At 38.5% G+C, this 72,089-nt stretch overlaps 2 protein-coding genes across 2 annotated transcripts; one reads left to right on the forward strand and one right to left on the reverse strand.

Annotated features, from left to right (window-relative positions):
- Nucleotides 1-5,885: 5,885 nt before the first annotated feature.
- LOC139735483 (arylsulfatase-like) lies at nt 5,886-36,247 on the reverse strand. Its single transcript, XM_071646238.1, has 6 exons — nt 35,884-36,247; nt 16,906-17,064; nt 16,075-16,187; nt 11,868-12,093; nt 7,479-7,643; nt 5,886-6,532 (listed from the first exon to the last, which is right to left on the reverse strand). The coding sequence occupies exons 1-6, from the start codon at nt 36,245-36,247 to the stop codon at nt 5,886-5,888; spliced, it is 1,674 nt and encodes a 557-aa protein (XP_071502339.1).
- A 13,039-nt stretch (nt 36,248-49,286) lies between these two features.
- On the forward strand, nt 49,287-66,696 carry LOC139735505 (N-acetylgalactosamine-6-sulfatase-like). Its single transcript, XM_071646262.1, is given in 11 exon segments — nt 49,287-49,467; nt 51,175-51,298; nt 51,908-52,085; nt 53,020-53,230; nt 56,368-56,632; nt 59,593-59,619; nt 59,622-59,695; nt 60,355-60,597; nt 61,282-61,403; nt 62,284-62,401; nt 65,471-66,696. Coding segments are annotated over 11 exon segments (1,560 nt in total). The 5' UTR covers nt 49,287-49,356; the 3' UTR covers nt 65,558-66,696.
- Nucleotides 66,697-72,089: the final 5,393 nt, after the last annotated feature.

The raw sequence follows: 72,089 nt of genomic DNA on the forward strand, positions 1-72,089 counted from the left end.
GGGACGAATTTCAATGACAATTGACGATTTTAAATGCGAAGTCTTCGAAAATGGTTGACGAAAAACGATAGGGTTTTAGCATTAGTTTGAGTGATGAGGATTAGGATTAGGTTTATGTTTGTGGGTAGAATATGTTTGGCTTAGCGTGCAGATATTTCACAGGAGCAATAAATGTAGCAGGAGCATAATGTCATGGAACCGGATACACAACGTTGCTCTGTTTGAGTCAGTGGGATTCGAACCCGAACCATTACATTTCAAGCCAGACTGAACCACCTCGCCACCAAATTTCTCTCCCCCCCCCTCTCTCTCTCTCTCCCTCACTCCCTCTCTTTCTCTCTCTGGGTCATCCCACTAGACCGACACCCACGAGTCATACAGCCCAATTAAGAGTTCGACATTGAAAACAGGTCCATAAGTCATACAGCTCACGAGTCATACAGCTCATGAGTTTGACACTACTCGTATAGGCAAAATAAAGCCAATTAGTTCGACATTCATACGTAAAAACCGCCCTCGAGTTTTACAGATACAACACGGGGTTTAATGTGTCGGTCTCCATGGGCGAAAATCATAATTCATTATTAATATACATTATAATATCTATACACTAATATTTACTTATGAGTAAATTTATAGTGTATAGATGGTAGCCTCGCGTCCTCGAGTGTGCCCCTGTAACATACTTTTAGTAAACCTCACATTTTCCCTTTCTTCCATATGCTTTTTAGCAATATAAGAATAATTTTTATTGCTCGAACAATGCGATCACTTTTTAATGAATACATTTCAGACAAAATGACAAAGTGAAAGTGGCTCGCTCGCTCTGCCCGTACAAAGAGTAAAATGAATAGTTTTCATAAATTATGATAAGTCCTTCGAAGTGATTTTTGTTTTAATACGTTTAATTCCCTAGAAATTTGAATTAAAATGTTCTGTAAACGCGACTTAGTATATACTCTGTTTTTACAAAAAGCCCCTACCGTGAAACCCCACTCCCACACCCTTTCCCCGCTCTGTCGCTTCGCTCCCTCGCAGAGGATCTCACACCGTCACATAATGTACCCCCGTATGTTATAATCGTAGTCCTTCACGTACACTAATTTTTTTTCGCCATGTTTCATTCCCTAGAAATTTGCTTTTAAATGCTCTATAAACGCGACTTTTTTTAACTCTGTTTTTATAAAAAATCCCTACCGTGGGGGGGGGGGGGGGGGGGGAGTATCCCCTTCCCACACCCTCCCCCGCTCAGTCCCTTCGCTCCCTCGCCGAGGATCTCACACCGTCACATTGTACCCCCGTATGTTCTAATCATAGTCATTCGCACTAATTTTTTCACTGTTAATTATAGAAATTTGCTTTTAAATGCTTTATAAACGCGACTTTTGTACTCTGTTTTTACCCAAAAAAAAGTCCCTATCGTGGGAGGGGGTATATCCCCCTCCGACACCCTCCCCCTGCTCGGTCGCTTCGCTCCCTCGCTGAGGATCTCACACCGTCACATATAAATGTACCCCCCGTATGTTATAATCATAGTCCTTTGCACTAATTTTTTTTCACTATGTTTAATTTCCTAGAAATTTGCTTTTGAATACTCTATAAACGCGACTTTTGTACTCTGGTTTTTACAACAACAAAAAAAGTGTTCGGGCGCGCTTGCTTGTGAGCTGTATGACTCGTGGGTTGTATGACTCGTGGGTGTCGGTCTCGTGACGTGCACCCCCCTCTCCCTCCCTCTCTCTCTCTCTCTCTCTCTCCTGTAGATTGAAAACTTCACTGGACATAGTGATCTGAGGCCACAGATATCCCAGAAGCAAATGATGGCATTTATTCAAAAGAATATAAAATGACAGGCGAAGGTTAAAAATGGAAAAGATATCAAGAGCTTAACTTTGTATGCACCAGACAGAACTTACAAGAACTAAACATGAATAGTAATGAAAAATATACATTGCATGCATGCATAGTTGCAACTTTATAGAAATCATTATTTCTGCAGATAGAATAACAAAAATCCTGAAGTATTCCTCTCTTTTTTTCCGCTATTCTAGTTTTTTTCTTTTTGTTTCTTATTCTATTTGTTTGGGGTTTTTTTTTTGTTGTTTTGTTTTGCTCAGTTTGTGATGGGACTTTCAGAGGAGAAGTGTTTGCAGCATATATATAATTACTATTATGATAACCGTGAAGAATTTGATGAATAAGTATCTCTAAAGGCATCTTCTTTCTTGTGAATATGATTTGTCCTTGAATAAAATGCCTTTCTCCTCTGTATGTATACTTTGCGAGCATGTCTTGTCCATATACATCACTGTGCAGATTATATATATTTTCGGTTTCCAATTCATATATTCACTGCTATTATAGGAGAAATAAGTACATAGTCTACATACTGCTTTCTGTTCATGAGATTTAAGAATACAAATGAGGGCGAAATTCCATAACGATCGAGATAAATGTGTAAACCAATTATTTATCTAAACTATACTACATGCACCAACCCCTTTTCGCGATGCAATCACCTTTATACAGATGTTAACGAGATTTCGAAACAATAATATTACACCTATCAACATTAAACATCAAAGATACAGTTTAGTGAGATGTCCTCATTTCTACTGAATGACAGAGATTTGCTCACGTTATATCATAATTATTATTACAATTATATTACAAAATTCAATGAGAATATACAATACCATAGGACTCGATGGGTATTGTACCACAGACTCATGACGTAATGACAATAGCCAGCTGTGGTATCCGTGTGGTATGGTACAAGCCCGGGGTACAAGATTTCATTTAAAAAAAATGCAAGGATCGATATCGGCGTACCACAGGACTCCCTTACCAAATGTCCTGTGGTACTCCCGTATACCACACAGCAGCACCACAGAAAATAGAATAGAAAGTACAACAGAAAAATTACACAGGATATTCCTGTGTGTGTGTGTGTGTGTGTTTTGACATATACCACAGGACTACCACAGGACAATACCACACCGCAGTACCACACCGCAGTACCACACAGAAGTACCACACAGCAATATCAGAGACGACAAACACCACAGGACACTTGTGATACTTTGGGACGTATACCACAGGACTACCGCCGGACAATACCACACAGGAGTACCACACAGCACAACTATACTGTACCGCACAGCAGTACCACACAGCAATATCACACAGGAGCTTCACAGCAAAACCAGAGAAAATACAACAGAAAGTACCGCAGGATATTCCTGTGATGTTTAAATCTGTAAAGCGCATTGATATACTTAACAAGTGTGAAATGCGCTAATAAAAAACTAGCTATCATTTTTAAGGGTGCTGTTCGTTATTCCGAAGGTTCGCTATTCCGAAGGTTCGTTATTCCGAAAGGTCGTTAATCCGAAACACGCAAATTCCCTATACCTACAGGTTCGTAAATCCGAAAATGAAATAGCGTTCGTTAATCCGAAAATTTGTAGTCGTTATTCCGAAGATTGGTTAACCCGAAAATGAAATTCGGAACAATGAACCTGCGGAATAACGAATCTTAGGAATAAAGAGCCTTCGGAATAACGAACCTTCGGAATAACGAGCTGTAACCATTTTTAATTCATTATCATTTTGGGACATATACCACAGGACTACCACAGGACAATACCACACAGCAGTGCCACACTGGAGTACCACACAGCAAAACCACACAATATCATACCACAGTACACCAATATCACACAGCATTACCACACACCAAAATAACACAAAATACAATAGAAAGTACCACAGAAAAATACCACAGGATTACCACACAGCAGTGCCAACTGGAATGAATAACAAACAAATAACATTCCAGAATTTGATCCATAGATGAGTTATGATGTGAATTATAACAATCGATTAAGTAGTACTTAACATGTCCTATACTCCTACAGTATTACCTATAGCTATGTTGTAGTGGTCCCAGATGTTACCAAAATACTTACTTACCTTACTTTTCCGGAACGATGGTGTAGGACAGAGCCTGTTCATCGATCAGGTAGAGTTATCTCTTGATGCTCTCTTTCCAATCAAGCAATTGTCCAGCGCTGTTACCCTTCTAATACAATTAACAGCTCAACTTCTATTGCGTATTATGTATCAATACACATACATGTAATGACTATAATCAGTCATAATCAAACACAACATCTTTCCAGTGCTTGTCTAGCCTATTCTTAAAGGCATTTATGGAACAAGCAGAGACCACTTCTTCTGGGAGAGAGTTCCACATACCAACAACTCTGTTAGCAAAGAAATACTTTCTGACATCTAACCTTGCAAACCGTTTTCCCAGTTTCATGGAATGACCACGTGTTCGTCCATTACTATTATGAGAGAACATGTCAAACTTTGTGTGATAGTGTCCATGTAGATACTTGTACACATCAATCATGTCCCCTCTTTTTCGCCTGTAACTGAGAGATGGCAGTGAAAGGTGACCTAGACGTTTAGAGTAGGACAAATGCCTAATCCCCGGAATCATTTTAGTCGCCCTTCTCTGAACACTTTCAAGTCTTCTTTGTTCACCTAGCTTGAAAGGTGACCACACAGCTTGACCATATTCCAAGATGGGTCGCACAATGCCTTTAAACAAGAGCCTAACAGTATCCTCATCCAAATATACAAAGGATCTCCTAATAATTCCTAACAGCTTATTTGACTTTGCAACAGCTTGGGAAATATGGTCCTTGAATGTCAATTGTGAGTCCACTAAAACACCCAAATCCTTCTCAGCTTTTGTTTCTGATAGCACAGCACTAGATGGATAATGCTCATGCGGTACTGTGGATATTAGTCAGCTGTGGTATCCATGAGATAATGTATATATCGTATATGGTACAAGATTTGATGCCAGTTACCTAAACCATAGGCCCAACTAGAATTAAGTCGTGCCAGTACCAGTTGGATGAACAAGACCATAACTGATTTGAAGCTGGATGGTATATGAGTGGGAGCACTGGGGCCCGTTTCATAAAACTTGTCATCAGTGACAACTGCCACATTTCTATGACAAATTTGCTCTCAGCCAATCAGATGCAAGGATTTCAGTAGCTTGTCACATCTATGACAGCTTGTCACTGATGACAAGTTTTATGAAAAGGGCCCCTGATGTACAGTATTTCCTGTGGTATTTCTGTGGTACTCCACGTAGTACAAACTGTTACATAGCTCATGAATATTCATAAAAAGAAATCTTTTATTTTTTGAAAATACATATACATGTAAAAGACTTTTGAATTCACGAATGTCTGCAAAGATTTATTTTGTACTTTATCAGAAATTGTCTAATATCATTGTTATGTTATTCCCAATGTCATAAATTTTGCTATGAAAACTTGGTAGTTTAATATTCTAATAATAATTTTATCTAGTTAATAACCATGCCTTGATGCATAACAACTATATGACCTATGTATAACATGTATTGATACACCCGATGACTATTAGGACCTATGTAGGAATAGGATGACTATCTAATTTAGATCTAAATTTACATAGGACATGAGACCTTTGTTTGAATTATCAGGGCCCTGTTTTATGAAGAGTTAAAACTGATTACAAAGTTGATTTCTATCATAAGTATGGCAGCCTGTGTGTTAAGGAAAATCGAAAATATCTTTTGATAAAACAGGGCCCTGGACTATATTTTTTTAAGTAATATTGTGTGGTAATCCCGTGCTAACTGTCCTGTGGTAATGTCCTAAATATCACGGGAGGGTTATTTCTGTGGTACAATCCAGTGATAATCCAACTGATCATTTGGTATTAGCGCAACACTTTTCTTTTTGTAAGGGTAGGTTCTTCTCCCCCAAATTTTTGCGGTCAAAGTACGGACACCTTCCTCATCTCTCCCCTATCTAGTTGTACGGACCGTCCACAGGTCCGTAGTTACAGATGCACCCAGTGTCGGGGTTGCAACATGGAAGGTTGGCTCCGTCCGGGTCTTGGTCCTGAAGAATCGGATCTGCGGGGATCATTGAATCACGGTGGTTCTTGATCTCGTCCTGGAGGTCTGCTAAGACCTGCTGGACCAGATCAGAGTTGGGATCAAGTGCGTAGGTCTCCTTGGGGTCATTCTCAATGTTGTAGACAAGGGGTGGGTTGTGGGCAGACACACAGGAGCCGTAGCATTGGTCGCAGTCCGTGTAATGCCGTGATGGGAGTCCGTCAGCCGAGCACTGGGTGGCAAATGTTGCCTTAGTCTGCACGCGGTGTGTGTAAAAATGAATCTTGTATGGGCCAGATCGAACTGCCATCAGCCGGTCCTCGCAGTAGTAGAACAGCGCGTCATGCGGCGACGGCGCGTCGTTGAGGAGGACGTCCGTTATGATCTCCCCGTCGTACTGGCGGTCACTTGGAAGGGAGCCTCCGCCGAGATCCATCAAGGTGCGCAGGATGTCCAGTGAACTGACCAGCGTGTCCGACTCTCGTGGCTTGATTGTGCCTGGCCAGTAGGCGATGAAAGGAATTCGAATGCCACCCTCCCAGGTGTTGGACTTGTAACCTGAATGTCGGTAAAATAAAAAGTGGCATATCTGGTATGTCAACGAATGCACATACTATTACACACTGTATAGTGTCAACTGAACCGTTTTTCGAGCTGCCTCTACCCGTAAAGTATTTTGTCAGCTACGCGGAGCACATGAATTGTATTCAACTGTGCATACACAACTGTAAATAGCACACAGTCACTACCACAACAGTAACAGTTTACATGATATACCACATGGGATATGGCAATTGCCATGATGGCAGACAAAGCGTCTGTACCCTTATTCACGACTGAGGAAGAGGAGAGTAACAGAGAGAATGAGGAGGGGCTGGGAGACTGATAATGATTTAGGTACTACGAGATGAACTTCGTGATCGAACCCCATCACCAGTTGATTGTTTGTGGATTAATTTGGTATACTCATGATGATACGTAACAGGGCCGGCGCAGCGTTTTCAAAAGTGTGGGGGCCCACTTCCGGGTGAGCTAACAAGCAAAAAAAAAAAAAAAAAAAAAAAAGGTCCTCAGCTCATCTCTCCCCGTCCACTTCCGGGTTTCTTCAGCTACCAAGCAAAAAACAAACAAACAAACAAACAAACAAACAATCAAACGTCCTCAGCTCATTCTCTCCCCTCCCATTTTAGTGCCACTTACGTACATCCAGGTTGAAAAAAGTGTGGGGGCCCAAAGTGATGACACCTTATGTATTCCTTTGTATGTGCACAAAAAGTGTGGGGGCCCGAGCCCCACGGCCCCCACGGCTGCGCCGCCCCTGCGTAATCAACGGAATAAGGGGAGCTCCCTTAAAAGCGGACAGGAAAGCTGATTACACTAAGTCTTGGATTTTTAAAAATCTTAAGTTTTCAGTCACCAATTCAGTCTTATGCAGCATATTATTTTTGATATGTAGAAATAGATAGATAAATTTGTTGCAGTGAGTAGATGCCTAAACACGTACCTTTAAGGATTCCCGCGTCCCCGCCATGGGCGCAGTACTCTGGCTGTGGTCCGTGGTCGGAGATGAAGAGAGTCAGGGTGTTTTCAGCCAGACCGTGCTCCTCCAGGGCGTGCAGCACCTGTCCAACGGCGTCGTTCATTTCATTGATGTTGTCGCCGTATTCTCCTGCCGACAGAGAGAAAGAGGGGGGGGGGGGGGTATTTATGAAGCACGGAATAATAATAATAATAATAATAATGATAATAATAATAATAATAATAATAATAATAATAATAGTGGCTATTGTATAGCGCACAGGTCTACTTTTCAGTATCTGAGATACAGGCGTGCAGAAAGTTTGCAATAAACCGGAAAATTTGACGAAATAATCTTGGAGGATGCTACTCTTTCTCTTTGAGAATTGCAAGCATGGATGACAATGATGTGACCTCGCATCACAAAAACCAACACAGAGTCGCACTCCCACATTTTATGGAGGACTCAAAATAGGTGAAATAGGTCAGCCTTTCATAGTCAATTTTGGGATTTTCATATATTCTGAAAGAGCAAATCGCAGTTTTCAGTATTTTGTAAAGCTATGATCCTATTCATTTAAATCTCCGTTATTTTTTCATTATTTTTTCATTCATTCCTGTTTTATTTTCCTTTTCAAACAATATACATGAATATCACAAAAGTCAAAATGATGTAATAATCATGTAATAATTCAATCATTTTTATATTTTGTATCTCCACCATCTCAAAAGCACTCTGGACAATTCTTAGAAAACTTGGCTGTCCAGCAAAGTTCACTAAACTCATCAGATTGTTCCATGAAAATATGACTGGTCAGGTTCTGTCAAACGGTGAACCATCCGAAAAATTTGCCATCTCCAATGGTGTAAAGCAAGGTTGTGTGCTCGCCCCCGTGTTGTTCAACCTCTTCTTCGCACAAGTCCTGTTCCACGCTGTCAGAGACCTTGACCTCGGCATCTACATCAGGTACAGATTAGATGGGTCGCTGTTTGATCTGCGACGCCTTGCAGCAAAGACAAAGGTACTGGAAAGGCTCATTCTTGAAGCTCTGTTCGCAGATGATTGTGCTCTGATGGCACATGGAGAGAATCACCTACAGTTGATCGTCAACAAGTTCTCTGAAGCGTCGAAGATGTTTGGCCTTACAATCAGTCTCAGAAAGACAGAAGTCCTCCTCCAGCCAGCACCGAACAGTGCACCCTGCCAGCCAAGCATCACTGTTAATGGCACAGAGCTTAAGAATGTCAAAAGCTTCAAATACCTGGGCAGTACGCTCTCCAGTGACGGTACTCTTGACAATGAAATAGCAGCAAGAATACAGATGGCCAGCCTGGCACTTGGAAGACTACGCACGAAAGTCCTACAACACAAAAACGTTCGCCTTTCAACCAAACACAAGGTGTACAACGCAGTTGTCCTGTCATCTCTGCTCTTCGGCTGTGAAACATGGACCCTGTACCGAAGGCATACCAAAAAACTGGAACAGTTCCACATGCGCTCCCTGCGGTCCATTATGCACAGTGGCGTATCTAGGGGGGGGGGGGGGGGGCAAGGGGGGCACGTGCCCCGGGCGCCACTCCTTGGGGGCGCAAAAAATGAAAAAAAAACGAAGAAGAAGAAGAAGAAAAAAAAGAAAAAATGAAGAAGAAGAAAAAAAAAAAGAAAAAAGAAAAGAAAAGAAGAAGAAGAAGAAAAAAATCGCCCGGAAAGGGAGGGAGAATGGTGGGGGGGGGGGGGGGGGGGGGGGCAGAAAACCAAATCAAACAAGATAAAAACAAAACATGATGATGACGCGGACAAAATGACAATGTTTATTGTGTTTACACAAGAATTCCATGTTCTGTAAGCTGAAATACAAACATTTTCGGCTCGCTCGCTGCGTTCGCTCGCCAAAATTTATATAAAAAAGAAGGTAAGAACAAAACGTGATGATAACGTGGATAAAATGACAATGTCTATTGTGTTCATTCATGTCATTTTATATTTAGCAGGCAAAATGTTTCACGGAGCACGCTGCAATTTCTTTCGTTCTGAAGCGATAGCCAATTGGATCAAAAGAAGGCGCCAACGGTTTCGAACATACGGGGGGGGGGGGGGCAAAAAAAACAACAACAAATCAAACAAGATAATAACAAAACTTAATGATGACGTGGAAATATACAAACTTCGGCTCACTCGCTCGTACTAATTTAGAGTATTTTTTCAAGTCTTCAGTTTGTTGGCATAAATTGTCATCTATAAGGTCGTCACTATATCTTGATTAGAATTGTAAGATTTAATACGCAAAAAATGACAAGAGTTCCCTGTTTTGTAAGCTGAAATACAAAAATTTTCAGCTCGCTCGCTACGCTCGCTCGCCAAAATTTATCCAAAAAAAAAAAAAAAAAAAAAGGAAGAGAAAGATAAGAACAAAACGTGACGATGACGCGGACAAAATGACAATGTCTATCGTGTTCACACGTGTCATTTTATATTTAGCAGGAAAAATGTTACACGGAGCAGCGGCTGCAATTTCATTCGTTCTGAAGCGATCGCCGATTGGATCAAAAGAGGACGCCAACGGTTTCGAACATACGTGGGGGGGGGGGGGGGAGGGGCGGAAAAAAAACAAATAAAAAAGATAAGAACATAACGTAATGATGACGCGGAAATATACAAATTTCGGCTCACTCGCTCGTACTAATTTAGAGTATTTTTTCAAGTCCTCAGTTTGTTAGTATAAATCGTTATCTATAAGGTCGTCACTATAGCTTGATTAGAATTGTAAGATTTGATAAGCAAAAAATGACAAGAATTCCAAGTTTTGTAAGCTGAAATACAAAATTTTCCGGCTCGCTCGCTGCGCTCGCTCGCCAAAATTTACCAAAAAAAAAGAAGAGATAATAACAAAACGTGATGATGACGCGGAAATATTGTAAGATAATTATGATTAGCAAAAAATGACAAGAATTCCATGTTTTGTAAGCTGAAATGCAAAAATTTTTGGCTCGCTCGCTGCGCTCGCTCGCCAAAATTTACCACAAAAAAAAAAGAGATAATAACAAAACGTGATGATGACGCGGAAATATTGTAAGATAATTATGATTAGCAAAAAATGTCAAGAATTCCATGTTTTGTAAGCTGAAATGCAAAAATTTTTGGCTCGCTCGCTGCGCTCGCTCGCCACAATTTATCAAAATTCATTACATTTGAATCACCCTCAAAAGACCCCTTTTAAGTGCTTGAAAAAGCATATCTATGGACTTTGTTTAAAGCGTATTATATCGGGACCATGTGGAAGAACAGACATATTTTGAAAATATGACTGAACAGGCAATCCCCCGTTTCTTCTGTACGTATATGCAATGTATATGTAACTTGTAATGTGTGTATTTTTATATGAAGACGGAAATAAAAACAAACAAACAAACAAACAAATAAAGTCCCTACCGGGATGGGTATAGGGTTGAACACTTTTTCAGAAATTAGGGGCGCAATTTTCGCGCTTGCCCCGGGCGCCGTTTTCCCTAGATACGCCACTGATTATGCATATTCGATGGCAAGATCGCATCACAAACTAAGAGGTCTTGGACAGAGCCAGGACATCAAGCATTGAAGCCCAAATCCTCCAAGCTCAACTTCGATGGTCCGGACATGTCATCCGCATGGAAGAGTCAAGAATCCCTCGTCAACTCCTCTATAGCGAGCTGTCGCAAGGTAATCGTAATCAAGGCCGTCACAAGAAACGATATAAAGACAATCTCAAGGCCAACCTCAAATGGGCGCATTTACAACCCCGTGAACTTATAGATATCGATGGCGCGAGTCTTAACAAAGAAGGTTGTAACTGCCTTTGAAGTTAACCGCCGCCAACGCCTTGCTGCTGCTCGGGAGAGACGGCATCAAGCTGCATCTACCTGTGTCCCACCGTCTGGCATTCCATGTCCCACCTGTAACCGCATGTGTGCCTCCAGTTTTGGACTACGCAGTCACATGCGAACACATCAACGAGGGCGCAACACTTAGTCTTCCTCGGACTTCGAGAGACAACCAAGAAGAAGAAGAATATTATATATATATATATATATATATATATATATACATATATATATATATATATATATATATATATGATATAAAACGAAGAATCAAAAAATAAACTAGTAATGCATTTCCCCGTCGAGACTCCTGAAGAAAGAGGTCACTGAAATTTTGAGTACAATAAACTCATTCTTTATTGGCAAAAAAAAAAATGCATTACTAGTTTATTTCTTGATACTTCGTTATACGTGAATTCTCAACATGTTTATAATACATGTATATATGATATATAAGTATATATATATACATGTATACTGTATAAGATTCATATTTCATCTTATCAATATGGCGCACCTCGTTTCGAAGATCCTACAAAGGGAGGCGACGCGAACAGCGACACGTGTGGGTGGGCGAGCGGGAAATAAAAGAAGAACGGGTTATCGACGTTGTCAGCGATGAAGGAAAGTGCGTCGTTGACGAAGGTCTGGGAGAGGTAGGTGTGATTGAACGGTTGGGCTACGATGGTGTTCTTGTTCTTGAACAAGAAACATTTCTCGACATCGGGGAAATCCATAAGTCGCTGTGCAATGAAATTCAAAACAGACCGACAGTTAAATATAAAACATGTTGACCTTTCAGTCTTCAAGCGTCAGACGAAAGTACCATTATCGAGGGCCAAGGGGGGGGGGGGGGGCGAGGATCGCGCTTCTTAGTATTTTAGCTCACCTGAGTCAAAGGCATAGAGCTACTACGATCATTCATCGTCCAGTGTCCGTTGTCTGTCTTTCCTATGTAGGCCTACACTTTTTTACATTTTATTTTCATTTCATTTCATTTCATTTATTTCCACAACTTGTACAACTGGTTAAAAAAAAAGAATGAACAATACAGGACTTCATGTCAATCATTTATGCAATACAGGGTATGGAGGAAGAAGCAAAGGCCATTGACCTGTCAAGGCTTCTCCCTAGTAAACAGCAACAATTATGACATCTTCTTCTTGACAACCCCCATGGCGAAGTTAATATTGATGACGGCATTTTTTTTTTCATCTTCTTCTCTGTAGAACCAGAAATGATAGAGCTACGTTAATATTGATGACGGCAGTTTCAAGTTGGTTTTGGCGGGAGACCGAGAAACTTCACATTTTCACTTTCTTCTTGAAAACGCATGGTCAGATTTTTACCAAATTAGACAGGGATTATCGCCAGGGTGATAAAATTTATATCTGCATGTGTATTAATGGGGACTTTTCTCCACCCGGGGCTCCATGGGGCACAATGCCCGGGAGGGAAGGGGGGGGGGGTGGGGGCAAAGCCCCTAATTTTAAGAAATGAATTTATCTAAATCCAGAAGAGAGACTAAAAGTTAGTGCAATGAATAAGTAGATTGGCGACTGTAGTTTCTAGTTTGTCCATGGGCGGGCTGGGCGGGGGGGGGGGGGGATGGAGACTAACACATTTTCTTTCTTCTTGAAAACACGTGGTCAAATTTGTCACCAAACCCAGCAGTACTTTAACACAAGGGTGAAAATTATCATACGTAATACAAGGACCTCAGAACCCCCCTATTTAAAAATACAATATAATAAATGAATACATTGTTTAAAACTGGAAATTATTATACTCTGAATAAACACATTAGGGAGGGCACTTTCGAGATCATAATACAGCAAACTAAGGGTTACTGGTCTGGTTATCGAATTGGAGGGAGGAACATTAATTAATTAATTAATTAATTTATTTATTTATTTATCTATTTATTCATTCATTAATTTATTAATTAATCAATTTATTTATTCATTTGATAACTGCATAATCAAATTGTCTAAATGCAGCGTAGAAATCCAAATCAAACAAGATAAAAACAAAACATGATGATGACGCGGACAAAATGACAATGTTTATTGTGTTCACACAAAAATTACATGTTCTGTGAGCTGAAATACAAAAATTTTCGGCTCGCTCGCCAAAATTTATGTAAAAAAAGAAGGTAAGAACAAAACGTGATGATGACAAAATGACAGTGTCTATTGTGTTCACACATGTCATTTTATATTTAGCAGGCAAAATGTTTCACGGAGCAGCGGCTGCAATTTCTTTCGTTCTGAAGCGATCGCCAATTGGATCAGAAGAAGGCGCCAACGGTTTCGAACATACGGGGGGGGGGGGGGGGGGAGGGCGGTGCGGAAAAAAAACCCCGAATCAAACAAGATAATAACAAAACGTAATGATGACGCGGAAATATACAAATTTCGGCATACTTGCTCGTACAAATTTAGAGTATTTTTTCAAGTCCTCAGTTTGTTGGTATAAATCGTTATCTATAAGGCCGTCACTATATTATTTATCTTGATTAATTGTAAGATCTAATAAGCAAAAAATGACCAGAGTTTCATGATTTGTAAGCTGAAATACAAAAATTTTCGGCTCGCTCGCTGCGCTCGCTCGCCAAAATTTGTATAAAAAAGAGAAGAAGATAAGAACAAAACGTGACGATGACGCGGACAAAATGATAATGTCTATTGTGTTCACTCATGTCATTTTATATTTAGCAGGAAAAATGTTACACCGAGCAGCGACTGCAATTTCATTCGTTCTGAAGCGATCGCCGATTGGATCAAAAGACGACGCCAACGGTTTCGAACATACGGGGGAGGGGGCGCAAAAAAAAAATAAAAAAGATAAGAAAAAACGTAATGATGACGCAGAAATACACAAATTTCGGCTCACTCGCTTGTACTAATTTAGAGTATATTTTCAAGTCCTCAGTTTGTTGGTATAAATCGTTATCTATATAAGGTCGTCACTATAATTGTGAGATTTAATAAGCAAAGAATGACAAGAATTCCATGTTTTGTAAGCTGAAATACAAGAATTTTGGCTCGCTCGCTGCGCTCGCTCACCAAAATTTATATAAAAAAAAGATAAGAACAATACGTGATGATGACGAGGACATCCATATACAAATTTCAGCTCACTCGCGCGCACTAATTTAGAGTATTTTTTTAAAGTCCTCAGTTTTTGGGTATAAATCGTTATCTATAAGGCTGTCACTAGAATAGTAAGATTTGGTAAGCAAAAAATGACAAGAATTCCATGTTTTGTAAGCTGAAATACAAAAATTTTCGGCTCGCTCGCTGCGCTCGCTCGCCAAAATCTATCAAAATTCATTACATTTTAATCGTCCTCAAAAGATCCCTTTTAAATGCTTGAAAAAGCATCATGTGGATTTGGTTTAAAGTCCCTACCGGGATGGGGTTGGGGTTGAACACTTTTTCAGAAATTAGGGGCGCAATTTTCGTGCTTGCCCCGGGCGCCGTTTTCCCTAGATACGCCACTGGATGAGCCACCCCCCCCCCCCCCCCCGTCTCATTTTCACAGAATTGGTTACGAGTTACTGTTAGACCAGTTAATTCCTTTTCAATTCGTGGACAGCATTTCCTAGCGAAGTCCGTGGGATATAACAGACTAGTTAAGCCAAGGAGGTACTAAGCTCGCCTAGTATGGTAGGTGTCCAACCTACCGACCGGGTCCATAACGACCGGCCGCGCATTATAATGGCATTGCGCGTACAGAAAGAAAATGTACGCATGGGACTACGCGCAACGGCGTTCGATTCTTCACTGGGCTACGCTACCGAGTAAAATGTGGCGAAAACAACTAAGTATTCCCTCTAAATTACCGAAATTTAGCAAAATCGAGTAAGGTTTATCATGTAACTACATATAACTAGGCCTACCTTTGCTGACTCGTTGTTAGATGTAGAGTATCCTTCCGTAATAAATTTGACGATTTTGACCGCAAAATTGTCACCGCCGCTTGTACGATCGTGCACACACGTTACACATATACATGGCGTACATGACATAAACATTTTGTCGCCCGCTACGACCGTACAAGTTGATGCAGAAACGAGAAATGAATGTGAAACAACAAACCGACTCATCTAATTTATTTCAATTACGATGAAAAGTTTCCTAATGAAAATCAAGTCAAATTCATCAAACAGTCCTTCAAAAGTAATATCGAAGGATTCAAAATATATTCAAATATTATTGGGGAAAAAATGACGGCTAGAAAAAAAACAGCGGCCTGTCGAAAAAACGCATTTAAGTGCCCTTTATACGCATTGTCAGGGTGGTCGGTTGAAATGAGCAGGGCAACTGAGTGCGGAAAAAATAACACCCCACGCGTTCGAAGCCGCCATCTAAGAGCGCGTACCTCAGATCGCATTTTCAGTGCGCGCTTGTGAATCCGGAGTATTTTCTCCACACGTGAGTAAAATTTCAGTCAAATTGTGAGATTTTTCACGTTTCTATTGATAGAAAAACGTTAGGTGTCTGGTATTATGAACACCCAACCATACCTTCTTGGTTAGACTTGACTGCTCCCACTTGCAGTAACATTCTGAGAATGAACGAGAAAACTGGGCTCCGAAGGCATTGATTGTCCGAATGCCTGTAGTCCAGAATGCAATATAGTCAGGGGGCAATATACATGTAGTCCCATATGTCCACTTTATGGTCAGCAGTGCAAATAAAGGATCGTAATCAACTTACCCCAGTATCATCACAGGCAAAGCTGTTGGTGAATGGCAGGAAATGTCCCACGAAATCGAAACCATGGTTCATCGGTAGATGGGTGCCATCGTCTCTGGTCTTACTGTTTATGCCTGAAACAATATGTCGGGAAGGAGTTAATGTCAGACTGAGCGCAAAGGAACACTGGCCTTGGAGTCTGCGTCCTTGTAGTATCATACTTTGTTCTTATGATCTTCATCAGAGATGTTAAATAGATTCGTCACGCCAACCATATCATAACATATATACCGATCACAACCAAACATATTATACTAGTATAATTGTTTGGTTGTGATGTTGTATGCTGTATTAACGGTTTAGAAATAAAACGTTGGTGAGTACAGCATAAACTTTGTTCCTTTTTTGTTTTTTATCTTATATATATATATATATATATATATATATATATATATTATATATTATATATATATTATAAACCCTGGAATACAGAGATGCAGATGAAAGAGGACAGAGAAAGAACTCGAGTGAAAGAGGGGAAGAGGGCCGGGGAGCGATAGAGGGCGGGGAATAGGGAGGAAATGCAGTTTTATAAACAGTACATCAATCTAGGTTTTCTTTCTTCTTCTTGTGCTTTGTCTATTAAGATGTGTTATACAAGTATTCATTCTATCTTTGTTATGCTTGAATCAAAAGTTTCTTGTGTTTACTCATGTGCACATATCGGAAATGCTGAATGAATAATGATGATGATGATGATGATGATGATGATGATAATAATAATAATAACGATAATAATAATAATAATAATAATAATAATAATAATAATAATAATAACAATAAAGTTCTCACCCAGATGCCACTTGCCAGCCATGCCTGTGGTATAGCCTGCCGTCTTGAGTGCCTCGGCCATCGTCAACTCGCTACTTGGTAGGCCGGATCGGGTTTCGGGGAGGAACACACGCGGTCCACCAGGGGCGCTGTAGACTCCGGACCGCGCGGGGTAACGACCTGTCATAGAAGATGTATCCACACTCTGATAACATCAATGGTTATTTTTTTGTGCCTCCGCCACGAAGTGGTGCCGGAGGCATTATGTTTTCGGGTTGTCCGTCCGTCTTTCCGTCCGTCCGTAATGAATTTTGTGGACAGCGTAACTAAAAAACCTTTTAGGTATCCTAATGACACTTGGCATGTACATTGTATGTGTATTAGGGGGTGACGTTATGCCTATCAACTTTTGGGTGCACATGCTCAAGGTCAAAGGTCAAAAGGTCAAGGTCAAATACGTAAGATTTCACTATTTCCACCATATCTATATATGCAATGCCTGAAGATATTTTCTTGAAACTTAGTGTATGCATGTATTACCCAATCAAAATTCTCTGGTGAAAGTTTGTGGTCATGAGGTCAAAGGTCAAAGGTCAAAAGGTCAAATAAAAATATTAAAACTTCACTTTTTTCTCTGTACCTTTGTTCAAAGTATCTTCATGGAACATAGTATACTGACTGGCAGTGATTATCTGGAGAATATATGGTTCATGGGGTCAAAAGTCAGGGGTCAAGGGCAACACTTCAAATTTTACTATTTCCCTCATATTTATGCAATGCCAGCAGGATTTTTTTTAACACTTGGTGTATGCATGTATAACCTAATAGAGAACCTAATGAATCAGAGACCAATGTAGAAAACACCAATCGAATCTCTTCCACTGAAACAAAAGCAGAATCTGAGTTTTCATGTAAATATTACGAGCTTGAGGAAGGATCCTTCCCTCGTATCCCTGGTCGTGGTCTTAAAATAGGACATATTAATATTAATTCTCTTCCGGCAAAGATTGATGAGCTAAGATTCAGTCTAAAAAATAAACCAATTGATATTATTGCCATAAGTGAGTCCAAATGTGATAATACAATTGCTGACTCCGAGATTGATATAAATGATTGCACGATCATCCGCAAAGATCGTAACACACATGGCGGAGGTGTAGCCATATACGTTAGCAATACTTTGGTTACTAAAAGTGTTAACAATGTTGAAAGTGATATTGAAGCAATCTGTATACAAACGGTAATAAAAGGTGGTAAGCCATTGGCTGTATGTGTTGTTTATAGACCGCCAAATTCATCTCCGAATTTTTTTGATTCATTAAGTGATATGGTAGGCAATATTGTAACTCAAATGCATAATGATGTTATTATAGTTGGTGATTTCAACTGTGATATGACCCCATCCAGGAATGATAGTACCTCAAATAATCTGCAGTTGATAATGTCAGGATTTTTGTTTCATCAATTGGTCGACATCCCAACTCGAATAACACATTCTTCTAAATCTATAATTGATTTGATATTTTGCACTGATCCAGATAATCACAGTATTTCAGGTGTTTTTTACTCCGTCATTTAGAGATCATTATTTAGTGTTCACGGTGTATGGGGACGAGAGCCCCAAATCAGTTGAAAATACCATTGTATGGAGAGATTACAAAAACTTTATTACAAAAAGGCTCTGTCTGAGGAAAACTTCAGCATTATTTACAGTATGTGTGAAACAAATGAAGCATAGAAACTTTGGTACACCTTACTCATGAAAACTGTCAATGAGCACATCCCATATAAGAGGAAACGGCTGAGAAATGATCCATGCCCTTGGATTGCCGGAGAAATCATTGCCTTAATGAACCGTCGTGATCATTTTCATAAAAAGGCTAGGAAAAACATTTTCCCAATCTCACTGGATTGAATACAAATCACTGAAAAAAGCTGTGAAATGTGAACTAAAAAAAGCAAAATTTCATTATATGGAAGCTCTTATAAATAGTGATCAGTCAAACTCTAACGCAATGTGGAAAGTGTTAAATTTATCACCAATAAACAAGGAAGCAACTCTGACGGTAAATGGAAAAGATTTCTCCGAACCTAACGATGTTGCAGAATGTTTTAATAATCATTTTATTGATTCTGTTAATGATTTAGTACAAGAAATTAGTGATGATGAAACCTCTGCCATCAGTTGTATCATCACATCACAACAATTATGCAGAGAAAGATATCACGTATGATTTACCCGTTGATTCACAAGACTTTGTTGTAAAAATGACAAATGAATTTCCGTGCAAGAAAGCTACAGGATAATTATGATGATATGATCGGTCAAACTCCTTAAACGATTAATCAATGCTCCTAATGTTATAGGTACACTGGTGCATATATTAAATCTATCACTCACTGAAGGAGTGTATCCATCAGACTGGAAAATAGCAAGAGTTCAACCAATTCCAAAGTCAGCTGATAAACATTGTGTGGAAAATTATAGACCGATAGCAATTCTTTCCGTGCTCTCAAAAATTATTGAAAAAGCTGTTGCTTCGAGCTTCCTTAAATATTTGATAACAAATGATATATTATCACCACATCAGTTTGGATTTCGTCCAAACCACTCCTGTGAGATTGCTTTACTTTGTATGGTCATGGACCTAATTAGGTCCATGGTATGGTTGACGAATGGTCCCGTCACGTACACCAAGGGAATATGAACGGAATCGCTTTCATTGATTTACGCCATGCATTTGACACCGTAGATCACTCTATATTTTTGTTAGCTAAACTTAAAACATACGGTTGTACTACACACAGTGTGAAATGGTTTGCATCGTATCTAAGAAACCGCAAACAGTTTGTCTCAGTTGGTAAAGGAATATCCTCAACAAGGAAGCTAACATAGGTGTCCCACAGGGCTCCATTCTAGCCCCCACTTTGTTTTCATCATTTATAAATGACCTTCCACATTATGTCACAAGTGCTTCAATTTACATGTATGCCGATGACACAACCGTGTCAATACCAGGCAAATCTAAGGAAGAAGTAGAGAGTAAACTCACCCAGGCATTAAATGAAACCCAAGTATGGATAAGAAGAAAAAGGCTAATTTTGAATTTAAAGAAAACGAAAGTAATGTTACTTGGGTCAAGGCAAAGATTGAATTCTATCCCTGATCAATATTTATCAATTGATATGAATGGGCATGTATTGGAATGCCTAAATGAAGTAAAATGTCTTGGTGTAATAATTGACCATTATTTAGATTTTAAGAAACATATTGAGTTTGTAGCAACAACAATGAAACAAAAATTAGATTATCGGGAGAATTAAACACGGCCTCAATGATTCTCAATTGATGAGATTATACTGGGGTTTATAATACCCCACATATTATATTGCTGCAATGTATGGTCTGGCAGATCAGAATCTAACTATCTTAAACAGGCTGCATAAAAGAGCAGCATAATGATAGCGAATTGTTCATGGGAAACCCGCTCTGAGGAGGTCTTCAGAAAACTCAATTGGCCCCAGTTACATCAAATTTTTCATAGGTCCTCCTGCTGTTTGATGTACAAATGTGTATGTAAACTGTCTCCTGTTATACTTTATGAGAAATTCTCATTTGTCGACGATGTGTCGTCAAGAGTATAAACCCGTAGCACAGATAAACTCATTTTAAGACTCCCAAAATGTCGTACAGCCTTTTATCAAAAATCCTTTGTTTATGCAGGCTCAGAAAATTGGAATAGGCTCCCCGAACCTGCCCGCTTCACAAATAGCATAGCATCATTTAAATACTACCTTTAACACACATAAAAGGGGTGCTTAATCCCTGTCCCCGATCAATTGTCGAGCACCCATTGTTGGAGCATCTCATCACCTCTCTTCTCCCATCTTTTCTATAAAGTACATGCGCTTCGGCCACAATATTGAAAGGAAGCAAATATTTTATCCCTGTAAGGAGCACATGTTGCATGATTGAATGAACTGATTGTAAAGTGTGCTGAGGGCAATTAAAAGCATTGGTACTGATAATTAATGGGACCCCTGTTTATAACACACATTACCTCGCGGTAGAACAGCGGGATGAGTTGCAGCCGCCTAATAGGAAATACTGAATCATTCCCTCTCCTCTTTCTAGATGTTAGTTTGTTTTATCGTATTTCCAGATGTTTGTACATGTGCGTTCACTTCATTTTTATATTTGACTGTATTACGTGTGCCGTTGCTGATCTGCCACAATTATCTATTTTTAAACAAATTGTTTTCTTATTGTTGGTGTTGTTACCGTTGTTGATGCTGTTGTTCATGTTTCATGGATTTTTACGAAAACAGAGCCCTGAGGAAGACCGGCAGTTAGTCTATTTTAAATCTGTGTGATTGTATGATATTGTTTTATCTAGATACTTAATGTGTATGATTACTTTATACTGTTTTGAAATGTAATATTTTATACTGTTTATATATTTCATGCTGATCAGGCTACTCTGGATAAAGAATCGCAATAGATAAATAAATAAATAGAGATTCTCTGGAAACTTTCTTTTTTTTTGCCTCAAAGGCCAAAAGGTCAAAGATCAAGGGAAAGTGCTGAACTAACTTTTTCCTCCATATCTCGGAAGTGGCTCAAGTTATCTTTAAACTTACTACATATTTATGCATGTTCTGTCTGACAGTAATTATCCTAAAGAATTTTAGGGTCAAAGGCCAGATGAAAATGGTAACATTGTACTTTTCAATACAGAAATTGCATTTTTTCTCCATATCTTGAAAATTACTCAATGCATAAACTTATGAATGGGTCAAAGTCATGTTCAAGTCCATAAATCCCCAAATACATGCTCTCCTATTCATCCAATTAAACCTAGGTCAAGGAAGGTGAACATTCAACACATTTTTGACAAACTTATCATTTTAATATTTTGCCAATTTTGTGAAAATGCAATCACACATTGTCCACATGTACTATAGACCTTTTAGGAGAATCATGCATTATGGCGGAGGCATACCAGTTGCCTTAGCGACATTTCTAGTTTTTTTTTTTTTTTTTAATTTGAAGAACATAGCTCCGGCACGTAGTTTTTGCCTTTTTGACTAACATGGGGTTTTACGCCCCGTAGAGTATGCATAAAACTGAGCTGGTCACCGGCAGTTGCTATACATTGACACTCGTGCGACACTCACGCATCCATTCACTCATTTCCCATCTCCAACAAAACATCTAATCTATATATATATGTAAATATATATATATATATATATATATATATATATATATATATATATATTTAACTTGGCAGAAGATATAGGTGCATATATTGACATAACAACGTATGATAAGTGAAATTCATAAGTATGCATAAGTGAAAAGGAAGACAACAAAAACATTTTAAGAATATGAAAATGCTTGAGATGGGGAGAAATGCTTCAAAAACAAAAAACAAACAAACAAACGAAAAACAGTGTTGTTGGGTGCATTCCACTAAACTTATAAAACAAATTCACAATGACCTGCTATTTATATTTCATATACGTGGAAAATGAATCTGCGAAACCGAATTACAGAAACTAAGAATACAAACGTAACTAGCCCTGATCAAACACCCAGACAAATCCCAACACTTAGTCGCTGTCATGCAGAAAAGAAATAGAAAAGAAGAGGAAGAGAAAGAGGGAGGGGGGGGGGGAGAGAGAAAAAAAAAAGCTGATAACATGATGTGAAAATGAAAAAAAAAAGGTCGATGTCATTTAAAAAAATATGGCAATATCAGACCATGAGGCTTTGCTAAACATTCGAACAGTCAAAATAAAGTCTTCTCAATATCAATTGTATTTATCTGGTATTTTGATTAATTCTGTTATGAAATAGTATCATTGATGACTTTCACAATTCTGTAAAGAATTTCCGTCGCCAACTTGCCCCATCGAACTGAAATCAGAATCAAAATCAGATAAGAATGATGAAGAAAGGATGGACTCGTGCTAAGTTCAATATCACAAGAAATATTGGAGTTTCCACAAACCTATATGGTAATGAACGGAGACACTATCAATTATTGAGTACAAGCATAGGAAAATATATTCAAGAAAAAAAAAACATGCAGAATGGTAAAAGTAGGAAAAAAAAGATAAGAATGTCGGAAAGCAAATTAGGAATCTTCACTTGTTATCAATGTTTTTAGATGCACTTTTTATAACGAATATCCCCTCCATCCAAACCTTGATGCTCTAGCTGATTGGAGCGAGAAATGGCTAATGGAGTTCAATCCTGATATGTGCCAAGTCCTTCGGGTCACCCGTAAAAGACACCCAGAGGTCTTCCAGTACACCCGCCCGGTGGCAAAGCTCTCAAGGCTTTCCCAGCAATGAAATGCCTATAGGAGTCACAATTTCCTCAGACCTTCGTTGGAACAGGTACATGTATGTTGACAACGCCTGCAACTATATGTAAACACCACCTTGCATTCCTTCGCAGAAACATGAGGATCTCCTCCACTCCACTCAAGACCATGGCCTATCAATCTCTGGTGAGACCACTCCTGGAATATGGAGCTCCGCTATGGGACCCACATACAAAGAGGAACAACGAGATGATCCAAAGGAGAGATTTGCCCTAAACAAGTATGCAGGCACCTCATCTGTGACAGTCATGATTCATGAACTCTAATGGCACTCCCTACAGCAAAGGCAAGAAGTTCTGCGTCTTTCCTCTTCTTTAAAATGAACTTCAACCTATAAAGAATTCAGCACTGCACCCTACGTCACACCAGTCCACAAAGCAACCAGACATGTTCATGGTCAAGGCTACCATTATGCCATTCTCAAGAAATGAACGTCAAAAGTCCTTCTTCCCACCCACTGTGCGGACTTGGAACTCACTGCCCCTTGACATCATAATGGTATGGTATGGTATGGTATTTATTTCAGTATAAAAACAATAAAAACGGGTGGATTGCCCATATTCAGCGTTGCCAACATGGGGTCTTGAAGGAGTGAATACAAAAAAGAGTGAATTTAGAGTGAAATTGGAGTGAATTTTGAGTGAAAATGTTCATTTTCACTCTTTTTAGAGTGACCTCAGGGATCACTCCAAAACCTTCGAGTGATCCCTCTTTTTTGTATTCACTCCTTCAAGAGTGAATATTTTCACTCGATTTTTTTTTAAAGAGTACGCATGAGAATGGTTTCTTTTTAACATGCATTGTTAAAATGTTGTGTTATTCATTCGCAGTCAAACATGTCAATATGATGTACTACGTACATAGAAACTCCAAGGTTAAAGCACCGTGACGTAAGTGTAAAGACTATGCTCGAATGCTGCAAGGTTTCCTACTAAACTCATTCATGTCTAGTGGGGAAGAAAAAAAAGAAAGAAAAATCTCCCGCTTCATGGGAAACGTTAATGGTGACAATGGGGAGGGGAGTCGATCTCGCTTTGTATCGCACCGGATGTCTGAGGTGGAGGAGCCTTGGTGGGAGGTACAAAGACTCCCGCTCCAAGGAGCAGACAACATTAATGTTCTATTCTCTTCTTCATGCCATCGAAATATCTAAAAAAGCACGTAATCCGTTTTTATCAGTCGACCGTGCAGTCGGTACTTGGCAGTCTTGTACCCTGTACCTCGTTCAAGTTACATTGTCACTATACCACAGGCTCTCGATATGAATATCATAACATGCAAAGGGGTAGAAAGTACCCGACCACCATCACGATCAATATCACATCTTTCTTTGATGATATTTGGGCTTTTCTCAGTTCGAAGATGGCAGAGGTCATTAAGGTTAAACTCTGAGAAAGCCGTACTTCATTGTCCCTCTTTTATCTTTTTATTCTTTCCGTTCATGTTATCAGAACGAAACAAAATCCAAATCCACAACCTCAGGAAAATTATCTCAAATATATTTTTACAATAACACCCAAATATCTGTTGTTTATTTTTTCCACCACTGGGTACTCTCACTTCTCATTGTAGATGTAATTCTCACGAATTGTGATTGTGAACACAATGTCTGAGAACTTTCAATCGTGTGGGCTGCAGTCCGCAGTGCTTCTGCCCCCTCCCCCGAATAAAAAAAAGAGTCATCTCTACACGTGCGACGTGCATGTAGAACGGTGTACAGGAGAAAGTAGACGGTCAAGTGTGATTATTCGTTTTTGTGGACGTCTTACTGTGTCCATGGGTGGTGTTGACCATTTACTTGGGATTTGAACGATTTGACCTTCACGTTTTAACGGAAAATGTCCTTTAAGATCCCTTTGAAATACATAGGATTTTTATTTTTTTTTTGGTCTTTTGTCAGTGATGGTTCACATTGCGACATCCTTATCACGCGTATGTGCCCCCACCGAAAAGGTATTTCAGCTTCTTTTTGGTGAGGCACAATAGCACTGACAATAATAGGATTGTTCAGGGACACATTCTAATCTTTCCATCTTTTCAGCGGCTCTGAACCTCACCGAGCAAGTGCGCTATATAGCTCCCGATTTCACGTTTAAACATCTGAAGATTGCTTGTTCGTTTGTTTAATTGTGGTGCAACAGAATTGTCAGCAAGAGGCCACTTAGCAAAATACGTTAAACAACAACAAAAATATCAATTATCGGTATCGATCTAAAATCATGCAAGTCATCAATTCAACCTTAGTCAAGTATGATACATGTTATTACTTTTAAGCCTCGGTTAAGATGACATAATTATTTTCAGGAAGTCTTTCCCTCGATTGAATTAATATTTTATGTCTAAACGTTGATTTAAAGAGGTTCAGGTAAATCTGGCGTCTAAGTTTCCTTTATCACCTCTTCAGTACTTAAAACACAGTCACCCGTAGACACAAGCGGAATCGTACACACAAAGAGAAAATTAAAATACAGTGTGTGAGTATATACTAGTTCCATGGCATTTGCTCCTTCGACAATATTGCTCCATTGCTAGTATCTGCACACTATAAGCCAAACGTAAACTCAACCCACAAACGTAACTCTGACCCTGATTCTAATCCTCATACAAACTATAAACCTAAAACCCTATCACAACTCAATAAGACTGGAGCAAATGTCGTGCCACCGTGAGCATAATGATATCATACGCGATCGATCTCCCGCGAGCACTTTTTGCCGGCTTATTACTATGCTGAGCAGCCGGTCGCGGGCGCGGCGCGGCTCACTGGGACGAAATATAGGGCCTGTAATAGTAGCCCCCCCCCCCCCCCCCAAAAAAAAAAAAAAGCAAACAAAATAAAACAAAAACAAAACAAAATAAAACAAAAACAAAATAAAATAAAAACAAAAACAAAAATTGTATGATATCTTCACGGGGACACATCGAAAAAGAGTCCATAGCACAGGATAAAAACCGATCAAAATAATATACAAAGAGAAATAAAAAAGAGGATATTAACATGTAACGTAACAGAATTAGACGAGAAGATGATTGAATAACGTAAAGAAAAACAATGATTGACAGAGAGAGGATAGAAGGGTAGGAAAGATGGAAGATGACACTCAGAGAAAACATGGAATAACATAAGAAAGGGAGGAAAAGTGGGAAAATATGACAAGATAAAATGAAAAATAATGAGAGACAGAGAGAGACATAGATAAAAGGATGGAGATTAAGAATAGTACAACGTATGGTGTGCATACGTTCTGGTTGTTTAAAACCTGAACCATTCTTATTTTAAAGGCTGAAATCACCTTTCCCCAAAACCATAATTGCCCGAGCAATGTTTTGATACATGCGTTTGCTCGTTGCAGGCCGGTAATGGATACGGACGCTGTGTTCGATGTGACTTGATGCGGCTAATTTCGCCCAAGCGAGCCGCGTCGCGCCGCACCTGCGATCCGACTGTTTAGCAAAAGTCCCTTTTGCCGAGATTAAGATGGCGAACCCGCTCCTTCATAACGGCACATCAATTCTAATATTGCATCTTTATATGTATATAAGTGCAACTAAAATTACCAACTCTTGCTCACAGGCGCGGGAGGAGTGATAATAATATAATAACGATAATTTATAGTAATAATGATAACAATAAGGTCTTCTTTATCCAGGGTAGCCTCTTCAGTGTTGCCACTGCTCTATACCAGAGGGCCCTGCAATTATTATTACCCCAGCGATGCAAGGTACCCATTTGAATACCTTGGTCGAGAGGGAGATGGTGGGTAAAAACATTAGTTGTCCAAGGACGTAACCCCTGGGCGGAAATCGAACTCGGGCCATCCGATTATGGGAGTCGGGAGTCTTATCCACTATGCCACAGCGCCCCTATATAATCTGAATTGACATAATTCGTGTTTTTTAAATGTGAATATAACAAATTATATATTTTTTACATTTGACCGGAATGTATGATGCTCAATGTTATCTTTTTCATTTAGGTCACAGGAAGTCTAGAGGCCACAGTATGAAAACTGGACAAACAGTATATATTCTCGACTTGACGTGAGGAAATACTTTTTCATCGATAGAGTTGTCGATTTCTAGAATAGTTTCCCTGAATATGTGTATGTCATCTCAGCAACCTCTGTAAATAGATTAGACAAATTCTGCTCAAGTCACCACGATCTTGTTTATGAACCAGTATAGACTGCATGATTTTGTAAGATACTTTTGTCCTTTCCCCCAAAACTTGAGAAGTTCCCAGACAATGTAGAACATTGAGATTGAAGCTTTGATCGATGAACAGGCATTGTCCGACGTCATCATTGGCCTTTGGCCTGTATGGGGTGGGCTGTGCTTGCATCCCCCATCACATCGCACTAAGGCTATGATCAATATAGCGCTATCTGAGCAGTAACAATATACGCGCACAATTATATTCGCATCGTATCAGTGGTACTTCGCTGTATGAATGCATGTATGTATTGCAGTTGTGCGTAGATATCAACCATACAGACATAAGAATGTATGTATATATATATATATATATATATATATATATATATATATATATATATATATTTAAATATATATATATATATATATATATATATATATATATTTATATATTCATTTACCACAGAGAACTTTTTGCATTGTGATGTTATAAATGGTGCAATTTGATGCATGTTTTTGCGTGTTTTATCGACTTGAAACAGTATACCACAGGTTTACAGTATAGATTATAATTTAACAATATTTGTCTATAAAAAGAAATAATTTAAATACATTTCTTGTATCAATTCTTGCAATGGTTATCATTAACACTGTCTGTTAAGCAATCAAATAGAAAAAGCATGAAAACTACATAGGGTGTAGTAGAGGGGTAGTTCTTCTCCCACACGAGGGTGATCTTGTATTTTCAGACCTGAAATTCAGCGATCTGATGGTGTTAACATTTGTTGAAATACTTAGAATGTTTCCACCAAAAAAAGTAAGGGAAATAGATAGAGCTTTTTAATGGAAGTGTTAATAGCTAAATCACAGAATTTCAGCTCTTATTCCATTATCACGGTGTAGTAGGTCTAATGAGGTGGAGGGGAGGGTGTGGGAGTGGGGGGATACCCTCTCCTCTCGACGAAGTTTTTGCATTTTTAGAATTGAAATAAAGCGATTTGAAGCACACTTTTTGTGTAAAATTCGGAAATTGTCATTCCCCAAAGTGTACTAAGTCTTTGATAGATTATACCAAGCAATGGGCAGTTGATGGGAGGGTGGGAAGATACCCCTCCCATACTTGAGGGAGATTTGTCATTTTTAGAAGAGAAATTCAACGATCTTGCGCACACTTTTGTTGGAATATCTGGAAATTTGTCAATGAGAGAAGTGAGCAAGTCTGTGGAAGGACACAAAGCAAGATGTGGGAGATGGTATAAGCCATATTCCCCCTCCTTCACGAGGGAGATTTTGTAGTTTTATGATTTCAGTACGCGCACACATTTTGTGGCATACAACTGGAAAATTGTTAATCTCCATGCAAAGTGTAACCATGGTCTATGCATGGAGATGGGTGACGGGTGCGAGCAGAGGGAAGGCGTGGGAGATGGCTATCCCCATCCGTCTCATAAGAGGGAGCTTTTGCCTTTTTAACGTTGAAATTGAGGTTATCTCGTATACGTATATTTGACGAAAAATTTTGGAAATTGTCAAATACTTGCACTAAATCTGATATGGGGGTAACTCAGCGAGAAAATGGTTCATGAAAAGGGAACATTTCTCTTGTACATGCAGGAACGTTTGAGTTATTGGAATAACAGTGATAAATCTTATATGCACTCAGAATTATTCAGATTTTTTTTTGTCAATCTGAAACGTGTACTATAGGCAATAGGGAAAGGAGCACAGAGGGGGAGGGTGTGGGAGTGGGATATCCCCCTGTCAAGCAGGAGAGATGTTGCATATTCAGAAGTGAAATTCAACAATCTGTTGCACACTTTGGGTGAAATATTTCGAACGATATCATCTTACTTGAAAATATGTTGAAAGGGAGCGGCTTCACATGCATGTAGCATAAACGCAAATTGTCCCCATTTTTTCTGCTTTCCAAATCTTGGGGGGGGGGGGGTGGTACATTCTTACCCCTTTACATGTTATGCTATCCATACGAGAGTCTGTGGTAGTGAAGCTTGAACGAAGTATAGGGTACAGGACTGCCAAGTACCGAATGCACGGTCGACTAATCAAAACGAATGAAGTGCTTTTCATATGTCTCGATGGCATGAAGCAGAGATTATAACATTTGTGTTTGTCTGCCCCTTGGAGCGCGAGTCTTTGTATCTCCCAACCACCTCCACAGACATCCGTTGTGATTCGTTGGATCTTCCCTCCCCACTGTCACCCTGAATGTCTCCGATGAAGCGAGAATTCAAGCGGCAAGCACGAAGGCTATTATTCGAAGAACCAGCAGTACCTGTGGAAATCCACGGGTCTGATGAGGGTCTCATATTTTTTCCTTTCATGATATTTCTATATTCTATATTTCTTCTTTACTCAAGACCATCCCCGCCCAGAAATCTAATAGTAATGCGTGCCGACCCTGTCAATGGTTGGAATTTTATTCCGCCGCTTGCCTTTGTTACAGAACTTGAGTTTCGACAGGTAGCAACACCCGTTGAAATCCGAGGTTTGGCTTCTTCCCGCCCTTTAAAAAGGTACAGGAGCCCCCTCTGACAAGTACACACACATAGTGGTACACAGATTTGTCCTTGATCCCCCGCCATTCTCCCGCGCAGCTATCCCTCCCTTTAAAAAAAAAAATGAATAAATCAATAAAATTAAAAAATACAGAGCACCCTTTGACCCGCACGTACACACATGTATACACACCTTCTATTTCAGGAAGAAATAGCTTATATCGCCATTAATGTTCCGTTTCAAACATTCAAAAAAAATAACCCCGTTTGTGCCCTTTCCACTCACTTTTGTTTGATGGTTCATAGAACCATCCCTTCATTTGCCTCGGACTGTTATTCTTTTTTTCCCTATCTTCTTATTATTAGTGGGGGGGGGGGGGGAGAATGGAGGGTTTGTACTCATTATTATTATCATTATCATTATTATTATTATTATTATTATTATTATTATTATTATTATTATATATGTATATATATATATGCATGATTTGAAAGTTGATTTGAAAGCTAATACATTTTGGAAGTTGTTTAAGTTATTATTTTTGGTAATATTCAAATACTAGTATATTATATGTTGATTTAAAAAGTATTGTACTGATTATATTTATGTATACAATATACATGTATGTGTGTGTGTAAGCATACGCGTACAATACATATAGACATATATGAATATATAATATATAATATATAATATATATAAATATATATATATATATATATATATATATATATATATATATCATACACTCAGCAAAAAAAGAAGAAAGTAAACACTTTTTCAAGTTCACATTTTGAATAGAAGATTTTGATAAAACTGTAATGTATTATATACCTTATTAAAGGTAATTTAATTGGCTATCAACCTGGTAGGTCAATACCAAAAAAAAAAAAAAAAACCCAATTAAAATTTCTATCATTATTGTTGATATTGCTTCTTCTCTCATGTCATTTAAGATTGGATTTGACAAAAGATTCTTCATTTTTAGCCTCTCTCTATCTTTGGCTCTATGAAGACATGATAGAAATAATAGGGTTATTTTCACAAATTAAATCATATTTCTTATTGTAATAAGTTTCTCTTTTGTTCTCATTGTTATATTATAATATGGAAGATCACCTATTATACGCATGTATAACAACATGTTCATTATGCAATTTTTACTTTTGTGTCTTGGAAGAAAGAACAAATGTGTTCACTCATGCATAACGTTTCCCTTTTCATCTACATACTAGGTTGATAGCCAATTAAATTACCTTTAATATGGTATATAATACATTGATTTTTAGCCAGATGTTCTATGAGAAATATTAACTTAAAAAGTGTTCTTTTATTTGCTGATTGTAATCATGAAAAAGTGTATGTATGTTTACAATAATGGCAAAGTATGATTATGATATTTCGAAAGTTCGATACAGGAATTGAATTTAAGTTTCCACTTTTTTTATTTTTGTATGATACACAGTTGATGATGATGTTAGATTGTACTTTTGTGTTAAAGTAAATGATTGATTTGTGCAAAGGCAATATTTCAGAAGATTGATATCATTATTATTAGTGTTAATGTTATTATTATCATTATTATATCGTATGGTATTGCGCTATGGTATTGCACTTATTATCATAGCACATTATGCCATCTAGACGATTATTGCAATGTGTGTTCTGTTGGTAGATCCCGATGAAGGTTATGACAGGCCGATTAAAAGGGAAAAGATGAAGAGAGCAACGTCCGGATCAAATTTGATTTCTTTCACTCTAATACCAATGTAATGTATGCATATATATATATATATATATATATATATATATATACATCAAGTGTAAAGACAGTTGTATAAACACCGCAGAAGCTAAAAAATTGGACTGACGTTTCGGTCAAAGACCTTTACGAAATAAATATTGAGACTATCATCGTGTCTAATTCCTAGTTAAAATACACTACAAATACACGATAAATCTACATTCCTTACTCGTCCCTTTTTATGAAAACTCATGATGGATATAGAAAGCAACAGAAGCCAAGTTCCTACTGGCATTAGGAGTTTAAATATATGAGTTTAAATGTATCAAACCATCTGTTGTCGACTGACACCCAAGGAAAGAAGTCATGCGTGATTTCTTGAACCGAAGTCGTGCAGTATCGTACAAACTAAACTTTGGTACAAACACACACCAAAGAGTAGCGTCTAATAGAGATAGTGGAGCTATGGTAGCAGTTCACCCACATAACCATAGCATAACCATAATAATTTATGTCTAGAATTTGATACCGTGAGAAACAAAAATGCAACCCACAGCTCCGATTCTCAAGTATACACATTGAATGTGGAAGCGACTTGACACGATCGTTTTATTATGTGTTGTCGCAAGATAATTCAGTTTTTTTAATGGTAAATAATCAAAAGAAAATTAATTTACCCGACATTAGCCAAATTCAAGATCTTTTCATTGAGTTGGAGCATCGCATCGCAGTCACAAACGCTACTGACGAGTTTTTATAATATGCATTCATAGGAAACTGAAATATCACTGCACGTTTCAATGGTGGTATTATAGCCATAATTATAGTGTTCTAGCTCCATACCAAGCCTCGACAAAAGTACGGAATCTATCATGATCAATGTTCCAGCTTTTTTTTTTCTTTGTACCGTAAACTCAAAAGCGGGCGCCTGACAGAGTCTATTTTCTTTGCTTATTTACGTCAAAAAGACGGCATATAATGACGTCTTTTCGATGTTACAAGTATGAGGTCGTTTTTACGTCTTGCATTTGAGCAAAAGTTGTCGCCAGTTTACGACGTCTTTCTGACGACAGCGCTCACGTGAAATTGACGTCATTCTGACGTGTCTCTACAGTATCAGGGATATACGTCGCTATATATTATGACGTGATAAGCACGTTAAAAAGCAGCGTAAATTTGACGTCATTAATACGCAGTTTGACCAGTTTCCACCAAATTAAGACGTCTTTTTGACCGTCAGTCTGCTAGCTGGGTAGTTCTAAGAGAAATTCAAAGTTCATTTCATGAAAATTGGTTCTGAAATGGCTGATATATCCCAAACAAAGCAATCCCAATAAAAGGTGGAACCCATCTTTTATCAAGGTCGCTTTGTTTTACTTTTTTTTTTTGGATATTTCAGGCATTACAAAACCGATTTTCATCAAATCAACTTTGAATTCCTCTTCAAGTGTATTCTCTTTTACATTAGGGTTTCATACAGTGGTTTCAAAGTGTCTCGCAAAAAGTCAGAGCTGAATCCTCACGTTAACCAGTACGATACTATCCCTTTAACTAAAGATGCAAATGCAGCCCTGTTTTGAAAGAGCGGGTATAGATCTAGACCAATATCAGCAGGAGTATGGGCTACACTGAATCGTCGTTTGTTGGCAGAGAGTTGTAACATGATCATGCACGTGATATTACCCTCTGCCAGTTTACCATGATTCAGCACCTTGGATGCAAAACCGGATGGCGGCCATATTGGAAACAAGCAATATTGGGGCATGGGGGTACCACTCTTGGCCCGGCCCAATTGTTAAAAGGAGGTATGGAGTTATAAAGTATAAAGGAGACAAATAGGGCAGATAGGAGTTTTATTTATTGAGCTGAAGGACTCTGTGAGAAACCTAACGAGGTCATTTAAAAAAATGCAGTTAATTGTCGAATTTGACCCAAACTTGACCATGAAAAAGACTTTGAGTGGTGATCTTGATCTTGGAGTATGATGTCAGGATCACACCCTCTTACAAAACAAACACCTCCTCAGTGGAAATATTTCTAATACAAGCCCTGGATGGCGGCCATATTGGATTTCACCAATATGACAGCCCCATACAGGAGGCGCCAGTCTTGGCGCCCGTCAAATATCGAAAAAGTATGATGTAAGTGACCTGTGGGCTGAATTCGGTGCTTTTGGAAGAATTTGAACCATGAACACGTACCCCATATTTTCCCCTCATTAAGGTTCCCGACAATTTATAGTTTTTTCCTGGTCAATTTTGCGCCTCTTTCAGTCCAATTCCTTATTGCTGTATTCAATTTATCAAAAATTGGCCTAGATGGCTTTTATTCACAGATATAGATTAAATCTCAAGTGTGTTAACATTGTCCCCGTCTTTTTTAGCACAAAAAAAAAAAGAAAATCTTGTTACCGCACATCCTGTCTTTCAAAATTGCAACTTGTACGTTCAATTAAAAATAAAGTTCTTGGACCAGTCATAGCCATCAATAAATATGTGTTGGCGGGCTAGGCATCTGAGGAGGTAGGTCTGAGAGTGAATAAAATGCTATCGAACATTAAAAAAAAAAAATGACATAAGAATAAGAAAAAGTGAATATGAAACTATGACATTTTATGAGGAAAGAAAATAAGATGTAATAAGAAAATAAGATGTAAGATGTATTATTCCCAAAATATAGAATTTTAAAAAAGACTGATTTTCTCCAGCATATTGTGAAAGATCTCACTGGCTCTAAAGTTGATAATGCTCCGACATAATTTCATTATGAAGGCAAGGATCTATCGAAGTGGCCTTGAACGAATTTCAAATAATGTTTATTTCATATTTTGTTGATATAGGTCCTAATTTAGCATAAGAAATTAATGCACCTCGAGGGGATCTTAAGAATTATCTGGATAAATCCTTTCAGAAATCATTATTTTTACGATGGACTATAATCATCAAGAAATTTTGAATGTTGTTAATTCTTTAAAACCAATTACGTCTACAGGATATGACGGAATAAGTATTGATTTTTTGGAAAAAAAATATATGTATCAAAATAATTAACCCTATATTATGTATTTTCAATTTGTCTATCACATCCGGCGTTTGCTCAGATTCTTTAAAAATTGCCAGAGTTATAATAATATTTTAAAAAGATGGCCTTCCGTTAGCATCAAATTATCGCCACATATCAATTTTGCCTGCTATATATAAATTTTTTTAGAAAAGACACTTTACGTTTGTTATGATTTTGTTAAACAATACAACATATTATTAAATCCAAATCAATATTGATTCCGAAAGCTTCATTCAACAGATTTCGCTATTATACAACTACACGACAATATCATTACAGGAAACCAAAACCCAAAGAGCAATGTGGATTGAGTGAAAGCAGCAACATTAGTAGAACACATCACTGAAAGTTTGAGGAAAATCAGACAATCGATGCAAAAGTTATGAATTTTTGAAGTTTTTATGTTGGAACCACTGGATCAGGAGACTGTTAGAGTTCATGATGTCATGTGTGGACAACAATATAAAGAAAATATAGAGAGTATTCCACAAAAATTCATTTTTCATGAAAATTACATATTCTATCAACTTGATACTGACATAATGTTAAAGGTATAGTAATAATCCCCCCTGTTTTCTAAAAGCGGTTAGTCAAGTGCCCTTTCATGACGCTAGAAAAGTGCAGGACGAGGTGTTTGTGAACTGAACTGTTCTTTATTTCGGAAATAGTATATATACATGTATCACATTTTAATGATTGATATACATCGGCAAATCGACCTCATCTTAAACGACAAATTACAACGGTGTGTCTATTCGAAAGAAAAATCCGTTATGTAAAAGTACATTCAATACGTTTTTTCACAATGGCAACATAGGAATTAATGAAAACTTGTGAATAAGCAATGGCGGAAGCGAAGGATATTAAAGTGCCTTGCCCAGGAGCACCATCAATTCCTTTAGGGACTCAAACCAGGGGCAGCACATTTGACAATCTGTTTGATTATGTACAGCGTACTAAACTCTAACAGCTTCTCCTGTCGAAAATAGCAGCTGTAGGAAGAGGGATAGACTGTCAGAGGTAATATATAATTTTCTGCGTTTTCTGATGGTTTTCATGAGGGTAAATAAAGTGAAAATGCCTACTTAGACGATAAATAGGCCTGTAGTGTCCTCCTAATCATACCTGTGATCAGAGCTGTGCGACTCGGAGTACAAAGAGAGTCAGGTACGTAGCCTTGAGTGAATCGGATACCCCCTTTGACCATGATGTCGTCGATAGCTCCTCGTTCTTGAGTAGGGTGTCCGTAGGAGGCCAGATCCCCGTAGCCCATATCGTCTGCAAAGAAGAGCACGAAGTTAGGTTTGTCGCGAGGATTTCGGATTCGGTGCTTACAAGACTTCGACCACTTTCCTCCTTCTTTTTTCCCCCCGTCACAATGGCCATTATGACCGTCACCTCGCCCATCATTGTGACCAGGTCCGGCGGCATAAGCCGCCCCTGCTAGCGCCACCAGGAGCAAGCAGGCTAGTTGCCATCGGATGCCCATCTTTGTCTTCAACAGTCTGAGATAACCGCCTACTTGGCCAGAATTGTCCTCAACTTGGATGAGCTCTGTAGTTTGTCACTCCAAGCGTTATGGCGGCGCCCTCATCCCAGCCGACTGTTATAAGCTCTCCCCACTGTCGGGGGCGTGCAAGAGGACATAGACAAGGAAAAACTCAAATCATTCTGTGAATAAAACACAACGTGATGATTGGCACCGGAGAATATTGATTCAGTACTTTGCATGTACAAACCCGTATTATCAGAAAACAGGAAGGCGGAAGCTATTGTGTTCGGCAGATGTTGCACATGATAGCGGCGGTGGTAACACGCACTTTTTTTTTCCAATGGTATTTATTCATTAACATTCAGGCAATATAAAGGCAAACTGGTACTGCTGTAACAAACTCTAACATGACTTGGACACAAGTAATAAGAATATATATATATCCTTCCTGTGTACAACGTTTTGGTCTCAGAAATATAAGCTACAATTTGATAATATAATATACCGTATATCACTGTGTCTATATTCTCTCCTTTAATATCCGCTTTCCTGCATGTAATTCTTGCCGGTATATATGTACCCAATTCTTCGCAATATCAATCCAGGGTGAGTCTTATCATTGCTCTTACATCATGGAATCCGGTCTGCTTGTGTCCACGATGGTGCGTGTTGTCTTCATTTTTCCTTTTTTTTTTCTTTCCTTCCTTCCAAATTTGATTTCATGTCAGTTGATATTGGTTTCTTTGATTTTGTTTCATATATCTGTTTGTAGTTTCATTAAGTCATTATTCGTTCCCTTATGACTGTATTTTCTGAGGGTCCCATACCGTACAAGCTTTGCTTTTTAGTGGGACCCTCCATTCCCATCTTTGTATTATGCATATGTATATACCTTTAAAGAAATGAATTTATGTTGTTACTCGTGATCACATGTATTTTGTTAATTTACGTCTTTGAAATTCTTACAAATATGTTCTGTAAATGCATTGTATATAATTTTCAGTGTTTATTTAACGGAAATGAAAAGTAAAGCTTGAAGTTGAATATAAACACCATGCATTTTATTTGTCAGGTTGATAACAACTGAAAAAGAAATTGCAATGTTACAATCTACATGTACACAGCAAACAACTCCACTCCCCAATGAAGTTTTCACCAGCTGCCCCTCGTAACCCTGCGTATTTGTCCAATCCCTTTCACCCTCTCCCTTTCCTACCTTATGCATTTCGCCCCCCCCCCTGCTTTCTACTTTCTTGTTGTTTTTGTCAATCTATTTTTTTTTCATATAAACAATATACGTACAAATCGATTTATTACAAATGATACAAATTTCATTATGCACACACACACACACAGCACACACGCAGACGCTCACGCACACATTTACACATACACGTACAACACACACGCAACGCACACAAGACACACACACACACACACACATAATTGCATTTTATGACAAATTAGTATTACTGTTACCACAAGGATATAGTGTAAGATTATGATGTATATCAGCTCCCCGAATAGGAGTGCGTAGAAGACTGTAAAGAGAGAGAGAGAGAGAGAGAGAGAGGGAGAGGGAGAGAGAGAGAATGTGACAGAAGGGGGGGGGGAGCCCCCTCGGTGAACGGAATACAGTATTCATCGCATAATCGGGACAGGTTGGGAGTAGCAAACACGGCCCCTTTAAGCGAGGTGCCCGATTTCGCGATGAGTACTCACCACACACTAACGGCATACGACATGTACATGTAGTGCACACACACACACACACACACACACATGCATACTGACGTACTGTACATGTACATGAATACACACGCTACCCTAGGCCCTCGGCGCGACCCTCCAGCTCTCCCTGCATTCTCGCAATGATGTCGAGTAATCGCAACCGGGTTCGATTCTTCTGTCAAACACGCGTGTACACGTAATCAATGTCAGCTCATAGTCTAGATTCATAAAACGTTACGTATTCGCACACATTGAACCCTTCTCATCTTTCACGCTCTCCCTCCCACTCTCTCCCCCATTTCACTGAATACGTAACTGTTTATGGCCCTCATTTCAATCACGTAACTTTTGCCCAGTCACAACTGAGGAAGATTGTGACGTACACACAGATCACAGTGTACAGCTGTATTGAAAGTTGAAACCAAAGACAATAGATAACAAGATACGAAGGCGCGCGATAACAATGGACTTTGCCCTCAGTGTGTATGACTGAGATTAAACAACGCACACAGCCTGGGCTGTATGAGCGAGGCATGTTTTTTATTGGATGTGAGTCGAGTAGGAATTGCAAGCGAGCACATGGCTTTGCTTATGTAGGGGAGAAGAATGTTCGCGAAGGCATGTGCTTTGCAATGGCATGGATACTTTATACACGGCGCTTTCGTGGCTATGCATGTACATGTACTGGATGGACGGAGGTCAAAACACACCAATCCGAAGCTTGCTTTGTAAGTTTGTTGTAAACGACAACTGATACGGAATCTTTGAAATATTGTTGTGGTATTTTGGTAGATTTTTTGTGTAAAATATTAACAAAATCAAAGATCGCTTGAAGAAAAATTGTCCCGTTTATCAGAGGTCCCCGCCCGATTATCCAGTGAAAATAACGTGCGTTGGAAATGTTTCTGGGAAGCGTATATCATTTAAGCGAGGATCCCGATTATCAGATGCCCGATTATGCGATGAATGTGTACATTGAAACAAGAGCCATTGGCGGACTGAGAGAGAGCAGAACTGCGCCAAGCCGCCATGATTCAAATATCGCTATTTCTTATAGGCATTAATATCTTCAACATAAACATAAAGGTATAGGGGCGTCTACACAATGCATGAGGGGAAAATCTGATCATCCAATCTTGAGTTATTCGGAGATTGAGCTTGTTTTATGTCCGCTATGACCCATATAGACCTTTGACCTCATGACCCCCAAATTTTACTCTTTTTTCCCCTTATTTTATCATACAAACCCTGCAAGTTGGGTGAAAATCCAGTCATCTGTTCTTGAGTGACCATTTGAGTCGGGTGTATTTATCAAAAGTTTCGGATGCTGGAAGGCATAGAATGTGCATGCGCAGCGTGCATGCGCAATGGGTGTAATTTTAACGTAGATGGCACCACGATTATTGCTGTGGTATGTGAGTGACGTGTGTGCGTGTGGGCGTGCGTGTGTGTGTGTGTGTGTGTGTGTGTGTGTGTGTGTGTGTGCATGTGTGTGTACGTGATTCTTAATAGTTGAGTATCGAATTGTTCGAGTAAACTGAATTTGATTGGAAGTTTCGGATGAAGGGACGGCGAATCTGCGCAGCGTGCCTGCATGCGCAGAGAGTGGAATTGAACTTCGATAGCACACGATATAAAATGAGGAAGTTCCCTACCCCACAGAGTATAAACTGATGCAGATTATTATTCATCCCGTCGAAGTATAACCTCCAAAATTCTTATAAATCAAACAACTGGATTGCACGTACGAGCAAAGACAGAAGACTTACATCAGCATGAACAGCATCCCGGAATCTGAGCTGTTTACTCATACCTCAAAGTAACCATTCGAAGACGTGGAGACGATTATTGACAGAGAGAGACGTCAAAGAATCCATTTGGGAACAACGTGGAGGAAATATTAACCTCAACAGGAAGAAGGGGCTGGGGGGGGGGGGGGGGGGGGGGGGGTTTGGATTCCGAGCCGTTTTTCACGCAGTGAAGACCCATCAGTGCGTGACATTCCTGCACGACTTCACGCATACTTGATCATAAAGACGATTATTCCTCTAGAAGGACGCCTTAAGAAGCTATATCGTTAGGCGCGCGAAACGTCGCACGACTTAAAGAAGACCTCCGCATGATTTTCAGACTTTTACATTTGAACAGCTATGAATTAGTTACACCGAGTACAGAGTTTCAGAATTCATAGTGATTGGGTTGAGGAATAGGAATGTTTTCAAAATTTGTAATGGAATTACACTGCTCGATTTCTAAATAATTATGTGAGGCTCTATGTCATTAACACAGTTCAGTGTAATTAAATGAAAATTCCCTAATCACTATCAAAATGGATTTATCTGTTCCTTGTGTCATTATCAGCTTTTCCTGCAAGTTTCAACCAAATCTGTTCCAAACTTTTTGAGTTATTTTGCACACAGACAAACAAACAAACTCTGACAAAAACATACATAACCTCCTTGTTTCTCTGCTCAATGACCACAATAAATTCCACAAATCTATACATGGAGCTGTCGAATTATGTACTACATGATGTGAAATTATGAAAGTCGTCTGGAATGACCCTTTAAGCTTCCATGTATTTTTTTAATAAGAGTTTTGGAGGTTCCCTATAGAATACAATACTAAGACTCATAGTATTATACTCCAGGGGAAGTTCAGACTTGTATACGTCCTGTCCCAATTAAATATCAGTCTCCCTATTCACAGCATTGTAACTCCAAATTTACGTCAATCTCCCTGTTCAAAGCAAATTTCCATTCACAGCACCCCCCCCCCTTCCCTCCATTCACAGCGAACTCCCCATTCGTAGCTAACTGCAAACTGTAAATTTACAGCGAACTCCCTATTCACAGCAAACTCTGAATTCACTGTGCATGCAGTGAGTTGACGTCAAGGGGTAAATTGTATTCGTTCGTTCGTATTTATTTTGCTTCTCAAATCAAATCAAATCAAATCAAATCAAATGAATTACATGAGTGTGAGAATTTTTTAACAAAACATAACTAAATGACAAAGGAGCAATTCAAAAGTGCAGTTTATACTATATGCATAACAAAAATCTTTGTAAAACATTTATAGTTGCATGTATATAGGCCTAATACAGAAAAGGCAGTACATATGACTCGATAAGGAAGTAGGAGACCGTCAGCGTAAGCAAGGCTTGGCAGGGCTGATGGCCTCATTGGGAATGTACTGTAACTCATGTTTGCCTCTCGCAAAAAGTAGCTTTATCTATTTTCTATTGCAATATTACGCTTTAGAGGGAAAAAGAAGACGTGAGTAAGTGCTGTGCGTGTGCAGTAATAGGTCCATTAATGTTTGTGTTGGGGTCATTATAATATATAATTATGATTTAATATATCAATACAATAATACTAACAAAATCAGGCCAAAAATATATAAAAATATATCAATTATCATATTTCATTTTACTAAATATATTGAGTTAAAATATATATTTCTTTAAACTAGCTATGAAGGAACACAGTGATGTTCGTGTTTTCAGGGAGCCAGGTAAAGCATTCCATGTATCTGGTCCGTGATGCCTAACAATAATCTACAAACCACAATAAAGTATTGCCACGCATTAATGACGGAGTTCTTTTTTTTTTAATCAATATCATGATCTATAGTATTGAATGCTTTGCTAAGGTCAATAAATATACCAATAACATGTTCTTTACGTGACAAACAATTTATTATCTTATCATGAAATTGAATTATAGCTTGATCCGTTTAGTGAAATTTTCTAAAACCATACTAATTTGATACACATATATCATTACTAAGTAAAAAATCACAAAGACGGCAATGCACTATTTTCTCGAGAAATTTTGATATGGCTGGTAAAACCGATATTGGCCGATAGTTAGACACAATATTTTAATGATGAATCAACTTTTTTGTGAATTGGTACTATTTTGGCTATTTTCAAAGAATTTGGGCAAACACCCATGGTATACCATGGGTGTTTGCCCAAATTCTTTGAAAATAGCCAAAATAGTACCAATTCACAAAAAAGTGTTATATATTTAATTTATCTCTTATAAGAGATAAATTAAATATATAACACAAAGGAAAAGAATTAAAATGAATAACCTTTTTCAAAAGGTTTACACTAATCCATCGTGTCCAGTTGACTTACTAACTCTGAGAGATTGTACAATGTTAACAACTTCATGCGGGCTCATTTGCCGAAAAAAATAATCGTAATGAATTTACTGAGGGTTCAGGAAGAGTTTGAGTGAAATCATCATAAATAATATCTATATCAGAAGCCAATTTCAAACCGACATTTACAAAATAAGTATTGAAAATATCTGCATTTTTTTTTTGTGGATCACTGATATTTTCACCCTCATTCTTTATTGTAGTTGTAGTAAATGTTCTTATCTAATGAATGATAATTTTATGCATATGATAAAGTTTACGGGATTGTCAGATTAATGACGTTAACATTATTACAGTAACGTTTATATATATTACAATTTTCCGGAGATGGCTGTTTAACTGATTTTTGTTATAAAGACGATTTCCTTTTGCAATGGAAATCATGATACCTTTAGTAAGTGATCCGAGGATTTTGTGTACGTTTACGATGTTTTACTCGAACAAAAGGAATGTTTTTTATCATAATAATACAAAAATGTATGACTTAAATTGTCATATGCCGTATATATGCCGTACTAGTCTCCCCATCTTAGAGTATAACTATGACTAAGTATAAGTGCGAGCTGCCACCAATTGAAGATATATTTCCCTTTTTTCTTTCAAAATAAGTAAAAAATAGTCACTTAAGTATGCACCCGAGGGCACCATTGAGGGCTAAATATTGAATAAGCTCCTTACTAACCCCTCCCACACCCTCGCTCGCGCGCACATGCTCGCACCGAGACGTTGAGTCATGAAAATCTCACTCATAAAAGTTTTTTTAACTTGGCATCCCTGAGTACTTGTGACACGATATAGGCCTACGCTCCGCCGACAATATTGCTCCGAAAATTGTGACAAAATCTAACATGCTCCGCGACATTTGCTCCGCCAGCAACTGCTCAGCAGACATTGTGCTCCTTCGACAGTTGCAGAGACTCCAACTCTCCCGTTTTCGACGGGAGATCTCCCGCCGAAAGCCCATTTTTACAAAATCTCCTATTCTCCCGCTTGAGATTTGATTTCTCCCGCCCTGGCTCTGTGTCTCCCGTTGGAAAGGATTTCGTACTTATTGCCATCGTATGTTGAAAAAAATAAGCCTAAAGCGGGGTTCCCACTATCACGATTGGCGCCACGATTGAAATCGTGGTCTTAATCGTGCAGCAAGCGTGATGGTCTTATCAGATTGTATCAGATCTTAAGGTCAATCGTGGCAATCGCGTTAATCGTAGGAAAATTTTGGACGGTTCAAAAATTTTCTACGATTAACACGATTAGTTTTTGATCGTGATCATCGCATCAGATCGTCTAGGATCGTATCCAGACGCAGCGAATCTCTTCTAATCGTGCTTCTAAATCGTGTTGATCGGGATCGACTTTGTCACTTCACTTCCGCTTATTATTATTATTATTATTTTCCCATTTGCCCTTATTTTACACATAAATTGATTTATTTTGTATTCTGATAGGTGGTAGCCTGCATCTTTAGATTATTATTTCCAAACGGTAAATTGTATGACGGTGTGGGGTTTAATTGTAATTTTTAAGGTACATTATCAAAATCATTTTTTTAATGGTTTCATAAAATGGAAGATGTATTACAGATTTTTAGATGTTTTCATACATTATGTTAATGATGTTTTCATTAATGAGTTGCTATTACCATTATACAGACACACAAAACAGGATATGGGATAACTTTTGTAACGAAAACAAAAAATGAGCAAAAATAAAATGGCAATTGTATGTCTGCACGTATTGACTATAACGTCAGTACAAAGATGAGAATACTTTAATGAATCGTGCTTAAATGGGTACATATCAAAGGCAAATGGTTAATTTTTAAAAATATATTACAGAGTATTTCTTTTTGGGGGTGCAGTATCCTGCTGTTTGTGTATTGTACATAGTAATTAAGAGTTGTTTCATCAGCCATCGTTTGACCCCTTTACATCTATTTTGACACTTTTTCAATGTCTTTTTTTTGGTATGTTTTGTAGAGCATAATTTTAGAGGAAAATTGTTATTTTCAACTCTCATTATTACTGCAAATGTAAAAGTGACCATTGTCGTGGATGTGAGATCACTCGTATGATTATGACAATGAAGATCACTCTTATTATTTTTCACAGTTAGTTATTCAATAAGTGTAGCAATATACCCCTACGAAATAATTTTGCGTAAACCTCCTTTTTTGTTTAAAAGTGACATCATTTTGTTTAGGGAGTCACTTTACTGTTGTGTGTGTGTATCAGTTATGTTAAACATTGTTAAGTAAAACACTATTAAAATCAAGCCGAATAAACCAAACTTTTAATAACCAATGAGATAACGACATTTTGAAATAAAAAGGCATATGATACATACACTTTGCGAATATGAAATCGAACACAAGGAATACTATCCATTCGGCAAACTTTCTTATATCGAGCGTATATAACACATAATACTATGTTACATAACATTTAAAATGATCCCATCCTCTTTCCTAGCTTCCATTTCATCATATAATTATTTTCTTCATGTATTGGAGAGAAAGGTCATTTTGTCTTGCCGTGGTTTTTTTTTTTTTTTTTTTTTTTTTTTTGCCTGGGGAAGAGGGGCAATCATCTGATCTTATACATTTGGGTTCGTTATTTCATTTCTTTTTTTTTTGTGAAGGGGGAGGGTGACCATGTCGATTTAATAATCTATTAATTTCTTTACGTTTACTATTAGACGAGGGAATATCTGAGGTTATGGCTGGCCTGGGTGCTGCTTTCTCTCTGATAACATAATCGTCATTAGCAATACTGCAAAGGTTACGTTGTCATCATCGTCAACTTGTCAAGCCTTGCCATCATCAATGGCTGTGGATAAAATTAATAGGCCTAATCACTCTTCATAATCTAAGGGAAACAATGAAATCCATCGTCAGCCGGACTATAATATTCCCATTCGGGTCCAATCGCGCCTTAAATGGGGGTCGCTTCTGATCCCGATCGTAAAAGATATCGTATCTTATCTCAGCAGCCCGTATTGGTTCGCGGTATTCGTATTAGAACGTATCAGTACGTTGCTGCACGTACCAGATCGGGGATCCTGATCGTAATGGTCATGTTAGATCGGTACCAATCGTGAACTCAATCAGGGCAATCCTGTCGGATCGTATTTGAACGGCAGACCAGATCGTGACAGATCGTATCGCTTGAAGTAGACCAATCGTGACCATATCGCAGCTAAGCGTACCAACACGTATTGACTCGCATAACCTCGTATCCAAACGTGAAATTTCAGACGAGTTCAACAAATTTTCCACGATCAGTTACGAATGTCCAATCGTGGCGTTCGCAATGGATCGCACGATAGTGGGAACCCCGCTTTAGATAGCACCAGAGAACATCTAAACCCTAGGAACTTCGCGCTTCGCACACATCAAATTGGAGTCTCCAGTTTGCTAGGGGTTTCGGGCGGGAGAATCTCCAGATCAGAAGGTGCATGGGGTTGGAGTCTCTGCAGTTGCTCCACCGACAGTTGCTCCGCCGACATTCATCGAAGATACGCTCCGGCGCAAAGTGTTCCACCGACTATATTATATGCTGACAATTAAACATTTTCATGTATACATACGTTGAATATAAATGTACGCTTTTCATGAATTTAGTGTGAAACTATGATTGTCTGGCGACATTACATCGATCGGAAATTATTTTACACATTTGTTTTTTTCTTTCTTTAGTTAATCTTTTGAACGAGACGAAATTTGGTACGGCCATTAACAGTCATTAACCATCAATTCATTCGAATGTGTAATTTGTTTTTGTATCAGAAAATGCTATGATTATCGTAGTTATTCGTTCAATCGATATCAAGCCTCGGGCACGACACGGGTGCTAGATCGATTCTGGGAAATAATTTATGTTCTTTTTCGTTGCGTCATTAATATCCTCCAGTCTTGAATTCATGAACGCGCATCCGCATGAGGTGAATAATTATTTTGTTTAATTGACTCCCTCCCTCCCGTCCTAAGTTACGTTTTTCGTCTTTCTTGAAAATTATTCCCAAGTTAGTGTTCACTATCACTAATTTATTTTCTTCGTCAGCACGTTCCCTCAAGAGACTTAATTGGCTGTTATAGCGCTACGTCCTGGTTCTTGGCATATTAGGGTAGGGTTTCTGTTGTTGTTGTCGTTGCTATTATATGTTCAACCCAGGAAGGAACAAAAAAAAAAAGAGTGACAGGTAAGAGGAGAAAAGGAAAGAAGGAAACGCGTGTTAAAAGGATGGTATTATAGTATTGATTGACGTGAGAACTCAGCTTTTAACTTGTTGCGAGATATTTCGAAATTACTTTATGAAATATGAAAGAGCATAGTATTTTAAGAAGTAATAAAAGTTTACATGGTTTATTTGATGAAAATCTGTTTTGAAATGGCTGATGTACATCCAAACGCAAAGTAACACAAAGCGACCCTATATAAAAGCAGGTGGGTCCCATTCACCTTTTATCAGGATCTCTTTGTTTTGGATATCTCAGCCATCTCAAAACCAATTTTCATCAAATAAACTTGAAATTCCTCAAAGAATTATAACACTTTATGCTCTTTCATCTCATTAACGGTGTCTCATTACCTCAAAACATTGTCATCAAAAACGTTGGAAGCCGCATCTCTACCAAAACTGTACCATTCCTTTAAGCAAAATGTCTTTGACAACATTGCAGTAATCATGAATACTTTCCCTAATCAAGATAGTTATTGCGTCCTTTGCCAAGCATTCACAACGACTATCATCACCATTCGAAACAAACAACTCAGCACACAAATCACAAACTCCAACGCTAAAGTGGTTACGAGACGCAAGCGTAATACATAATGCGAAACAGTAAAACTTCCTCGCAGATACTGCAGTAAAACTATCGAAATGCTTTCCGAGCGCCAGTAACAAAGAAAAACAAAAGAAATGTTCTCATCTGTTACAACGAAATGCAGATCACCTTGAATACGAAAATACATAGCGGAAGAACCATTTAGGGAGGGTCTTTTCACTGATTGGCGGACGCTGAACCCGATATAGCCCGAAAGGGGGGGGGGGGGGATTGTGCCCACCCCTATATTTGTTCAATGTTTTTTTTTATTTTTTTCGTTTTTCGACAAAAAAGATATGAACATCACTTTTTTGATAACAGAAATTAAGGTGCGTAAAGTATAACATGAAAGAATGTATATACAATGATTGTACCACCTTATAATAATTATACACTATCATATAACTCAAGTGACTAGAAGTAATTATACAGTATGCAAAATTCGAAAAATGGAGGGACCCACTAAAAAGACAAAGCTTGTAGATTGTGGGCCCCTCATTTACATTTGCCACTCCTATACGTCCTTAACCCAATTCCAACCAAATTTGGCGACTTCTCCTAAAATTTTATTGCGATCATTTTGATATATTATTAGCAATATCTGATATTTCTGGTTGCCATGGGAACCGTGAGCTGACAACCATGTAAGTCAGATTTTTCAGGGGTTTTTTTTTGTCGTTGTTGTTGTTGTTGTTCAGGGACAATAGTACACGAAATGGGGTTTTCTCGGCTATAATTTGCTGAATTAAGAAAACATGAAGTAGTTATAGTTGCGAATGAACCTGAAATACTTCTCTTAGCCTATTATTTCCATTATTTTTCATGTGACATAGACATCAAACAATAGATAGTTAAAAGAGAGATACTTGAAAAAGTTTTTATTTTCAAAGATTACCATCTTATTTTGTGTCATTTTGAATCTTTCACACAAGTTTTACCTCTAGTGCCACCTGTTTATCATAATTGCAGATTGATAATCATTATTATCAATCTGCAAACTCAATATTCTGATATTATGGAAATATAAAATGTGATAACTATAATCACCTGTATATATTCAAAACATTGCATCACAGGTCTCAAAATATATTTCTTTATACTGTAATGAATAGCGCACCAATGTGAGGACCTTGAGAAATTGTAACCATGACAGACAATAAAGTTTGACTTACTTTTGGTTTGTGACAAATATGAACATGACTATAAAGACATATACTAGGGATAGAAAAATATAAAACAAAAAATAAGGTTTTTAGCATTTTATGTATTCCTTTATATTTTGGTAAATAGCGCCCTCAATGTGTGACCTTGAGAAAGTCCACATGTACGATCATGTAGAGTTGGAGTTGCTCTACTCATGTGCCAAACATGACTGTGATATATCAAATAATAAAGACGTTATGTACCCCCCCCCCCCCCGGGCCTAGGAGGGGTCACAATAGCTTGGGCTTTGTAGGGTTAACACATCCCTTTGCGCTTGCTCCCTGTGTTACGCGCCGTTTCTGAGGAGAACTTGCACGGTTAATCCGAAATGAAATAAGATTCTTTGTTCCAAAGGTTTGTTATTACTTAACACGTAAATTCTGATATACCCAAGCACTGTTCGTTAATTGAAAAATGCATTACGCTGTGGCATTCTTTTGAAGGTTAGTTTTTCGTAAGGGTCGTTAATCTATTACGAAGGTTTATTTATCCCAAAACGATAAGAATCTTTGTTATTCTAAATGTTTTTTCTATCGGAACATGGAATAAAGTTCGTTAAAGTTAAAGTTTAAAGAAGGTGAGTACACTAGCAAAACTTTGGCACTGCAAACCTTAAGCTATAGGACCTACACGGCTATATTATAATCGTCCTCGGGTAAACAAAACGTCGGAATAACTATTTTATGTCAATTTTGGATTAACAAGTCTTCGAATAACGAAAATATTTCATTTTTTTTAATTTCAAACAACGAACCTTTCGAATAACGACGCAATAAGAATATTATCTAGAGGAACGGTGATTTGACAACGCACTTTTGTTGATTACTCCGATTTATGGGATACATGTACTCAGTACAGTACTTGGATATGAACGCACTGAGCAGACGTCATCTAAACATATTATGCTCACGTGACCGAAGCGCTGTTTGTCATATGACAAGGCCATTCAGGCTCATCATCGCATCGCTGCGGCGCCCTCGCTGAACGTCCCCGGCCCCCGTCCGTACCACTGCACTAATCGCTGCACTAGCCGCGCGCCACCCGGGTCTCTGCGGGAGGTATACTGTGCGTGTGACCGAGCAGGCTCTGGGATCCTGCTGCCAAACATTACTGAAAAGCAGAGTTGGGCAGTCTTTCTCGCTGTTAATTTATCGATCCTCTACCGCTAGGCATCATGGCGTCTGCGTTGTCTCTCGTCTTTCTGTTCCTAGTGATTGCCACTCGGAAGTCGAACGGGGTTCATGCCGAGACGAGACCAAACATTATCATAATGCTGATGGATGATGTAAGTATGGAATCGAATAGATATCTAACAGGTTAGACATCGAATCTTTGATGACTTCGTACAGATTTTGCTTGTCAAAGGCGCATTTTCCGTGGTGCATCAGTATATCTGACCTTCTCGAAGAGGGCCACTTTTGGTAGCTTTGTTTGTGAGGTAGCAATCCTCCTAATTACAATTGCCGAATTGATTCACAACCAACTTCAATATCAATTTGAATGTGCAGAAACACGTTTTTCTTTTTCTATTCCTCAAGCTCGATGGATGCAGTTGTACTCGTGGAGACCCCCAAGCTGATCATGCCAGACAAACTACCCCAGAGTATAGGCCTACACTCTGCACACACCTACACACTACGGCATAGCCATAGGTCATTGCTAACTAAGGGAATTTTTAATAGCCGTATTCTGTGAATTGTAGGTAGAGTGCCAATTTTTGAAAGTTTGTGCTATGTTTATTGCTAACAAACCTGGTACTGTATTATTGCTATGTATTTGTGGGTAAACTCGGCTTATGGGTAAACTCGGCCCCTTGTAATCTAGTCCCTACAATACATCCAGGAGCAAAGCAACTAGACCCCACACTTCTCTCTCCGCGCAATTTCAGTTCGGGAAACCCACTCACAAGGGGGGCCTCTCCTTATAAGTAACCCGTCCCCCTTAAATAAGTAACCCCGTCCCCCTTATAAGTAACCCCCGGGGCACCCCTTATAAGGAGTCTCCACGCTTTTTTGCAATGCAACGCGAAAATGAAAGGACTGCGGCAATTCGCTTGATTATGTCCATAAAGCTTCACAAGTTTCCTAGTTACGAAATTTGAGCAAAATCGGTTCGAGGCATCATATCTAAAATCATGGATTTAAATGCGATGTCAAACGACCCATGCGAATGCTGGAATGCGAGCGATTACTGGCGTGAGTGTCGCCAGGCGCGGCGGGGTTGCAATGCTTGAGTGCAGACGTGGCGACTGAGTACATGTACTCAGTCGCCACGTCTGCACTCAAGCATTGCCGCGACTGAGTACATGTACTCAGTCGCCACGTCTGCACTCAAGCATTGCCGCGCCGCCGCGCCTGGCGACACTCACGCCAGTAATCGCTCGCATTTCAGCATTCGCATGGGTCGTTTGACATTGCATTTAAATCCATGATTTTAGATATGATGCCTCGAACCGATTTTGCTCAAATTTCGTGAGTAACTAGGAAACTTGTGAAGCTTTATGGACATAATCAAGCGAATTGCCGCAGTCCTTTCATTTTCGCGTTGCATTGCAAAAAAGCGTGGAGACTCCTTATAAGGGGTGCCCCGGGGGTTACTTATAAGGGGGACGGGGTTACTTATAAGGGGGACGGGTTACTTATAAGGGGGACGGGGTTACTTATAAGGGGGACGGGTTACTTATAAGGAGGGGCCCCCCTTGTGAGTGGGTTTCCCGAACTGATTTTAACACCAGCGCACCCCCTGTCCGGTTGGCCCCTACTAAGGGGTGTTGGACAGTACATACGAAGAAGAAGAAGAAGAAGAGTCGTGAGAGGCTGAGTTTACCCACAAATACGGTAGTGTGTAATTTGTAGGTTTATTTTAAACAGTGTTCAGAGAGGTTATGATTTCAAGTACGGGTACATATTTGTGTTTACTGCCTAACTTAAACAATAATTGATTCCTTTTCAGTCAGAGTCTCTATGTTTTCTCCACTCCACTCTCTCCACAGATGGGCTGGGGGGATCTTGGAATATATGGAAACCCTGCCAAGGAAACGCCAAACTTGGATCGTATGGCAGCAGAGGGTGCCATCCTACCAGATTTTTATTCTGGCAACCCTCTGTGTTCACCATGTAAGTCTGAAAACTAGGGTATGCCATGAATTTTAGCACGTCACTGCATAAATTTATTTACATAATGCACTCCTATTATAAGAACACCATTAGTTTATAACGAAATTCCGGTTTCAACAAAGTGAAAATTCAGGCCGAAACATTATCCGCTCTAGATTTTTTATTATTTAGTTGTTTGGTTATAATGAATTTTCACATATGTGCAAATGAGGCCTTTGAAAATTGCATCAATTTATAAAATATCATTTTTTCCTCCATGGAAATCAAAACTTCGACTCATAAGCTTCAAAATGATACCAAACATGTCAATATTGAGCAAAGATGAAATTTTGCCTTCTGAGGGGACCTTATATTGGACTTGCCCAATTGTTGATAACCAAATAGGACAACAATTAAAGATAAATGTAGACAGAATTCAACATATTGCCTATTTTCTAGCACAGTGAAAGAGCACATGACGTGTCTCTTTCAGAAAGCATGGGGAATGATATTACTGTCAACATAGTAACATGCTGAAGGGATGCATGCTTATCATAAGAAATGAATTTCATCTTTTATGCATATGTCCTTCAATCCTCATGCTTACATGCTTACATTCAATGAATGCAGCAAGAGCTTCTCTCCTGACTGGTCGTCTACCGATCCGGAATGGTTTTTACACCACCAATGCCCACGCCCGCAATGGCTACACTCCTCAGATCATCGTGGGTGGGATTGCTGACAGCGAGATTCTTCTCTCGGAACTTCTTAAGACAGCTGGCTACTCCACCAAGATTGTTGGCAAATGGTAAGGGAGTTTACCAACCTCCATATTAAAAGCAAGTACTGTAAAAGTGAACACTTAGGAAATGTTCACAGATTTCACTCAACATGAAACCAACGCAAGAATAAAACCATGATTTTATTTTTTGCTTGTTATATGTAGAACTATTTCAGCTCTTATGTTTATCGATATCATTTATTTATTGCAAAGGCAAATGTTTTTTGTTTTTGATGTAATACCTGATTTATCTTGTGTTGTTTTTGTTGAAAGAAAAAAAGAAGGAAAATAAATGAATTGAATTGAAAATTGAAAAATTCATATTTTCATAAACACTTATTTTTTCCTGTCTGACTTCCTTTTTTTGTACAACCTGACCTCTGTTATCCAGCCCTCTCTTATTCAGACTTCTTTATTACCCCAATGCCCTCAAGCAGTAAAGGCCAGGAAAAAAGAATGTTTCAAACACAATTAAAACTGGAATTTACCAGTATTCCCTATGCTTATAGTAAGATGTTTCAATTACATGACCATGATTTTAAGTAGACAAGCATAAATTACAATTCTGTTGTGATGTGCACTACTTATGTAGCTACTACTGGGTCGGTAGCCTACTTGCACTGAATGTTTCTCCCATATGCGGCCAATTGCTTTAATAGCCAGATGGGCGTCGATCCTGACATGGCCGGATAACAGAGGCTCAGGTCAGACTATATATGTACATTTAAAATCTAACACACACTCATGAACATATTCACAAACACACACACACACACACACACACACACACACAAAACCAAATACAGTGTATTTCAAAGAGAAGTTTATGCTCTGATAGTTTTTAATTCACTCTGAAGTCAAGCAACTATACAATTTTCACTGAAAATTTTATGATGAAAAAAAATGGTTGCTGTGATTGTTCATAGTAATATCTTTCACCCACCGTGTTCTATTCTTGTAGGCATTTGGGCCATCAACCACAGTTTCATCCTTTAAAGCACGGATTTGATGAGTGGTTTGGCTCCCCCAATTGCCACTTTGGTCCCTACAACGACAAGAACATACCCAACATTCCAGTCTACAAGGATGCAGAGATGGCGGGGCGTTACTACGAGGACTTTGTCATCGACAGAAAGACTGGAGAGTCCAACTTAACTCAGCTTTACATTCAGGTTCATCTCTCTCTCTCATTTGTTTACGTTTTATGTCATTATTCATCATTAGATTGGATGAGTTGGAACGTGAACGTTGCACTTGCATCAAAGTGTTTACTGTCTAGGATTCTCTACGTAGACTTGCCCCATCTGGTTACTTTTTGTCATTGCTTTGAAAAGTATATCCTGCTTGTAATTAATTAAAAATTTTGAAATCAGAGGTGTCAAATATTTAACTTCAAATATTTGAAATGATGGGAATGTGCAGGTATGCAATGATAGAACCCATAGTCATAGAGACTAGATGGTTCTGATGTTAAGATCCCACAAACAGATGGTTGTATTAATCAGAGATCAAATCAAAGCAACATATCAGCAAAATTCTCAAAAACTCTAACAATTTTGCATGGTTCACTTTGCTCGTAACAACCAACTGCATAGAAATCATTGGAGTTTGATGAAATCATGATTCATGAGTCGCTCTTTGATTCAATGATCAGTTGTTTCATTCATATGTTTTATCACATAAGCAAAATAAATATGTAGGGTAGATATTGATGGGAGGTACCTTTGCTGTATATCATTGAATGTGGAGAGAATGTGTGATGATTGATTAAATGTTAACAGGTTTTACCCAGTGATGGTCAACAGGACTCAAGGAAATATCATAAAGTGGACCAAATGAGAATCGTTTTCATTCTCATGTTGTGAAAACAGGGATTGATAGTAGATAGTAGTGTTTTATTGCAAAATTTTGCCATATAAGTCATGCTGCCATTTTCTTTTATTGTACTCCTGTCCTCAAAGAGTTTGAATGTTTAGTAGTTTGTTTTGAAAATCAAATAGACAATGCATGTTGACACGTAAAAGTCCGCATTGTCCTCAGAAATAAGCAAAGTGTAATGTTACTATAGTGTGCTCAATGGTTAGCTGTGTAGGACCTGAAATTGCACAGACATCAAATATATTACCTTGGGGATGTTTCATAAAACTAAAGTTACGAACGAGTTAAGAACGACTGGTGATCAGTTCTCGTGCTGAATTATTGAAATCCTGATTAGTATAGCACATCAGAACTGATCGACCAGTCGTTTTTAAGTCGTTCGTAACTTTTAAGAACAGCATAATGAAACACCCCCTTGTAGACTGCAAACAAAAACATAAGCAGAAATGGGAGATTAACCCTTTCTGAGCTAATGAGTCAAATGTGTACAAATTTTACACACAAACCTATGGACAGGAAATAAATGTAGCACGCAGAGAGTTAAACTGGGGGGCATTTCATGAAGCGTTTTGTCAGATATTTCGTCTGACAAACTGTTAAAAGCTACTGAAATCCTTGCATCTGATTGGCTGAGAGCAAATTTGTCCGACAAAGTTGTCGGACAAAATGCTTCAGAGGGTTAAACAGAAAGTACCAGGTACTGCATAGAACCCACTTCTAGATCACCATAGCAACTGAAGACTGTCATGTGATGCTGCCACTACTCTGTCATGTGACTTGAATTAAGGCATCACTGAGAGTCGACAAAATAAGCTGCAACAATTGTTCTTTTAGTTCGCTAATCATTCTTGCTTATTGAACTAAATTATGTAATACATTTACGGCATGGAAATAAACAAGAGGATTACCCACACTGGAACACAAATATTATAGTGAAACAAAAATTGTTCAAGTTAAGTGGCTTCTGAGTTGGATTACAAGTCTTCATTCCCCAGGCCTTGATCCTAGTTTGTGTAGTATCCGCTTTCATCTTCGGCATATTTGGCTTTAGCTCACCTGATGACTTCTTTACTGTATCCCGACATCAAATGCCAACATTTGTTGAATTTTCTCCCGTTTCTCAGAAAGATTCTGTCTCCCCAACATCCACTTCCAGCTCCTCCAAGTTGGGCAGAGAGAGAGAAAGAGTTCACTTTGTAACAACGTTAACAAATTTGTAGCCTTTTACTAACTCAACTTTCCCCTTGCTCCAAGTCTTCTGGGGTGGAGCGGTATACAGTTAGGATGATGCACCAGACCCTGTGGAAGAACTGGAACTATTTAGGATGTTTTGTGAAGTTGTCTGATTCGTAGAACTTGTGCATCTTAACTTTGTTCATCCACCGTGTTCTCTTTAACCCTCTGACTCTTAAACAGTATCTCACTGAACAATTTTGTCTTATCAGAGAAAAGCATCAGATGCCTTACAAAAATTGGTACATTTTGGCTTAAATGTTTTTGCCTCTTCGTGCTGGGGGAGATGAATTAAATTTCACTGAGATGTTTTCAATTTTAATTTCCAAAGGTGAGAAAAATGCCTGCTACTGGCTTTTGTTATCATTGAACTACTATACCCAGGTTAAAGTCACCAATATCTCATTTAGACTATTTTTGGTGTTTATTACCTCTGCCAAGGGAGGAGGTTATGTTTTCATTTTTGTTTGTTTGTTAGTTTGTTTGTTTGCTTCTCCATGTGCAAAATAACTCAAGTTGTAAATGGATTGCGATGAATGACATCAATGACACAAGTAACAGATGATTAAATTTTGGTTGTAATCCAGAAATTTTTATGGATTTTATGAAGGATTTTTTATATTTTGGCAGGTAAGGGTCTGTGAACTTGGGAGTTCAAGCTGCCCATTTTTTAGGTTTTCATACGCACACTACAGTATGTGCTCTAGTGCCTGTGAGGGCGAGGTGCACCGCGCAACTGGAAGTTGACGACTTAACAAAAGGGTTCTATATTGTGACATCGGGCAACTTTCAGCATGCATACATATGGGTGGAAATCACTGATCTCTAGTGGAAGAACAAGATCATTGGTGGAAATTAGCTGCTTGGCAGAGGTCTGTGGTCTCAGAGTGCTTCTCTAGTTTTTCGGTTTTGATAGATTCACAACTTTTTTTCGAGGGACTGGTCCCCATGCATTGCATGAGTCAATCTCTCCTTATCTTTCTCTTTACTAAAAGTATGACCATGAGAGACTGGAGACTTGAGTGGGTGAATCTCTCTCTTCCAGTCCAGTGTGAACATACCCTGTCTTTGTCTTTAAAAACACATTACTAACAATTCTCCATCACTGTGTTATGAGATGGAACTTTCACATGAATAATACAATCCATCACATCATGACAGATTGCATCTTTTTACTATTTTTTTTTGTCACTGACAGGAAGGGCTAAGTTTTATAGAAAAGTCATCTGCTTCTAAGCAGCCATTTCTATTATACTGGACTCCTGACGCAACCCATGAGCCTGTGTATGCCTCCACTGCCTTCCTTGGAGGCAGCCAGCGAGGTCTCTATGGCGACGCTGTGAGGGAACTGGACCACGGCGTCGGACAGATCTTAGACAAAGTCCGTCAGCTGGGCATTGCCAATAACACTTTTGTCCTGTTCTCCTCAGACAATGGGGGCGCCACATATGCTGGAGAGATGGGTGAGAATTGGGGGCATCATTGGATCCCAGAGGGCGCTTGTTTTATGATGGGATATCTAACTCCTGCTTCGCTAACATCTAAACCTCACTCTCTCATATTTTCCTCTCATATTTCCTTATTGCACAACTTCTCCTCCAGATTCGCTTCATTGCCTTTGTGCAGCAAATTACCACCAACATAGTTCTCGTGATTGTATTCCAAAATCCATCCTTTAGAAAGCTTCTGCCTTGTACTCAAAATTGTCTTGCTCTTCGTTTGTCTTGTATCCATGTGGGCTTGGCACTAATCATCTCATTTCCTACATGTGATTGCTTGTCAAACTGTGACTGTATCACCAACACTTCTGCTTCTTCAATGAGCCTTCATTTATTATTGTGATCGTCACTTGCCTAGTCTATTAGGCAGTTGCCCAGAGCGTTACCTAATTCTTTTACCAAATATGATTTCAAAATCGCCCAAGGAGGAGATGGACGTGGAACAGTCTGGGAGACAGAAAAATTGACCAAATCAGTTTTAACCTCACACAGAAGACATTCCAATGTCAATTCATTCCACAAAGTCACAAGATTTGACCACCTTGGGTGGTGAGACTCCACCTTCTTAGGGTTAAAGGAAAGTGACATCAAAGGATTTGATTTGTAATTCTTAAAAGGAAACCATGGCAACCTCTAAGAAGATGGGGATACCTCCAAACAATATCTTACAACAGGTAAAGGGGAATTGATTAAGCAGGTTCTTGTATTTGTGATTTTGCATCTCGTAGGAAGCAATCAGTTTCATTGAAAAGAGTGCTGAAGGGCAGGAGCCATTTTTCTTGTACTGGGCCCCCGATGCAACCCATGGGCCCCACTATGCCTCACGGGCCTACTTGGGCACGAGTCAGCGAGGGCTGTATGGTGACGCTGTACGAGAGCTGGATAACGGTGTGGGTAGCATTCTTGAGACCCTGCAGAGAAATCAGATGACAAACAATACCTTTGTCCTCTTTACTTCTGATAATGGAGCTCCCTTGAATGATCATAATGGTAAGACAAAACAACAAAAAGTATTTCTCACTTCAGAAGTATCCAGAGTCAGTCTTTTCTATGAATTAGAAACATGAAATCAAAATTTGATAATAAAAAATAAGTACTTACACTGAAATCTTCAAGCACAAAAGCTGTTCGACAAATTGTTGCCCATTTTTGGGGGCGCAAGTCTTGCCACCCCTGTTGTCTTGTCATGTGTTGTAGCTGCACATCCGTCTTTGTTTTATTGTGTGCACGCTTGCTGGCCTTTTCCATGCCTTTCCATATTGTGTCATTCCCTATGTCATCTTTATTCATCCACCACAAAGCCTAAGAAGACAGCCGTCATAGCTTTGACTTGCACAACATCTCATTGTTCTGCACACAGATCATTGAATTTTTCAAAATGTATTCAGATAGAAAAGACCTATACCTTTGCATCAAAATACCAGTGTGTTGCTAATCACCAAATTATAATTGCCTTAACCCTAACTTACCTTTGCTATTTAGCGAGCTTGAATTCCTGGGGGGGGGGGGCCCATCAAGGCCCCCCCTTCAGATCTCGGCCGTTGATCGCGCGATCGCCGCAAGATATTGCATGAAGATAAAGCCGGATGTAATCTACAAGACTGTTAAGTTATATTTACCAAAATTTGCATTTTCTATTTTAAATTAATTAATTATGCAAATATATGCAAAAACCCTCATTTTCGTCTGTAATTGGCTTATAAAAGCTTATGTAATGCTGATTTTTTTGTGTAAATATTCCTAGTGACATTCCTAACATTTGTGCGTAAAAAAATTCAGTATCAAAATTAATTTCTTATATTTTTTATTGTTTTATCAATTTTTTATGTATTTCTGTGTTTTTTCGAACTTTTGTTTTTGTTGTTTTTTCAGCAGAATTTGTCATACAAATTTTTTGAAGCATAATTATGCTAAAATAAATTGATTTCAGCATCAAATTAAAGATATGAATCTTTATATGAATTAATTGAAAAAACAATTTGTATTGACTTTGTACACAAAATCACGTTTTTTGAGCAATTTTGGGGTTGACAAAATTTTTTTGAAGGGGCGTGACTTCTGAACGGTATGCTTGGGCACGACAAATTTGATCTCAAAAGTTGCGCGAGACTTGAAAGTAAAAAGTCAGCGAGCGGCGCGGTCAAAAAAATTTGCGCGCCGGGATGGTCGCGGAAATTCGTCGAGGGGGGGGGGCATTATGCCCCCCCCCCCCAGGTAAGTTAGGGTGAAGGGGGAAGGGATTGCAGTCTTAAAATCATAATTTAAAAAAACATAACTTTTATCAATTTTTGTGTATAAGCCAGTGGGAGGTAATGGCATCATTGCCTCATTTAATTTGCATACACGCTTTTCACTAATATTTCTATTACATAAATACACTTGAAACTGGAAGTCCATTACAGTATTCTCTTCCATCGGAATTAATGACACTTCCACATGGTTTGTTTTGTTTTATGTTGGTCAATTTGAGCAAAGAGTAGTGGTGTATTCAAAGTAAATTCAATGATAGAACACTTCATGAAGGAGACCTTGACCTTGGTGTGTCTCATGTCAAGGGTCACAATCGAAATAGAATTTCCAAAATTTTCCTGTTATTTACATAAATCCGTTGAAAATAGAATGGAAAGAATGATGAAGATTTTTTTCAAGTACAAGAAATGTCTGTTATATTCAGTGATATGTGTCTGATTTTCAGATATGAATGATTTTCATGCTTGAGTGTTATCAATGTGATGAACCTCTTTAGAAATAAAAAGCACAAATTAGCCAGCTGTTTTCCTGTTAAATGAAATGAAACTCATAATGAGTGTAATATATCTGGCATGACATGTACATTTAAGAAAGTTATGACTGTGATTGAAGAACTCTTCAACAAACTGAGTCCTCAGATTAATGGTTAGTATTTTAATTTCATTTGATCCAAGGTGGAGATAATGGCCCATTTCTGTGTGGAAGGAGACAACGTATGAAGGGGGAATGAGAGAACCGACAATAGCGTGGTGGCCTGGTCATATCAAACCAGGGACTGTGAGTACATCATGCATCACAAGTTTTACTTAGGGCATATCTCCGAGTTGGTGACAGAATCTGTGATTCTGTCTGTCATGCTGTGTGTGTCCCTGGGTGTGTTGTTCTAGAGCTGTCGTATGTGACTTACTGCCTTTAGTGCACATGGATGCACCCCTGCGTTTCAGGGTTAAACTCAATTACCAAGGAAAATCTTTTATGCTGCAAATTATGGGATCTTTTAATCACTGCTAAATGGATATTAACTAACATTTGCTTTTTCATTATCATTGATTGAGACAAGAATGAAGTTGGGTAGATGTGTGATAGATTTGTTCTTTATCATGTGTTTATTCATGTTTCAATTTTTTGTGTGTAACTGAATTGCTATCGTCGTATTGTTGCCATGGTAACATTATCCTCTTTGCAATATTGTATATCAGTTGATATTTGATATGAGGATCGAGCATATACATGCATATGTTCCATATGTTCCCCTGTATCTATATCATGCACTCATGCATCTTTGGACAAGATATTTTACCCACAATGTCCTTCGTGGAGGATATTCATTAAAAGGTCCCTAGCAATACTGGAGAAATGACAAAGTTAGAGTCATAGTCGAGACCAATCTTCTTTTACTTTTCATTGTTCTTGAAAACTGATTTGTATATTTTCAGGTAACTCATCAAATTGGCAGCGTCATGGATCTCTTCACCACCTCATTAAGTCTGGCTGGACTCCAGCCTCCTAGTGACCGCATCATTGATGGTCAGAGCCTTCTACCGGCCCTTCTGAATGGTGATGTGGATGCAAATAAAACCATGTTCTATTACCGTGGCGACGAGATGATGGCGGTCAGACGGGGTCTCTACAAGGCTCACTACTGGACCTGGACCAACTCCATCTCAGAGTTTTTGAGTGTGAGTAAAGGAGTTTAGTCTTCCTGACAGTCTTTGATTTCAATTTCCTGTGTGTGCTTAGGCTCCCTGGCCAGTCAGTTACTGAAATAATTTCAAAGTCAATTTTATTATTTTTTTTTTTTTCTATATCATGATTAAGATAGTGTTATTTGAATGGTTACATTTTTTATCTTTGAATCCTCTAAAAGTTTTAAACATTTGCCTCTTGATTTTGTTGTTGTTGTTGCAATTACTTCATAGATGAATAGTTATTATTTCATGAAAATGAAGTATTCCTTACATTGAGGCAATTTAAGACCAAAATGATTTGATGATCACTCATCATTCATGATTTAATACAACAGTAGGGAAATTTGTTGATGATTTCAAATTCACTGTCTGTAGATTTAGTCCTCTTGAAAAGATGAATGTGCATTGAATATCTGACAGGTAAAGTGTGAAAACCATTTGTCATTTTTCAACTAAATAACAAATCTAAAGCACTGTCACTGAATTCAGAATGAATGTTATTCATACCTGTACTTGCCAGTACTTGGTTGATTCTGACTACCAACAAACCTTTTACCCTTCATTTACTGGAAAGAAAAGAAAAACAGCCAATAGTGTTTATTCTAGATAATCAAATTAGTCATGTTCAGTATGAGTATATCATAGATCTGTTTTAATCATGAATCCTTTCTCCAGGGTGTCAATTTCTGTCAGGGCCAAAATGTGACTGGAGTAATGACCCACGCCCAGGTCAACCACACCCTGTCACCTCTCCTCTTTCACCTTGGGCGGGACCCAGGGGAAAAACGTCCCATCAAGTGAGTTTCATTCCTCTCTGAAGCTTTTGCCAAAAGCTTTTGGTATGTCTCTCATTATTGGACACTTTGGTTGATGTACTGTTGGTGTATGATACTTAATACCACACACATCTTTTCATATGAAATAGAGATGGGTAAATACATGAATATAAAGATAGAAATAATGTTACATATATGACTACCAGTATATAATATAAGTGTTGCTTATGCTTCTAGTCTTTGAAAGGTAAAATGCATTATTTCATGAGGGCTACTAGTCATTCATTCTCAGCTATTGCATCAATGATTCACATGGAGAGTAAGATTACGTAGATGATGACAGACATGGACTTGAACACGCAGAACATTTCATTCGAGAAAATTAAAACGACATTGAGAAACTTATCTCCTACCTAAAATCATATTTTAACCATATAGGGACATAGAATTTTGTATGTTCTCAGTAACAGATGTTATCATCTCTTACTTGCTGATTCTGTAGGTTAGTCAAAATAATGTAATGATGCATTATTTCATGCATGTTTATCCAATTCACTATCCTCTAATTCAGGTGGGCTTGTAATACAGTGCACTCCTGTTATAACGAACACGGTTATAATGAATAATGAAATTCTGGTTACAAAGAAGTAAGAATTAAGGCGGCAGCACTATCCAGTCTATGTATCTTTGTTGTTTATTGTTCATTTATAATGAAATTTTGATATAATGAAAGAAAACTGCTGGTCCCGTGGATTTCGTTTTAACGGGAGTCCACTGTAGTAGAACATAAATATTATATTCATGTATGCTGCTGTCCATGGTCTATTTTCATTTTATGTACAACTTGAAATTATATATGCCTGCATGTTACCACAACGGGAATATCACTTGACTTATGCAGGAACACCACGGCGGAATACAAGCAGATGATGCCTGGGATCATGCAGGTGGTCGACGATCACAAGTCGAGACTCGTCCCAGGGACTCCGCAGCTCAATATGTGTGACAATGCAGTCATGGTAAGTTTTAGTTAAAGACTTGGTAGCGTGGGGATACTATGGCGTAAGTAGACTGGCCTGGCTCGAATATATTCAAAAATCCTCATTATGAATTGTGTACAGCTTTTTTACTGATTCTTTTTTGTGGAAATATAACTGTCCTGATATATGTGTTCATGAGCAAACTGTTTTTCCCCACTTGTAAAGTACTGAGGTGATTCATGATCATTTTTAATGTTCAAATGTGTTTTGTGTGTCAAAATTTATACAAAATTTTGCCTACATTTCTTTTTTTTAAAATCAGGCCATTTTGTATACACTTTTAATACTTATGTGTACCTATTCAACATAAACCCATTAATTTTGTACCGCTGAGGTGGAATTGATTTTTATGCCTCCGCCACGAAGTGCCGCCGGAGGCATTATTTTTTCGGGTTGTCCGTCCTTCCGTCCGTCTGTAATGAATTTTGTGGACAGTGTAACGAAAAATTGGTTTGAGGTATCCTTATGAGACTTGGTGTGTGTATGCATGAGTGGACGAAGTTGAGCCAAATAACTTTTGGGTGCTCAAGGTCAAGGTTAAATGCTTAAAATTTCACTATTTTCCCCATATCTATGCAATGCCTGAAGGTTTTTAGCTCACCTGAGCCAAAGGCTCAAGTGAGCTATTGCGATCGCCCTTCGTCCGGCGTCCGTCGTCCGTCGTCCGTCGTCCGTCGTCCGTCGTCCGTCGTCCGTCGTCCGTCGTGCGTCGTGCGTAAACTTTTTACATTTTCATCTTCTTCTTGAAAACCCCAAGACCGATTTTCATCAAACTTGGCAGGTAGCATCCCTAGGGGGTTAGGAACTCAATTTGTTAAAATGGGCACCATGCCCCACCCAGGGGGCCCCCAGGGGGGCCCAAACCCCCCAAAATTAAGGAATCTGTAAAAATCTTCTTCTCTAGAACCAGAAGTGATAGAGCTAAGTTAATACTATGAGTTAGTACATTGATGACTGTAGTTTCAAGTTTGTTCATGGCAGAATCAGGGGTGCCCCCCTTGGGACCCAGGGGAGGGGGGTGGGGAGGGGTTCTAATGGGGCCTAAATTGTACATTTTCATCTTCTTCTTGAGAACCCCATGACCCATTTTCACCAAACTTGGCAGGTAGCATCCCTAGGGGGTTAGGAACTCAATTTGTTAAAATGGGCACCATACCCCACCCAGGGGGCCCCCAGGGGGCCCAAACCCCCCAAAATTAAGGAATCCGCAAAAATCTTCTTCTCTAGAACCAGAAGTGATAGAGCTAAGTTAATACTATGAGTTAGTACATTGATGACTGTAGTTTCAAGTTTGTTCATGGCAGAATCAGGGGTGCCCCCCTTGGGACCCAGGGGAGGGGGTGAGGAGGGGTCCTTATGGGGCCTAAATTGTACATTTTTATCTTCTTCTTGAGAACCCCATGACCCATTTTCACCAAACTTGGCAGGTAGCATCCCTAGGGGGTTAGGATCTCAATTTGTTAAAATGGGCACCATGCCCCACCCAGGGGGCCCCCAGGGGTCCCAAACCCCCCAAATGAAGGAATCTTTATAAATCTTCTCTAGAATCAGAAGTTATAGAGCTGAGATAATACTATGAGTGAGTGCATTAATGACTGTAGTTTCAAGTTTGTTCATAGGAGATCCAGGGGTGCCCCTCTTGGGTAGGGGGGGGGGGGGCGGTGGTTGGAAGGGTCCAAATGGGGGCCTGAATTGTACATTTTCATCTTCCTCCTGAAAACCTCATGATGGATTTTTGTCAAACTTGGCAGGTAGCATCCCTAGGGGGTCAGGATCTCAATTTATCAAAATGGGCACCATGCCCCACCCAGAGGGCCCCGGGGGCCCCAATCCCCCCAAATTAAGGAATCTTAAAAAAATTGGGCCCTTATTGTACATTTTCATCTTCTACTTGAGAATGCCTGGTCAAATTTTGGTAGAGCTGTGAATAAGATTAGTGACTGCGTGAAAGGTGAACTTGCGATACTCAGGTGAGCGCTAGACCCGCGGGTCTCTTGTTTCTTGAAACTTGTTGTATACATGTAATACCAAATAAAGGTTATCCAGAGAGAGTTTTGAGTCATGAGGTCAAAGGTCAGTGGTCTAATTAAAATGTTAAAATTTCACTTTTTTTCTCCATATCTTGGAAATGGTTCAAAGTATCTTCATAATGGAACTTAGTACGAATGCATGTACTGACTAGCAGTGATTATCTAGGGAATGTAGGGGTCATGGGTCAAAGGTCAAGGTCAACTCCTCAAAATATCACTTTTTCCCTCATATTTAAATGCAATACTTGCCAGATTTTTCTTGAAACTACTTGTATTACCCAATAGAGATTCTCTGGAAAGTTTCTTGCCCAAAGGTCAAGTGAAAGTGCTGAATTTTACTTCTTTTTTCCATATCTCGAAAGTGACTTAAGGTATCATCATGAAACTTAGTACATATTTATGCATGTTCTACCTGACAGCGATTCTCTCAGGAATTTTAGGGTCATAGGGTGAAAGGTCCAGGGTCAAAGGCCAAGTTAAAATGCAAAAATTTTACTATTTGATACTGAAATTACACTCTTTCTCCATACCTTGAAAGGTACTCAATGCATAGACTTATAAAACGGTCAAAAGTCAAGTAAAGATCCTCAAATCCCCAAATACCTGCACTCTTAGGCAGTATAGCATCCATCCAATTAAACCTAGTGCAAGGAAAGTGAACATTCAACACATTTGTGACAAAGCTGTCATTCTAATATTTTGCCAATTATGTGAAACTGTCATCACACATTGTCAAGATGTTGTACAATAGACCTATTAGGAGAACCATGTATTATGGCGGAGGCATATCAGTCGCCATAGCGACATTTCTAGTTTGTTTTGTTTTGACAAAAAGTGAAGGTACTGAAGAACTTGATATGTAATGATTATAGTTCTTAACTATGTAAAGTATTATGGGATAATACTTTTTGCCACTATGTACTCTGTAGTAAATATGCAAATAAACACAAAGAAATCAGTTTCTCTTGAGGTGGTATCCCATTCAATCTCTGCCACATTCTGCTTTAATACATCACAGAACTGGTCACCTCCGGGATGTGAGAAGCTCAACAAATGTCTGAAGGGACCTGCATCCAACCCTAAAAAATGTGTGTGGCCCCACTAGTGGGGATCACAGGTCACATACCCCCTCCCCCCCCCCCACACACACACACACATAAGCTGCAGTCACACTAGCAAAATATCCCGAAGTTTAAGATCACAATCTTTAAGATCTCAATCTTTTGCCAGCATGGCCACAAACTTCCCGCGAAACTTCATGCGAAATTTCTCACGAAACTTCCTACTCAAACTGATATTTCCCCCATCCCTGCCAAACTTCTCGATATTTTGCCAGGGTGAATGCTAGCAACTGAAACTTCACGAAGTTTGTCGAGTGACTAGTCCACCATCTGTTTCTGAAGTGCGTGGTCATTGTAATGTATAGGTGTGCAATATTACATCACAATCACCAGCTGTCAGACGGTGCACTATTTCTTCTTCCTTGCATACGCTCATTAATGACTCAAATTTCAAGAACTTATTTGTTGTAGGATCAAGAGGTTGGGCTTTCCATGTGGACGGATGACCAAAGATCGCGAAGACTTCGCGATCCTAAACTTCGCAATCGTTTGCCAGTGTTACCACGGCTACAGAGTGTGTTTGACGTTTTCATTCCATGGGTCAGAATTCATTAGATTCACAGCACAAACAGTATGATGTGCAATCCATTCCGTGAAGGGGTCAGAGGATGTAAAATTTAAAGGCTACATGACTTGATCAGCAATTTGCTCTTGAGGTCAAAGGTCACGAGAATACATCACATGTGATGTTAAGTGCAATTCAGTCCAAGGGTCAGTAATCGTCAATGGAAAAAAAATTATAAAAGTGTCATGCCAGTAGTCATTTCAGGAATATAAAAATGTAACTAAATTTCTCAAAGTTTTCCTGTACAGTGTGCAGGGCGAGGGTAGGCTGAAGCTTGGGTCTAGTTTTAGATGGTGTGAAATTTACCAGGCGCATCAGAAGGAGGCTAGAGCTAGTCTGAGGTAAACTCTGCTTCTGTTTACATCCAATCATGGTGCAGTAATCACAGATTGTATGCATAGAACACAAGGACAGAGCATAAAGTGCCCAAGGGCAGATTGTATGTGGCTCAATGAGAACAGTGGATTGTCAGCTAGCCAAGATGGATTGGTTCCAGTATGTCCTAGCTTAGTTTGTCTAGCCTAGTGATGGGAACATCAGGCACAAAGTTTCATGATTGTATGAATTAGGTGATCCGAGTATCCTTCGGATCACCTTCTGTATCTGTACGGATTCTTTCTTCTTCTTTGTTTCTTTATTTCTCCGCAAAAGTTGTGCAGAGGTTAGCTCAGAAAGTCCGCTGCCTATCAATTTCAAAATTATACCATGTATGCATCATGTCCCAAAGACGACAAATCTAATGTATCATTGTGATCAGTGGACCGTGACGTCACTATGACGTCATTATATGAAAACACATTCTCAATCATATCTCATTAATGGAATGAAATTTTTCAATGAAATTTACGTCACATATATTTCAAATTATGCGCATTCTACTCATGTTCTCAAAATTCATATATTCTCTTAAAACGTGCGCGTACGCGCGCGTTGAAATATTTGTATGCTCCAATCGAGCTCAAAATTTTTTTGCACACGTCTCAGACCATTTGGAGCATTTTTTGAAAAATTGAAAAAATCGGACGGACGCGTACGCGCGCGCGCATATACGCACAGCACAGCTCATGTGCAATTGAAATTTCCAGTTTTTTTCACTTTGATCGGATGTCTGAAATGTTAAGGAATATTTATACCAAGTTTCAAATCAATCCGACTCAATATGACGTCATTACGGGCCCGTCAAAGTTGAAATTCCGCGCGCGCGTCAATGGCGATATACAGTGCAACTATGCCAAAAAAACTGCCAATTTTAAATCCGATTTACTCGTCAGGATGGACGGTGACCCCCCATTTTCTGTACATATTTTGAAAGCTGATGAGTTGTACATGTCATTTCATGGGGTGGCAATGCTGACAAAATGATTAAAAAGATATCAAATTTCTTAATAAAGTAAAAAAAAGTAAATTTTCAAAATGACGTCATCAAATTTCAAGTTCATTCGAGCATATCTCACTAGTCCTTTGTCAATTTTCACCCAGATTTCAGTATGATGTAGCTTATTTAATGTTCTTTCAAACATAAAATTTACAATATTTTGATTGGGATAACGGTATCACCTCGTAAAAATGGATTAAAAGTAATCTTGTCAAATTTGACCAGTTTACGTGTTATCTCTATGGGAGTGCAGTTTTTCTGGAAATGAAAATTGACATGACTATCTTTATCGAGCACTAGCTCACTTAAGCTTCGGTAAATTTCTCCCAGATTTTAATATGTTGTAGCTGAGACTTTACGCTACCGTAAGTGTGCCCTTTGTTTTTTCATACGATGTCAGAATCACGTCAAAAATTGGGTTGAAATTCAGGCTTATCTTCGATGTATTGAGATATTTCTTTCTTTCTGCAACTTTCTTTGCAATAACTCATAGAAAAACGGCCTCTATCACTTCTATATTTTGCACATGTTTAGTTCATGTCACGTGAATTATTTCATAAAATAACAATACTTGATCGGACACCATCTTGGGTATGTAAATTAGGGTCAAAGGTCATAAGTGTTTCACCCTGTATCTTAGTGAATACATGTCCTATCTTTCCCATATTTTGCATACGCAAAGACCATGTTACAAGGATCATTTGCACAAAATAACCACTTTTTACTCAGATGCCATCTTGTCTGTACAATTTGAGGTCAAAGGTCATATGTACTTCTTTTTGTATCTTCGTTATGACAGTGTTATCTCTATGGGAGGGAATTTTTCTTTAATGTGAAAATTGACATGATTGTCTTTATCGAGCACTAGCTCACTTACCCTTCGGTGAATTTCTCCCAGATTTTAATATGTTGTAGCTGAGACTTTGCGCTATCGTTTTATTTCCTTTGTTTTTTCATACGATGTCGGGATGACGATAAAAATTGGTTGAAATTAAAGCTTATCTTCTATGTATTGAGATATTTCTTTCTTTCTGCAACTTTCTTTGCAATAACTCAAGAAAAAACACGCCCTATCACCCCCATATTTTGCACATGTTTAGTTCATGTCTCGTACATTATTTCATAAAATACAACTACTAGATCGGACAACATCTTGGGTATGTAAATTAGGGTCAAAGGTCATAATGTTTCATCTTGTATCTTAGTGAATACCTGTCCTATCTTTCCATATTTTTCACACGTATCGACGATGTCGCGAGAATCATTTCACAAAATAACCACTATTTCATCAGATGCAATCTTGGGAGTGCAAAGGTGGGTCAAATTGCTGTATCTTCGTTATTCAGTGTATACAGAATTTGGTACCAAAGATGGCAGATATGACTCCCTTTTCTAAATGAGAATGCAAACATCACACGGACAATGTCTCTAAACAGAGATGAAAACTTGTATGGTCATGCCTATTGCGATCAGGACTCGAAACATTGATAAAAAAATCGGATCACCTTAATTTGTCAGTGATGACAAATTACAATCTCTAGTTCAAAAATACTTTTATCACTTTCTTTTTTTCTTTTTTTCATGGGAAGCTGCCATGCTACAAATTCAAATTCTTCCCTCCAATCAGTGCCTTATTTCAGTATTGCTAGAGTTTTTTTAGAATGCAATGATTGAGATTTGTTTGGTAAAGAAAAGAAAAAGAACAAATTTAATATACATGTATGTATGTTTATACACAGATTAGGATATATATATTTTCACACTAGAACATTGAATAAATTGTGGTGACTTAAGCACCTTTCAATAGTCCTGTGGATATTGTACAGTAACTAAATATCTGGGTTTATTTGCATAGCAGAGGTTTAATGATGTTCAGATAGAGATTGTGACAGTTTCATTCCAGCAATTTTCCCTCATGTGTATAGTGATTAGTACTGTAAGAAACTTTTTAACAGTATGTGAGCACAGTTGTGCGACTGGCTCTGCTAGGGTCTTTCAGTGCTGGAGAACTTATGCCCTGAAATAGAATATGAGGTTTTTTTTGTAGCAAATTGATATCAAAATCATTGGTATAGCATTATATATATGTGTGTATATATATATATATATATATATATATATATATATATATATATATATATGCTGTGGCTTAAATTTCATGGCTTGTGTAAATAAAAGTATACATGGACTTGTATTTGTTCATTTGGGAGATAGATATTTAACAGGTGCCGATTATTGCACCATGGATGATACCACAACAGCTGTACAACTGTATTATAATTTAAAGGGTCATAACACTGATATTATTAGGCATGGGTAATCATACAATGTATTTATCAGGGAATCTCCAGAAAAGTCTGGCCTACAGGTTTCTTAGAGGGCAATTCCTGACCAGTCATAAGTTAGTCTAAAAAAGGGAATATAATTTTATAAGTACAACAGCAAAGTTTGATTAAAATTGCATCAAGGTTAAGGAAGTTATGAAATTGTAATCTGTCACTAATTCATGTGAAACAGCCTTTAACATTCAATATGAATATGCAAATGAGTGAAATTATGTCATCATCTGACAACTTGTGGTATATGCTTTTTACACACAGTATCTTGATATTTCCAGTTGGTATGTTTTCTATTCAAATGCAATTATGCCACAGTCTCAACTTCTGGTATGTGTTACTGATCGTCATTTTAAACTTATTTGTCCAGGAATATTACATTTTGTTTTGTACATATTTACAGTAGAAAACTGGAATTTCCATGATTTTTTTCTGTGTATAATCAATGGAAAATTAATTGTGAGGTGATGAAATCGTCAGTTTTTGCATTTGCACATTCATATCAAATGTCGTAGGACTGTTTGTCAGAATTATGCAAAACTTCACAATATCATGAAGCCTCTGATTTTCATCTAATTTTGATTGAATTTTCACTGTTGTGCTCATAATATTTGACCCTTTCTGTTCAGACAACGTTTAAGTGGTCCAGAATTCCCCTTTGATGACTTTGCTTGTACTCGGTGTCAAAAAGGATGACGAAAAACAAACTTGTGCATGTATGGCGTGTTCTGTGTAGAATAATTATTTATCAACTTTGATTATAGATTTTAATGACAAATTTGATGTGTGCTCTCAACAATGATGATGTGCAGCTTTAAGCAGCTTCCATTACTTGTGAAGTTCCATGCTGATGTAATTATGTAGTGGAGGCGACTCGTGTTATATAAAAAGTCCTTGCGACTGACTTTTTTTCATTATATCAGAATTTCCTTACAGCCAAACATTGAAGTATATAGACATATAAAGATGATAATTTTGGACCTGATTTTTTACTACGTTGTATCAACAATTTTGTTATAACTGTGTTTGTTATAACGGGAGTGCACTGAACCTACCAGTGTTTGTTGATGTTATTGTTTCCTTCTGTTTCTCGTACCAAATGTTTGTCAATCTTTTCATGCTTAGATATTGTATCAAAGAATGTAAAATTTGATATATCCATGTATTCCCTGAAACCTTGAAATAGTGTTTGTATGATGAAAAGGGAAAAATGATGGAATAAGAAATATCTGTACTATTTTCTAGTCAGTTTTGAAATACATTTTATGTGGCCACAAAGCTGAACAGGAAATACATTTGCTGAAGTATCTATTAAAAGTGGGAATGCATATGATATCTGTGTATCTATTTAATTAACTTTCACTCACAATCAGGAGAATGGTATTGCTGCACAAAGCGTTTCGGGTATATTGTCTCTATGACAGACTGTTGAGTCACATGAATGTTATTTGTTTTGAAATGCACAAAAGTCATCTGCAGGTGTCTGATGAAATATACAGTCCATGTACAAGTGTCATGAGTATGATATGCCACGGTACGTTCCTGTGCAGATATATTTTTATGATACTGATGACATTGTCATGGTTGAGGTATGAGTTTTCTTCAATTTGTCTGCCCTGTCTACAAAATTAAATTAAATTTGTAAGATCGCAACTGCTGATATGCATATTCAATATGTTGTGGGGGAAAAAGAAACCAGAGGGACTCGAACCTATGATCTACTTTTTTCCGGGCAGCAAAACAACCACCAGACTATTCCTGGTTGCTAGCAGTGACACAATGAACTTGGAACAAATACCCAAGCTCCGAAATTCCGGCATTGTTATGTTAAGTAGTCCGAGGCGGACAAGGCATTTGTCGCTGCCCAGAAAGCAGTAGATGACAGGTTCGATTCCTGCTGGTTCCCTGTTTTCCTGACATGTTTATCAAAAATGTAAATTAGCAATAATATTGCAATCTTACAAATTTCATTTGTATAGAGGGCAGACAAGTTGAAGAACATCCATACCTCATATCCTCACATCTTTGCTTAAAAATCTCTTGTTTTCATTTAATGTCATGGTTATGTGAATCAAGGATTAATAAAGGATGTGTTTTAAAGAGGAAAAGGATTGATAAAGGATGAATAAGTGGTTGATAAAGGATACTACAAGTTTCACTGATCTGTACATTATTTTGTCATGATTCTGAGTATTATTTTTAATATTATTATCAAACACAGTACACACAACATTGATGGC

Source organism: Diadema antillarum, unplaced genomic scaffold (genome assembly GCF_040938485.1).
Source record: "Diadema antillarum isolate AM-2024a unplaced genomic scaffold, OU_Dant_1.0 seq00000581_RagTag, whole genome shotgun sequence".
NCBI classification, from domain to species: domain Eukaryota; kingdom Metazoa; phylum Echinodermata; class Echinoidea; order Diadematoida; family Diadematidae; genus Diadema; species Diadema antillarum.

Excerpts from the sequence above, each read along its gene's own strand:
- LOC139735483 (XM_071646238.1), bottom strand. The coding sequence starts at position 36,247 with ATGGGCATCCGATGGCAACTAGCCTGCTTGCTCCTGGTGGCGCTAGCA. Across the intron at positions 16,188-16,905 it reads GGCTGGCAAGTGGCATCTGG|GCATAAACAGTAAGACCAGA; the intron begins GTGAGAACTTTA and ends ATATTGTTTCAG. Across the intron at positions 6,533-7,478 it reads GGACGCGGGAATCCTTAAAG|GTTACAAGTCCAACACCTGG; the intron begins GTACGTGTTTAG and ends ACCGACATTCAG.